The following is a 72089-nucleotide window of genomic DNA, read 5'->3' on the forward strand; positions in this document are numbered from 1 at the left end:
CCCTTTAGTTCTGTTAGTATTTGTTTCACATGTGCTGGTGCTCCTGTGTTGGGTGCATATATATTTAGAATGGTCATATCATCTTGTTGGACTGAGCCCTTTATCATTATGTAGTGTCCTTCTTTATCTCTTATTACTTTCTTTGTTTTGAAGTCTATTTTGTCTGATATTAGTACTGCAACCCCTGCTTTCTTCTCGCTGTTGTTTGCCTGAAATATGTTTTTCCATCCCTTAACTTTTAGTCTGTGCATGTCTTTGGGTTTGGGGTGAGTTTCTTGTAAGCAGCATATAGATGGGTCTTGCTTTTTTATCCATTCTATTTCTCTGTGTCTTTTGATTGGTGCATTAAGTCCATTTACATTTAGGGTGACTATTGAGAGATATGTGCTTATTGCCATTGCAGGCTTTAAATTTGTGGTTACCAGAGGTTCAAGGTTAGCCTCTTTAGTATCTTACTGCCTAACTTAGCTCGCTTATTGAGCTGTTATATACACTGTCTGGAAATTTTTTTCTTCTCTCCCTTCTTATTCCTCCTCCTCCTTTCTTCATATGTTGGGTGTTTTGTTCTGTGCTCTTTTTAGGAGTGCTCCCATCTAGAGCAGTCCCTGTAAGATGCCCTGTAGGGGTGGTTTGTGGGAAGCAAATTCCCTCAGCTTTTGCTTGTCTGGGAATTGTTTAATCCCACCATCATATTTAAATGATAGTCATGCTGGGTACAGTATCCTTGGTTCAAGGCCCTTCTGTTTCATTGTATTAAATATATCATGCCATTCTCTTCTGGCCTGTAGGGTTTCTGTCGAGAAGTCTGATGTTAGCCTGATGGGTTTTCCTTTATAGGTGACCTTTCTCTCTCTAGCTGCCTATAAAACTCTTTCCTTGTCCTTGATCCTTGCCATTTTAATTATTATGTGTCTTGGTGTTGTCTTCCTTGGATGTTTTCTGTTGGGGGTTCTGTGTATTTCCGTGGTCTGTTCAATTATTTCCTCCCCCAGTTTGGGGAAGTTTTCAGCAATTATTTCTTCAAAGACACTTTCTATCCCTTTTTCTCTCTCTTCTTCTTCTTCTGGTACCCCTATAATATGGATATTGTTCCTTTTGGGTTGGTCACACAGTTCTCTTAGTATTGTTTCGTTCCTGGAGATGCTTTTATCTCTCTGTGTGTCAGCTTCTGTGCACTCCTGTTCTCTGGTTTCTATTACTTCAATGGCCTCTTGCATCTTATCCATTCTGCTTATAAATCCTTCCAGGGTTTGTTTCACTTCTGTGATCTCCTTCCTGACATCTGTGATCTCCCTCCAGACTTCATCCCAGTGTTCTTGCATTTTTCTCTGCATCTCCTTCAGCATGTTCATGATTTTTATTTTGAATTCTTTTTCAGGAAGTCTGGTTCGGTCTGTCTCCTCAGGTGTTGACTCTGTGATCTTTGTCTGCCTGTAGTTTTGCCTTTTCATGGTGATAGAGATAGTTTGCAGAGCTGGTACAAGTGACGGCTGGAAGAGCTTTCCTTCTTGTTGGTTTGTAGCCTTCCTCTCCTGGGAGAACAGCGACCTCTAGTGGCTTGTGTTGGGCTGTGCACACAGGGCTTCTGCTTTCTGCCCGGCTGCTATGCAGTTTATCTCTGCTGTTGCTGTGGGTGTGGCCTGGCTCAGGCTGCTGCTCCAAAATGGTGGAGCCCCATTGGAGGGAGAGCGGCTGGGAGGCTGTCTGTCTCCATAAGGGCCTCCGTGCTCCCTGCTGCCCAGGGGGTTAGAGTGCGCAGAGATCCCCAGATTCCCTGCCTCTGGACTAAGTGTCCTGTCCTGCCCCTTTAAGACTTCCAAAAAGGACTCACCAAACCAAAACAACAACAAGAAGAACAACAACAACAACACAAATTAAATAATTAAAGGAAAAAAAGAAAACTGCACGATTTTCTTCGTCCTCAGGTGCCAGCCTCAGGCACCCACTCACTGGTCTTGCTGCCCTGTTTCCCTAGTATCCAGGGCCCTGCGCATTCACTGTGTCTGCGCTCTGGTTCAGATGGCTGGGGCTGGGTGTTCAGCAGTCCTGGGCTCCCTTCCCCTCCCTGCTGACTCCTCTCCTCCTGCCGGGACCTGGGGTGAGGGGCCCTTGGGTCCTGCCGTGCCGGGTTTTATATCTTACCGCCTTCGCAAGGCACTGGGTTCTCACAGGTGCGGATGTTGTCTGGATGTTGTCCTGCGTCCTGTGGTCTTTATTCTAGGAAGAGTTGTCTTTGTTATATTTTCATAGATATATGTGGTTTTGGGAGGATATTTCCACTGCTCTACTCATGCCGCCATCTTGGCTCCCTCGGTCATCCATTTTTTGACACACATTTACTTAAGTTACATACTTTTGACTGTTTTATGAACATAAAATTAAAAGTGATAGGAACTTTTAAGTGTCAGATCATATCTGGCTGGTAAAAGAAGTAGGAAGCAATAAATATGTAACTGAATGCCTTATCTTTTATGGCAATTCAGGTTCAAATGTGAATAGCACTCAGTTAAAATATTATGCCAGTGTACATTGTGAATTAGATTACAGACTGTTTTCTTTCAAGCCTTCTATTGGCATGAAATCATAACACTGTTCAACTTACTACATTTCTAATGATGTGAGTAGGCATTAATACAATTAAAGTATAAGAAATTTGAAGTCTTTTATACTATTAAACATAAGATGTGAATCTGAAAAGGTCTTTTATGTTTGAGACAGAGTAAAGTTTTGCTCAAACTAGAAAAATCTTTCAACTTCTTTTGAAGAAGGCTAAATAAGCCTGAGAGAATAGAGGGAAAGGAAATTAACATATTTTAAATGGTCAGGGTTGAGGTGGTATCAGTGTAAGAAACACTGATGGTGGTATAGTACTATTCGAGAATTTGTATTTCAACAGTTTTTCCATGAATGTCCTTCTGTCTCAGATCCCACTTTGCTTTTAGGAATGCCATCATTTTTTGTATTCCAGATACTCTACACCCAGAAACTTTACAGTTCACACCTGGGAACTTAGTCATGTTGGGTGCTTAGTTGAAATTAACTTATAAGGTCAGTTTCCTGTTATGACAGTTACAGCATGGGAATGAGAGGGCACATATAATTTGGAATACGAGCATAAGTAAGTGTAGGGAAGTGCGGGTGGGTTTCCCTTTCTTGAATGTCTACTGAATCACAGAACATTAGAGTTAGGAGGGACATGAGAATTCATCCTGCCTCCCACCTCATTTTGCATGTAAAGGATCGAAGATCAAGAAAATGAGGTGATTTGCTTTTAAGGAACAAGGTTTCATCTGGAACTATTTCACTAGAGCAGCAGTTCTTACTGTGGTCCAGAACCCCCTGGATGCCCCCAGGCCCTTCGGAAAGGTGGTGGAATCAAAATACTTTAGTAATAATATTAAGATGTTATTTGCCTTTTTTCACTCTAATTCTCTCATGACTGTACCATGGAGAGTTCCAGAGAACACTATCCCAGTAATTAGAATGATGTCATCAGTAAGAGAAGGAAACATGGACACCACCAGCCATCAGATCTGTTAAATTAATGGTTCTAATGAAAAATGTATTCTGAGGCACTCCCTGTCTTTTCTTAAATATATCTCTGGCTGTTTTGCAATTATTTTTAACTCATTATATGTGAGTGCAAGATTCTTATGTGTCTTTGAACTCAGAATTTCATGCTTCTACATTCACGATTGACTTCATTTAACTAGTTTGTACTAAATGTATGAATGCTGTGGATATGTGCAATAATTGAAAATGCTAAATTAATATGATTTTGAACTAGTTTTTTATTTATCAGTTCTACGTAATTGCTGCAAACTTTTTTCAGTAAGTTACGTTGTTTTCTACGTGTTGCTTAGTTAAAAGTTTATAGAAAGAGTCGATAACAGGTGAACTTTGCTCTCTAGAACAAATGAAAAGGAGAAAAAAAATCCTCATATCCTGTAGACAAATCTATCTCCTTGAAAATGAGCTGTTTCCAAGCAGAACTGGGGAGATACAGGAGCTGGGTAGGTGAAGGGGAATTCTGGGAGGCGTTGTCAGCAGGAATTTCAGAACTATGAGGAGAACCCAAATATTACTCTTCACAATGTTGACATATTCTCCTCAATAAAGGGTATCAGTGGCAGTCTTCTGGTTGTCACAGGTGACAGCAGAGCAAACCTATGCAGCTTCCAGAACAACCACAGATCTTGAGAAAGAGAAAGTGGAAGTTTCCTTCTGTCACTGTTGTCATGAACGTATGCCGACCCTAAATCATGATTTTGTGGTAGATGGGATGGTGAGGAAGACTATTTCCTTTCCTGGGCTCCTCTATTATTCTCACCAATCAGTTAGTCCCTTAGTCACACTGGGCATGTTTTGTCCTATTTCTTTACAAGTTAGTGCTGGCAAGGGAAGAATTTTGTGTCTTGTTTTGTAACATCTAATATATAAAACATGAAATAAAACCAGAATCATTGTGATTTCATTTTCTCCCATCATTTTGCCTACAGTGAAAGACTAGGTTCAATCTTTTACTTATTTGCATCTTTTGTTTCTCTAATCCTGTTAAATAATTCATCAGAAGGCAGTACTTTAGTGGTAAACAACATACTGTTTCCCCTTGTTGGTACTTAGTAAACTTTAGCTTCTGCAATCTGTTCTCATAAAATGAATCCCATCATTCTTTTAATCATTTAGTCTCTCTTCTCTGGATCCACTCAATTAGATTACATCTCTGGCAAGAGTAGTACTTGAGTTGAACAGTCTTCCCATATGTTATCTCAGAAGAGTGGTAGGGGAAAGACTTGAATCTTATATTCATGGCTCAATAGCTACATTCCTTTCTTTGATTGCTTCAGTCCTCTGAATACAGTAGGTATTGAACAAATGCTTGGGAATGAAATGTGGACTTGTTGACAATTTTATCATTTTTCCCACCTATATTTATAGCCCTTTACTAAATTGTGGTTTCTTGAAAACTCGTTTCTAAACAATAGTAAGACTCTTTATATATCTTATGCTAATACCACAGGTTTGGTTATATACCACATATCCAAGCACAACAAATGATTATAGTAACTGCCTGTATAGTTAGCCTATGATGAAGCTGTTGGCCGTGCATGTACTGGAATGACAACATGAATAAAGAAATGAATGAATGAACTAGCAAAGAACCAAGAATTTTCCAACAGGAGATAAGATAGGCCCATATAAATATGTGTAAGTAAAATAAATGACTTTGTTACTCATACAGTTTGTTTTGACTTTAATACTTTTTAGCTTAAGAGTGAACTTTAGCCTTTTATAAATTCTGAATACAATAAAATTCCCTGGTTAAAATGATAATTGTTCTAGAAAATCGTTTGGTTTCTTGGACTTTAAAGAATACATTTTTCAATCAGTATTTTAAAGAAGAAATAAATAACTGAGGAAAAAAATGTATATACGTCATATAAAAAACAGAAAGCAAATCAGAAGGGTAATTATATTAAGCAAATAGTGTTACTTTTGCTGACTCTGAACGGAATATGGGCAATATGCTAAATGAGAATTCTACCAGGAATATGGACCTTGATGAAAGATTTTTCAAAAGCAGAATTACTTTTGTTCATGTGTCTTCTCTAAATTTTTTTGTTTATTTGTGAAATGGCATGTAGTAGGTATAGGATATATTATCGCATTATTTATTATATAAAAAATGAAAACAAAGTCTCTTAAGAGAGATCACAAAGCATAAATGTATATCCTTGTTGATCAAATCTTCTCTATCAGGGAAACTGGCTACTGGCCAGTTTGCTGCCCATTTTTGTAAATAAATATTCACTGAAATATAGCCATGGTCATTTGTTAACCTGTTATCTATGGCTGTTTTCACCCTACAATGGAAGAGTTAAGTACTTGCAATGAAGATCATGTGACCCACAAAGCTTAAAATACTTTGTATTTACAAAAAAAGTTTGTCAATCCTATCGTGGTTTATTCTTCAAATTCACACGTGCACATTAGTCATATTTTAATAGTTTCTTTTAAGCATTCCTTTCCTTTCAAAGATTTTTCTTTCTCAAGAGTTGAGAAAAAATGTCAAATGAGCAATTTCTGGAAAAGGGGAGACAAAAATATGTGAAATACATTTTGGTCTCAAATTCTCTACAAATGCTATTCTAAAAATTTTCTCTTTCCTCACACCTTCAACTACCACTCACTTTCCACAGATGGAAGAACCTTCTGTTTCTTCTTATGCAGACTTGCATTTGAAGCCTTCAGTATTTAGGAATGCTGACTATATGATGTCAGACATCACTCCTAAAACTAAAAAGCACCTGAGCCCTTGTAAAATAGTTGGATAATTTGATTTCTGCTGCAAGTAATCAAGTAAGTTTACACTCAGATCAGACAATTTTAGAGGCTAAAAGTTTTCTTTAATTTGAATCTCTCCTAATAGGCTCTCACTAATGCAAAGGGACAAGGGTTATTGAAGTTCCCTCATCTTATATTTAAGCATATATTTATTTTTGCTCTCTTAGGTACTATATTTTTTTAAAGCTTGAATTTCTTCCCATCTTGACTTAGTGGTTGAAAGTGTGGACTCTGGGGCCGGGCTTGGACTTCAGATCCTGATTGTGCCACTTACAGGCTTTTGGAGCTTCAGCGAGACACTGAAGATTTCTGTGCCTCAGTTACCCCATCTGTGAAATGGGGGGTAGTAATAGTACCTCATTGGTTCGGGGGAGATTAAATGAGTGAGTATCTGTAGAGCACTTTGAAGTTCACCTGTATACACTGAGAGCTGTGCAAGATGTCGTATTTTATCTACTACAGTAATGTAATGGTGCTACATTTTTGTAAAATTCCTCCAGATTTTGACTTTTACAGCTGGAGTACAGGAAGCAGTGTGGCTGCTCCAGCTCTATCTAGGTCACCATTCCAAAGTAAAGAGCTATGCTGGCCTACTAGGCAGGCACAAAGGCTTTCATCAAAGAGCTCAGTTAATGAGCTGAGGGAAGAGGTATTTTTAGAAGTTTTTTCCACTTGTTTCTTGTTTTAAATTATGTTTGCTTAATTAAAGAAATCTTCCTTTAAACTTTATGATGCCATCAGAAATTTATTTATTTGTGATATACCATAAGATGTGCCAATGGATATGAGCTATATACCATTTAGATTATCATCCACCAGCCTTTATAATAGCCACAATGGAATAATAGTACACAATGGAAACCAAAATTTCCAGATGAGCTTGGACCCTATTACTTTAGTGTCCAATATAATTACATTTTAAAAACAATATTTTATATACAGTTCATTTTGCTGAAAATTATTCAGAAGTCATTTAGATTTAGGTAGAAGATACAACTTGTCTTTAATTCTACTATCTAGGAGGTACTGTGGTGGGAGTATTGTGTTCAGTTTGTGAATTATTGTTAACTAAGCATGCCTAGAATGATTCCCAAGAAGCCTGAAATAGAAGTAAATAGTACAGATTTCTTTCCAAAGCAGCAACCTGGTCAGAAAACAGTCAAGTGTTTGTTTGGTATATGTATTGTGTGAATGGCTCAGACTTTACCTAAAAAATACTCATGGATATAAATCATCATTTATGGGTGAAGATGTCAGACAATAGATGATTTTCAGTCTCTTATTTAATAGAAAGAAAGCATTCATGATAACTTCAGTGGCTACTGGGACATAGAGGACATCATTTGAAAATGAAGTCATCATGAAGATTTGATGTAGAATGACGTGTAAGAGACTATTTATTCTTTGGCAATACTTACTTAATTCTCATAATAGAAGTGTGGTGATTTTCCCCAGAAAATAAATTCAATTTTTCTCATACCTCATTCATTCAATCATTCAACAAAAGTATATTGATATCTTATTGTGAAATAAGCAGTGTTCCAGGTGCCTGAATGACAAAATAGAATTCAAACCTTCTAGGACTTCACAGCTTCAGTGGGAGATACAGACAGATAATATACAGTACAAATGGTAATCAGTTATGCAATGTATATAGAGTTATGTGAAAGTCAGAGGGTAGTGGGCAGACCATACCTAAATAATTTAAATAAGGCCTCTTACCAAAAAAAAAAAAAAAAAAAAAAATTTCAAGTAAATACAGTTGAAAGAACTTTTTGAAGAAAGAATATCAACAATTCATTCATCACCCTCCCACCACCATTTTCATATTTATTAAAGTTAGATATGTCTGTGGCTTAGAGAAGCAAACAGTTCTTCACCTCACTTAGTTGGATCTTTTTGTTTTAACTCATTATCTCTAAAAATTGTACTTATATTACAATTTATTTATCTTTCAGTTTGCCATTAACTATTGACTTCTCCCATTGGATAAATGAGGATTTGACTGTCTCCTCCTTCCTCCTTGAATGCACATGCACTCTTGATCTCCCCAAGTTTGCTAATAAAACACAGTAATGTTAGCAGGATCAATATTTAGTATTTACATTATTATGGTTACGTAAAGCTATTCACAGTTGAGCCATGTATATTGTATGATTTTTCCTTGCTCATGTGATTTTTTCTTTTCTATAGAGTTAATCGTTTCTTTTTTCAGTTGCTTAGTATCCTATGTATATGTTAAAAACTCAATCTCAGTTATTCCCCAAACATCCAGACTCAGGAGATATTTTACTAATTCATTCTTCTGAAAATTGTTTCTTTGGCTTTTGTCCTGAAAATATATGACAGTATTTATCTATTTATTTATTCATTTTGATAGTATTTACTTTTGATATTCAGCTGTTATTCTGAGCTTTTTTTTTTTTTTTTTTTTTTGCCTTATCAATTCCCTAGGGATTCTCTTCACTCTCCCCCATGTTGGGTCTCCTGTTACTTGGATCTGTGTTGGTTTCCTGTTTTGGAAAGACACATCCTTCATTAGTTTCTTGAGAAAGCATATAATGAGTGGTATGTGAAATGTGTCTTCATTTTGATCTTCACTTGATTGATAGTTTTGACTCAGTATAGAATTATGGGCTAGATATTTTCCCACAGAATTTTTAAACCCTTTCACCATTGTTTTCCAGTATCCAGTGTCACTATTATGAAATCTGAGTTCTTTATGATTCCTTATCCATAGTGTTCTGAAACTATATGATAATGAGTCTCCATGCATATCAACCTTAATTCATTTAGCTAGATATTCAGCCCACACTTTCATTTGGGAAACTCATGCCCTTCATTTCTAGGAAATTAATTTTTGAAGACTACTTTGCCTGGATATTTATCTTTTCCTGAAATTCTTATTCATATGTGTACTTCACAGATTGGCCATCTTTTTATAATCCCTTCTATCTTCTTTGTCTTTTTCTTATTTCTGGAAAGTTCTGCACATTGCATTGTTTCTTAATTTCTCTCACTGATTATTCAGATTATCTTTCTGAGATTTGTTCAGTTAGCTATAATTTGTCCACCTGCTTCCTAGCATCCATTTCTTTTTTCTGTTGTCTCCATTTCCATTTTTCTTTCTCCTTTTTTGCTTATGCCTTTTATTTAGATTTTTTTGGAGCAGGTAAAAGTAAGTGCATATATTACATCTGACATCTACCCCCAAAAGGTCTCATCCACTTTTTAAAGAAAATTTTATAAAGATAAAGATGATCTTTTATCCTGAACAATAAGACAAAAAGAATTGGTTGATTAAGCAAGAAAGTCAGTTGAAGTAAAGAATCAGAAAAAAGACATTTTAAACATATTTTTTTAAATTGAGGCATACAATTGTACATTTATTAGCCAATCTGTTGATTTTGGAACAATGCTTTTTTTCTGAATATACATCCACTACTTTGAGTTTCACATTTTCTTTCTTGTGTACACCATTATCATAGTGCATCAGGTAAGAATAACATAAAATTTTTACTTTTTGTGATGCAAGATCTTAAAGACCATTGTAGGACACTCTGAAAGACAATTGTAAACTTCAGTAAATTGTCTTAGTTTTTACAGTTGTATTACCTGAATGGAATTCAAGAATTTTTGTTGGACGTGTACTGCCATAGACTGAATCACCGTAAACGAGATTAATTCCTTTATAAAAAAGACTCCAGAGAGTTACTTCTTCCTCTGCTACATGTCTGCTACGTGAGGACATAGGATGGCTGTCTCTGAACCGGGAAGTGGGCCCTCACCAGACACTGAATCTACTGGCACCTCGATCTTGGACTTCCCAGTCTCCAGAACTGTGAGAAATAAATGTCTGTATATTAAGCTACTCAGTCTGGTACTTTTTTTACAGCAGCTCAAACTACGACTTGTATCATTTTCAAGTCTTTCTAAAACATTCAGCTTGGTTTTAAAGAAATATATCTTTCTTCATATTGGTTTACATAATATTTAATAAAGCTGCATATTTGCAATAACCAGTGCAATTAGGATGAACAATTTTGAAAATAACCAGTATTAGTATTATTTTTAGTAAGTATACAACTAAATGGGTGGGTGAAGAAGTTGGGGAGGGGTTGTTAAAATAGCTCTCTTGAGGTTTAGAGTGAGGACAGTCCAATTATAATGAGGAGGGGCTAAAGATAACTTGAGTAGGAGGCTAGAATGATGCGGTACAGGCCCAGAGGGTACAGCAGGACTGGAAAGATGCTCAGTGATAGGCTGTCATGGGAAATGATGATCTCTGAAAGATCTCTCTGACTTACAGTGTGGAACCTGTACAACTGCTGTGCAGATAAGGCCGCTCTGCATGTCACACGAACGAACACTCTTATAAATGAAGAACAGTTAAGTTCTAACAACTTAGTAAGATCTAATTCTTTATCTGGTTTATTTGTCAGAAATGTTCCAATTCTATGTTATGATATAACAATTTTTCCATTTTATCTTGAACATTAGAATTAGGATTAATGATTAATTTGGAGGTTTAAGGAAAGAGGATGTGGCTCTAAATGCCACAGATTGCTGTGTTTTGTATAAATAATACAGATTATCTGGAAACTTCAGCTATAACTTTTTTATTTTGATTCAATAAAATAAATAGGTTAGTTAATAAGGTTTATAAAGTAAATCAGCATTTGGATTTGGATGAAATTATAAAAATTCAGCTGAGTGGATAGGTAAATAGGCCCAATTTAAATTTTCAAGTTTTAAGAGAAAAATGAAAAACCTCTCAGATACAGTTTTTTAAATTAAGAGCAGAGAAGAAAATTGGTCAGCAATACAACAATTGTTATAAACCTGTTTGAAGTGTGCATTTTGTGGTTTGATTAAAAAGAGAGAGTAAACTGGGAAGATACTGAAATTATGTAAAGTGGAAAAGACAGAGCGAGCCAGCAGGGAAGATAAACAAAGAAACAAGGGGAAAAGTAGAGTAGATTGCAACAAACATAAAACAATGACTGCAGTTGCAGAAACAGAATGAGAGAGTCGGGCCTCGCTGACGGGCTGGAGTGATGGCTGGGCGTCCTCAGGCCTGGGAGTCCGGGACGCAGGTGATCAGCTCTGGAGACACTATGCTCATGCATGGAGAATGCGGAGGGAGGGTTTGATCTAATTCAGAAAAACAACCTTCCCCCACCCACTGTACTAGAAGTCAAAAGTTAAAGATGGCAGAAGCATAATTTCCAGCCCCCCTTGAGAAATCATCCCCTGTCTCCTCTGAGTTAGGATTGTTTGGGGGGCCATGTGGGGCAGCCTGTGATTCTGTGTTCATTGTGGCCAGCTGGGAAGGGCTGGGGTTTGTTAGAGACTGACATTTGCAGAATTGGAAAGGCTAAAGAAAAATGGTTGTAGTTATAGGAAGGACCAGAATTAATTTAGAGGCCAGAAGGGACCCTAGAAAAGAAAAGAAAAATGGGAATTACAAATGAGAGGATCTTTGCCATTGGTAAAAATCCAGTTTGCCTACAGCTGTATTTTTCCATGTGTGGTTTTGCCTGTGGACTTTGATTGGATAGTTGGCTAATAAATGTTTCATCATCTGAGTCAAACAAAGGTTTCATTCCAGAATACAATTGTTATGTAACAAAATTCAGTATGTTGGAGAAAAAGTGAATCAACACAGTTTTAAGCTTTGCATGTCCTTTGTTTGTAGGGAGTCAGGCATAAATGAGCATTTGTCATCCGATGCTTCCAGAGCATTTCTAGCATACCATGCTTTGGGCATGACACATCAGAGTCTGCTTTTTATCTCTTATTACCTGCCAGAACGCTCTGGAAACAGCCTCTGTGGAATTCATAGTCTGCAGTGTTTGTTCCAGGTATACATATAAATACACGTTGACTGCATCTGTTAAGGATAATGTGGTTTCCAAAGCCGACTCCAAATAAAAAAGCGTGAGATGAATGATGAAGGGGACCTTCCGCAGGAGGTATGAAGTTAATAGTTAAAAGGTTATTTACAGAAGTACTGACAGCAAAGCTTTTTATTATTCTATGTCAACTATTTGAGCACCAGTATGAGTAAGGGCAGCATGATTATAATTGTTTTAAAACTGCTTTGGAGAAATTTGTGAAGAAACTCTTCGCTGCTACACACTGAGTTTATTAGTAAAAACTGACTTCAGGATTTGCACTAGGAAAGCTCATTTAGTTTGCATAGTCATTTAAAATAACTGCATTAATCACTGAGTTTCAGGAGCCAAAGGATGCTCTAAAAATTTTTATGCTTATTTTTGTTGTTATTAAGAATACAATCTTTGTTTCTCTTAAAACTTTTGCTTCATTTTATTAAAAATGCTTTGTTTGAGGTTAAATGACCAAAGGTGTGAACCCATTTTCAAACTGTATTTGAAATGCGTGGCATTTTAAATAATCATCGCCACTCATCTGCTCTAGAATACATTGACAGACTCAGCTGTCAAAATGTAGCATTTCTCCTTAGTTCTTAATGTGCATGTACCCAACTTCTACTCTTGTATTTGTGACAGACCATTCTGAAAGTAGACTGGGAGGCAGGCATGTTGTGGTCCAGTCTAGAAGAATGTTGTTAAGAAAATATAATGCAAGAAGCACAAATACTCTGTGCAAAGCACAGTGGTAGACCAATGCGCTGTATTTGAAACAGTGTTTAGACAGCAGACCTGATCCCCATGCCTTCTCCATGTAGTGGAGAAGACAGCTAAATACCTAAGGAAGAATGGGGTCCCTGCTGTGTAGAAGGAGTCTAAGCTGTGGGCTTTGGGATGGAGACAAGGGATATACTTTCCACAGGGAAACTGGGTAAAGGCTATGTGAAGAAGGGACACACTGAGGAGTGCTGGGGCTTATCAAGTAGTATCCTGTTCTTGTCCGCAGCATTAAATGGTGAATATGTTTGTATAAGAATGAATTTACCTGAAAGTAAATTTGTAGCTGGAGAATAATGGCTTGGAGAGAGTAATTACTATGTACATCATTAGCTTTTTAAAATTCTGATTTCTAACTGTTAACTTCTGCTTGGACTGGGTTTTACTACTCCTGAGCCTATGACAGAACGGTGTTTTCTCCCCCACCTCCCACAGTTTTAGCCAAGGATTCCAGGTGCCCCAGCTCCTGTGGAAATCCTAGGTCACACTCTCCCCAGAGACCATCCAGACCAAATGATTGCTCACTCTTTAGGGAACAGAAAAACCGACAATATGATTTTAAAGTACACAATTTTCACAGCAAGATTCAGACTCTGTCTTTTGGGGCAAAGCTCCTTGATAACCAGGTTGGAGCATTTTATTTAGTAGGCGTCACGGAGGAGAGCCTTGGCGTCTCCCTGACCCAGCTCCCCACTGGATGACTCTGTGCTCTCCTGCGGGGTCGTATTTTCAGGAAGAGAGAGAGTATAGGAAGCAGAAGGAGATGGTGTGTTACATTCCTTTTCAAGTTAACTAATGTCTGGAAAAGAGCAATGATTGTGTCCCTTACCAGATGCTCTGGAAGTGTGAACAGCAGGAGCGTGTGCAGCTGAACAAAGGCTCAGTGGATTCAGAAGGGCAGATTGTGGGTGTGAACAAAATCCCTCAGACTGATCACTTCCCCAAGCTGCACAAATTCCTTGGCAGAGTCTTCAGTAAATATGAATAGTAATTCATCTTAGATTTGATATTTCCCAACAGAATATTTTGCTGAAATTTGCTATTCAGAGCAATGTTGTAAAGTCTGTGTTCAGCCAAATTCTTAGCAGTGGTGAACAGAAAATAGATAAAAACCCATTCTCGTTCCCAAAAGTAGACCCTATGGTGTATGAAGTTGTAAACTGAGGGAGATGGTGGCACATTATAATTAAAACCTATTTATCAATGACCTCATGTGGGTGCTGAGCTGGGTGATAACACCAAGCAAGTTGGGTGGGATCTGTTCTGTGTCCTGTAGATGTTTACGACTCAGTATAGAAAATACTGGCATGGGGGACAGTGTGGGCTGACGCTTTCTCATCACAGGAAGAGGGGATGGCATCTGGGGTGAGACCAGAGGGCCCCCTGCTCTGCAGCCTCGTCTGCATGTGTGGGTCAGGTGTTAGGTGCCATTTGCCGGAGGCCGTGACCCTCCGGAGGCAGGTCTCAGCCTAGGAATTTACCTGCCCCCCTTGCCCTTCTCTCCCTGCCTTATGCTATCGTTTGCACAACTCTATAAATGAAGACTTACCTATTCTATTTTTATATCTTTAATGTATTTTGTCTCTTAGGATTCAAAGTTTTGTTTTCAGATTTCAAGGTTTTTAGTTCATTTTATATTTACTTTTACTATTTCAGATCTATCCCCTTTTCAGTGCCTCTCACAATGTTAAAAATTAGGTCTGTGTTTCAAACGCAGTCATTAAAGCCCATTCTCTGAAACAGAATGCCTGCTTTTTCATCATGGCTGTACTGTGTGACGTGGGGCAAATGATTGGACTTCCCTTGTGCTTCATTTGGACATTCATAGTAGTGATTGGAAGAGATTTTGTCGAGAGATTAAATGAATTAATACATGTTAAGTGCTTAGAATAGTGCTTAGGACATAGTGAGCATTCAGTAAATGGGAGGTATTCATCGTGTATCATTTGTTAAGTTGCAGACTGACCTATATCTCCCCTAGGTTTTGTACTTTTCCTTTATGTGGTAGAACTTTATTTGCCCCTTTGTATAATGATAACAATTATATGTAGCATACATTTATATAAATAAACACCTATCTGTCCACTTCTAGCCCATTAAGGCTTTCCTAAGGTACAGTGACTGAACCTCATTTAGTATTCTAGTCATGGGCACATCATGTTTTTTTAAAAGATGGAATTCCTTCTCCTGTCATGTTTAAAATATTCTTTTTGATGAGCCCTACTATTTTTATCTGCAGCAGCCAGTACTTGATATCTTCATCAACAGTTCTATAATATTCTTAGATCTTATTTCACACTGTTACAGAGTCCTTTATCATAAACATGTATTATATACTACACATATATTTAAATTTTTCTACAAGTCTTTGAAGAAAGTGTTACTTTCTCTGCCTACCCACAAAACCTTCAAAAATTATTTTGATCCTATCTCTACAGGTAAATATATTTTAGGTGCAAAATCTTAATTTCTCTGGAAGTGGAGATTTTCTTTTTAATTTACTTATGAAAATGTTAGTAAGACCTGTACTAGCACCAAACTCAGGGAACTGCCCAAACTTTTTGTTTCCTTTATTATGTTAGTATTCTTTGATATCTAGCTTCATGTTATGAAAATAACATGGTGTCGGACCTTCATAAAATCATTTTTTCCCTTCCCGGAAACGATTGGTCAGGCATGCTTTTTTCTTATAGAACGCTCTGTTGCAGATTTTGATCCTCTTGTTGGGAAAGGAAGGAAGTTCCAGAGCCCTTCACATGAGGAGCAGCACATCATTTATATCATGACACCTCTTTCACACAGAGGCTCTGGGTAGTTTCTCTATAATTCTTGGGTGGATGAGGACATAAAATCTGCCAGCTTGGATGTAGGCTACTTTATGGAAGTGGTGAGCATCTGAGGTGGTAGAACTGGGAACTCTCTGGCTCAGCCTTGACATTTGCTTATCTATCCCCTCCACAAATGTGCTTGAGGATGAGAAACTTGACACTTTTCCAAATAGCCCATTCCATTTAAGCCCATTGTATTAAGAAAAATTGAGATTTTCTGTAATTTCCAAATTTTTCTGTATTTGCCATCTGTGCTTAGTTTCACCTCAAAGGACAGAGATGCTGCTGAATTCTAAGTTGAGATGTGAAGTTAAAAAAAGAAAGAAAATATTTACTCAATCTCTATTGTATTCAGTCACTATACTAAGCACAAGGATATATCTAAACTGCCATCTTCTAGAAATTTCCAGTCTCTTTGTCAGTCTTTTCCCATTTCCCTTCCTTTCCATCTGCCTTGGATTCCACATTTCATTGCTTTAGTTTCTTTCTTACCAATATCCTCAACTTATCTTTGTCATTGTCTTCCTGAGTTTGTATCCTTACAAAACCTCAACCCTGTGGTTTTCATATCTGAAAGAGCTTTGCTGGGGAAAAATAATTTACTTGCGCAGATGGGAGCCTCTCCAACTTTAAAGTCTCCAATTCCTGCAGGACACACAACAATTTTGTCTCCTGAGTTGGCTGTGTCTCCTCCTCTGCTATGACTACATCTGGCCGCCTCCGTGCTCCTTCAGCGCTTCGTCTTTTGTATCCTCTCTCTCAGAGCACCTCCCATCCGAAAGAGGACACTGGAAGCACCTCAGGTGTCCACCTTTCTCGTCCAGAACTGATAAGGAAGATCACAGTTAAGAATCAGTTTTGAATTCAGATTGGGCTACTTATGGGCTGACACTCTTCCTGGGACTCGGTCACATCATCTGACAGGCGCTCATGGAATGCTGACAAGTCCTGTTTCCTTTTCTTCCTCCTTATTCTTCTCTTCCTTCCTTCTACCAACATTCTGTTTTCTTCCTCTTGTGGAGGAAGATATATCAAAGTTAATCCTTTCATTTCAATTCTAGTTCCCATCCTTCTGCTCTGTCAGGGATCTTAATTTATCTTTTTTTTCTCCTCTTTCTTTAACATCTTCTTTATCGACTCCTTTCTTTAACCATTTACTTATGTGCCAGTCTTTTCTTCCTTAAAGAATGTCAGCTTTTTTGCCTCCTGTGTCTTCTTCTCCTCTTCACACTTTTGAGTTACATTTCCTGTGTCCACCAGATACTGGAGGACATGCCTGGTGTGCTCCCTGTGTGCAGACCCTGGGCTAGACACCTCTCATTTCTCCTCAACTTACCGCCGTCTGGCGGCTGCTCACTTTCTTCCCTTGAAACTGCTCTTACCAAGGCCTCTAGTGACCTGGGTTGCACCATTCAAGAGACAGGTCATCATATGAGCCTTATTTATCATCCCAGTGGGATGGCCTCTTCCTTTAATACAGATATCACTCTTGATGTCAGGGAAACCCCTCGGTCCCGGCTTTTCCTTTCATCTTGCGGTCATTTCTCCCGACTACTCTCTGGGATTCCATTCCGATGTCTGCTCATTAAGTGTTGCTTCGCTGTTCTCTCTTAGTCCTCTCATTTTCTCACTCTCTGCTATTTCTCTCATGATTCTGACCATTGTCAGGGCTTTTTTCCTTCCTTTGTGTCTTTTGGATGCTGACTCCTAGGGCCGATGTTTGCTCGATGCCTCTGGGTGACACACAGTTATCTTAGATTCCGTATGTCCAAAACAGAGCCCAGCAGCTCCCCTCTCAGGTCTTCTCACCCTGGGTTTCCTGGTCAGAAACCTGGCTGTCCTCTTTGCCCCTTCTGTCTCCTTTGCCTCCTGTATCCAGTCAGGCACCAAACTGCCAAATCTGCCTCCCAGATACATGTGTGGTATGCTCCTCACCACCGTCCATCCCCACAGCCATTATCCTAGTTCAGATCAGTGTAATCTCTGCCCTAGATGGCCCAAAAGGATACTGGGACTATAGGTAGTTCCTTGGTTTATAGCTGCGGTGGTTCTTCATTCTAGAAGGGGCACCTAAATATACTCTTGACACTTAAGGAATTACATTTTTTAGGATAAACTAATCATTGCCTTTTGGTTTGGAAAAAAAGTATGTAGATGAAAGAAAGCTACTTTAAGGATACTGAAAATTATTTTTCAAAGCATGAGTGAGATCTATAAGAGAAGACTAAGCAGTTTACCAATTATGATGAGAGATTATGATTATGGGTATTTGAACAGGCTGCAAAATTTAATAAGGGATCAACTTTCACTGGGGATTTAAGAAAATTAATCATCTTTGAATGGGTGGTTACAGCAAATCATCCAGGTAGTTAATTTTGAGCTGTGACCAGAAGAGCAGATTACTGTCTTACTGGGATGGGCTCAGCAATCAGTAAAAACCTGGGCAAGAAGGAAACGGTGTGGGCTAGAGGAACGATAAGATTAGTTTTCTGTAGATGGAAATAGGATTTGTGTGTGAAGATAGCTTTGGAGCCTGGGAAGATCTGGGAGGCTACTCTATTCATGGCCTCAGAAAATACTGATTTGAATTTTTCTGAAGGTGGTGGAAAATTCTGAAAGTCTTCTAAGCAAAGAAGTCAGAAGACCAAAATTGTTATTTAGAGAAGTAACATGAGCCTACAGGAAGTGGCCTAGAGGAAGGGTAGGAGAATGGTAGCACCAAATGCAAGAAGAACAGGGAACATAGAAGCTCTCAGTTTTAAATGGTGAATTCATTGAGCAGAATTACCACAGTGTATTAACGCTTCCTACTGTAATCTATGCTGCTTTTGAGTTTCACTATTACAGCAAAGGTGACACTCACGCACATAACTACATATTTTGGATTGTTTTCTTAGACCAAGTTTCTAGAAGTAGAAATAGCAGTTAGTAGGTTTGGATATTTTTAGATTAGGTTATGCATATTTGTGATGTGTTGTTTGACATACCTCTGCTGTAAATATTTTGAATACGTTTTCCTCCATTTTATTTTGAAGAACACACTTCAAGGAAACCAAAGACACATTCTTTTCTCTTTGATGTATTCTTTTAAATTGATAATCTTTGATTCTTTTTTCCCATTATTTCTAATCAAGGTTAAAACTTGATGAGATTTTTTTTGGCTTGTTTTCTTTTTCATGCATCCCCATCATTACAAAATCAGAGTGTTTGCTTATAATGCATTAAGATTACACTTTAGACCACAGTGAGTAGACAGGGGTCAAAACAGTAGTTTTTAAAGTATTGACATTAAAAAGTAACTGTGAGAGAAAATTAAAAGTAAATGAATAAAACCAGTGATATTTAGAATCTAAATAACACCGGTTAATATATTGGAAGGAAACTTATTAGGTCAAATTAGGTCATTAAATTTAATGCTTGGCAGAATCCCTTTAGGTTAAGCCTCTTTTAGTTAATTTGATCAAGCCACTGAGGTGAAATGCAAAATAAGAAACTTATATTAAGCCATATAAACAACTTTCAAAAGAAGGACTATGATGAGAAAAATGTGAATTATGAAAATACCTTGCAATATGAGACATTCTTTAAGGCCATTCTGATGTATGAGACAAATGAGTCATCTGATGGAGTGATAGAAGCATTTCTGCTGTGAGGAAATCTCTGGTGGAAATGTCAAAAGAAATCAAAATTAAGCCGTTGTCATACCATTTTGAGATTGTCTAAATAAGCATGAATGTCATGTGATCAAAATGAAATTGCATATCTTCTTACGCTCATGGTTCTTCCAACCTGCTTTACTTCACCTCTGTCTTCAGCTCATGTCCCCATTTCTGTTTAAGCTTGGCTTAGTTTCCCTGGCAGTCTAAAGACTCTATTTATACCTGCCTGTTTAATAATAGCAGCAGTGTAGAGTTCAAGCATGAGTATATTGGTCACAGCTCCCCCTCAGTGAACCCTTAGACTGCGTAATCAACCTAACCTCACTGAGAGGTTCCCCTAGTTTATTGTGTTCAGGATCTAGAACTGTTTAAATTAGGGAATAGAGCCTGACTCAGTGGGATCTCCCATGAGGTAACCTAGAATGAGGTATTTTTCCAACAGAGGTCCCAAGTAATGCATAGTGCCAGGGTAAAAATAATCATGATGAACACCTAACAGTACTTATTATGCATCAGGCACAGCCTCTACAACATAATGGTTCAACCAGTGGATTTGCCAGTGGGAACTCTATTGCTGACTGCTTGATAAGTGGTGAAAAGTTTCTAAACTAATTGGTAAGCGCTGCTGTCAGGAGCCCCCTAAGCATGTCCCTCAACCCACCAAATTTCTCTAGCTGTTCTGCTGTTTCCCTGGGGCCCCTGGATGCCTCCACAATCCTCTAACTATAAAATTAACATCTGGTCCATTGGGGCCATTTAGAACCCTGCCCTCACTTCCCAGCACCCCAGCAACGATGCAGGAGCATTCTGACTGATAGTATTCATTAAGGGTGCATTTAAGTACTTGTGTTCTGGAGCCAGGTGCCTGTGTTCAAATCTCAGCTCCGTCACTTATGAGATGTATGAGTTTGAGCTAATTTTTCTTCGTTCTGAGACTAAACAAATTAATGCATGCAAAGCATTTAGAAGACACATGACACATAATAGGCAAAATGAAAGCATTTGTTATTTCTATTAGCTGTGTGAATGGTTACATGTTCTGGCCACCATCATTCACTACCACACTAGATACCACTGCTAGGGAAAAGCTAGGTGGTCACTGCTGCTATCGTTTTGCCCAGGGGCCCTCTAGGATCGTTACATATTCTGAACAGTATTCCAGTCTCTCTGAGCTCTGGCTGTGTGGTAGTTGAGAAACCTTCTTTTCTTCTTTACTCCTTACTTTATAATTTAAGTTAATTACCAACATTTAAAAATCATTGCATTTCACATAAAAATCCAGGTATCTGGCCCCTTGGAAGTTTGTAAAACTGGCAACAATGGGGCTACATTTTTGTCATGGTGACCATCACTGGAGCCAAAGTGTTGGCTCCTTCCTAGAAAGGGTATCGGCCCTGGGGTCACTGTCCAGTCCTCTGTGTCTTTTTGTTACCCACCTGGTTTCTGAGTTTGCTATCCAGGCTATACTAAGTCTATAGTCTGTCTAACTATGTCTCTTTCTTTGCAACATGGAAGCTTTCAACTTCCATAACAACATTGCATTGCCTGTACTAGACTGTAAGATTTTTTTATGAAAGGGACCATGTTTTATTTATTTTACATTTTTGACTTTGCTTTACCCATATTAGGTTATCCATAGCCCTCAGTTTAGACTGATGAAGTTTAAGCTGGTGGTGACTTGAATTTAAATGTTGTTAACCCTTATATAGGAAAGAATTATTAAAAAAAAACATACAATTGAAAAAGAAAATATAATTGAGGAAGTTGAGTGAACAAATTTTTATCAGTCATACAGATATCATTATATAATAGCAGTGGGAGTCTGTCTAGTTCAACTGTCTGGCTGTGGTGATGTGGGAAGTTCCCCAGATAATTCCTATTCTAATTTGGCAGTCAGTCATTTGGCCATTGTAACTCGGGGCAAAATCCTGGGGCAAAATACCTTTGAAACCGAAATCAGTCAAAGGGAGAAATAAAGTGGGAGAAGCCTGTTTATTGTTCACAAGCAGTCGTCCACTTCTGCTTGCCCATGTCTCTTGTGACCTGGCTGCAGAAGAAGAGGCCTGTAAGTCCGGGAAAAGGAAATCCCTGGGCAGAATATCAAAGGGAGAAGTAAAGTTTAAAACCCATTTATTGCTTACAAACTGCAGTCCAGGCGGTCTCTTTCCTGCTCCTGCTGAAGCAAAGCCAGCCCTCCCCTTACCTCTCAGGTTTAAATAAGCCCTCCCTTGCCCAGGTAATTACCCAGTGATATGAAGATGAGCTGCTTTCCACTCCTGAGGAATGCCTATTGATATGCAAATGACTAAAGCCATACTTCCCTCCACCCCTGAACACCTGTTGATACTGCAGATGCACTAAAACCAGGTGAGATACTCTGGAAATACTACGATTTTACCCACAAGGCCCCACCCACCTCTTCAGTCTAGATATGCCCTTGCTCGACCTTGTAATTACCTATTGATATGGAGATGGTCTACTTCTCTTCACTCCTTGGTAACACCTATTGGTATGGAGATGCACTAAGGCCAGGCAAGAGAGTCTGGAAATACTGCAATTTACCCGCAAACGTGAAGAAATTACTTAACCACTTGTGGACCTATATCTGCTTTGGCAAAAATGTAGGTAATAATAAATGTCCCCTGGATGTTCTTGTGAATATTAAATGATATATGAAATATTGTCTGGTTATGAAAATGATGCTAGGTTCTTGTTTGTGGAGTCCAAGAATGAACCTAGCAAACACTCAAAGTAGGAGAGAGCCAGGGAGAAGCTTTTATTTAGAGATAAAGTAAGAGGAAAGAGCTCCTGGCTCACGCCAGGAGGGGACAAGAGAGTCCATAGTTGTGCATTGTCTAGGGGTTTTATAGGCAGTTGAGGATTTTCGGTAACGTGATAAAGGGCCTAGGGGTGTGGACTTGTTAAAAGTGCTCTTAGAATGTTCATCCTTGATGAGACATTAAGCCCCTTTTAGCATGCTAAAGTTAATCTTACAAATGATTAGCATAATAAAAACAGTCTATGCTGAGATACTTTTCTGTATCTGGGGAATATTAACTGATCTCACTGAAGAATGACTCTCGAGCTTAACGTTTAGCACAGAGTTTTGGTAGGGGGCTTCCTTGCATGTGTCCTTGCTCTGACTGTAATTATCCTGCCTTGCTTTTTCCAGAGGCCCTCACCCTACTCTGACCACACCCACGGTTCCTGTCTCAAAAATACTTGTAAAATGGTAATATACTTGCTGCGCATGATTATATGTATAGTAGTGTTTACAGAGGAAAATGCCAGCACTCCAGGAGGACTGGCTGCTTAGTGGAAAAGTCAGAATTAGAATTCAGACTACATGGATCTTGGCTAATAGGTTTCTTACTGAAACATCCTTCACTTTGTAACTAAACATAATTTTAAAAGATTTAGGAGAATAAAAGTATTATACTGAAGGCAGGATAAATTAGGCATTTGATAAATTTGTTTCAGCTATTAGAACTATGTCTATACTCTGACCACCTTAGTATATAAAAAGAAATTGACGGACTGAACTAAATGTATTCTTTGTTAGGGTCTAGGACTCCCGGGTTTCCCAGAGAACAAGACACATGGACACGGAGATGAAAATCCAAGCAAAGTCTTTATTCAGCCAGCAAGCTGGGGTCGACAGCACCTCCCCTGACATGCAGGCCGAGTCCGAGCTGCCGACCCCGAAGCAACTTTGGGTACTGATTATATAGGATCTTCACAGGCGTTACACCAAAGCCCGCGCAGTTCTACAACTAATAGGTTTAAAACACACTCTATATTGTAACCAATGGGAAACATTGTAACCTTTTTAGGAAACGCACCAGTTGCCTGCCCGCTTCAATTGTTATCTCTTGCTAACCCAAGCATGTCTATGTGAGTCATCACGGGTTACATCCCCAGGCGTTCCCAGGCTGTTGCCCACTTCTAGTTATCTAACTTAGGGTAGGCGCATTTCTCAGAAGCCTCGGGTAATTTACACAAGAAAAGACTGGGTGGCTCTCGCTCTAGGCAGTCAGGTTAAGTGTCATTAGTTCTTTTTCCTGACTCTTGATGCTCTCTGCACTCCGTTACATTCTTCATTTGAAAAAAAAAAACTGTGAGCATCTATTAAAGAGTCAGAGGCATGTACTATAACTTAGTTCTTGGACTCTTATTGGTGAAATTCTCAGGTTAGTAACTAGGTAAATTGCCTTTGTGTTTCAGGAAACTTTCTTTTGGCCTGGTTTATAAAAGCAGGTGAATATTACTAAAATGAACTTTTTACTAAAATGAACTTTTTCTGCACTTGAGGCCCTGGCATTTAGGAAGCAGGATGGTATTTTGGAAATTGGAAGACCTGTTTGTAAACTGCTTCTCTCATTTACTCTTGGGGCCTTGGGCAAGTAATTCTGGGACTGACTTTTCTCATTTGTAAAATGGAGATTCTATTACCTTGAGGGTTATGGTGAGGAAATGTACCTGATAAAGTGCTCAGTTTTAGCACATTTTTATTCCACTGCAGGTTAGAGTTTGAAGCTGGAAGAAATCTTAAAATTCATCTCAGTCGATTCCTTTAATCTGAATATGAGGGGATCCCTAATGGGTCAAAGTAGCTCAAAAAGGTACCAAAGTTTTTTTGGTATTTATATATCTGGCCAAGTATTTCATTTTCTAAACAAGAATTCTTAATAAAAGCAGAGACATGTATATATAAAAACATTTATCAAAAATACAATTATATAATGCATATTTCTGCCAGTGCAATTTTGGTGAATGGCAGATATGTACACTAAGGTTAGTATATCACTGTCAGCATTCTGTCAGAAATGTGCTAGGAAAATTTATACAAACATTTGAATAAAATGAGAAACAACCAGAAAAAAATTAACTACTATATCTCAGAATAAGTCACATGATCCAAATAAGATTATCTGGAGTGAATGAGACCATGATTTTCTAAGAAGTGAAACTTCAAAATCACAAAAGACTTTATCCTGTGACATATATCTTCTTTAAACATAGTAACAATAATAACAATGTACCATAATTACTAGTAAACACAAAAAATGTGAAAATCTCTTTTCTTTTTTCAGCCTTCAGAGGCTAAATTGGTTTTATTCTGGACAGGTATTTATGACTGGCCCCCAGATATGGAGCCTTTCAGAACCTGCTCTTTAAAAAGACAATAGCTTAAAACATTTTAAAATATAGCTGTTGATCCAGACCCCAACAATTTCCTTTCCCCTCAAACTACAGAGGAGTTTGTAAAAAACATTAAAAAATGCCAGTGTCAGCATTTTTTTTCACTGTTTATTTTTTCGATGCTGGCTTTTGTGTTCCCTGCCTGCAGGGTGATTCTGGCCACTGTTGGTGTAGAAACACCCGATTTCTCTCCCAGCTTGCCCTGCCTCCCTGCCCAGCTCCCAGCAGGGAATAGCCCTTGACAGGTCTATGAACAGACCCTGTCAAGGGTTATAATAGATTGTAGAAGTTAGGTTATTTTGGTTCAAAATGTTTTTCTTTAGATTTTCCCAAGCTGTAAAGCAGTTTGACTATGACATTTGTTCTACACGCATACATACATACATACACACACACACACACACACACACACACACACACACACACACATATATATATACATATATAAAACACAGTCACAAAGTAACATTTTATGAATGTAACTGCTTTTTTGGAATAAAGTAAATATTGATGCAGTAAGGATGAGAATAAGGAAAAAGAGAAGAGAATCTAATTCCTCAGGTACTTATGTCTCTGGTGAAAAGTTAGAGATTCTAAAAAAAAAAATTGAAATCATAAAAGGACTTTTTAGCTGAAAAGGTTTTGTAAAATTATTTAGGAATAAATAGTGTAAAATATCCTAAAGAAAGGAATCTTGAGTAGTTAAACAAGATCTTAATTTATTTAATGCTACTGCAGGGGCAGTAGGAATGTTCAATGCATGGTAAGAATAAAAATCAGACTTTTTGTGGACTTTATTACTGTTATTAAATTCTCGGCAGCTGACACACCTCATTATGGTTTACACCTGGGGCAGGGCACGCCCACTGCCCCTCTGGTGTATCACTGCCTAGGAGTACACTGTTAATAACCATATTAACATTGTAAATGATATTATTATTACTTTGTTTATGCAGAATCACCCTGCCATCTGGACCCACAAAAGCTAATGTTGAAGAAATTAAAAATGAAAAAGAAAATGCTGACCCCAATATTTTTAGTGTTTGTTACAAACTCCTCCTTGTGGGTAGAGGGGAGAGGAAAGTGGCAGGATCAGGGTCAAGTCAGAAGTTAGAGAGACCGTGTCCAACAGGCAACTCTTACTTCTGATACCAGCGGCTACTTTGGGAGTTCTCTGAGACTGACTGTAGTTTGAAAACCTGCTCTAAGGACTCACAGAAGTTACTGAAAACTACTATATACAAGGTTATGGTTTATTGCAGTGAAAGAACACAGAATACAGTAAGAGGAGATACAGAACACCCTGCCTGTCCGCAGAATGTTTGGCTTCTTAATTTTGAGTTATTCAGGTGGATGCTCAGACCTCATTATAAAATTCTCCTATATTCACTTTAAAATTTAGTTATCCAACCATGCTACCTTCTTGACATCCAAATTTAGTTGTGTGATCTGTTATTTGGCTTTTTGTTTATTAATTATTATAGGATTCCAGAGATGAAGGTAATGAGTCTGAAGCCTGCAGGATAAGGAAATTAAGGACAAGAAAGAAAGTCAGTAAACTGCATGTTGTTTCAGCTGAAGCAGGAGACATGGATCTATCCAACCCAAAAGGTATCTATCATAGGTACTATCATCCCTCAAGACTGTGTGGTTGATGACAATCTCTGTTTGGTCCCCCTTTCATAAAACATTTTCTTTTTTTCTAAGGGAGAAGCAAAAAAAGAAAATTTGTTTCTTCATAGGTAACATAAAAGATGGCTAATGTAAGGTTACAATGTAAATATATAAAAATAACCAATCAAAATATTCAGAATGTAAAGGGGGCTGAACTAGGATAATAGTGGGAAAAATAAGAGCAAACACAGCTGAGAAACATCTGCCTAGGAAGAGAAGCATGTTTCTGCTCTGAGAATGAGTGCAAATATCATTGCTAAGGACTTGAGAAGCCACAGTAATGATGTGGAACAAGTTTTCATACCAGATCTTGAAATTCCAACTAGACTCAATAGATCTGAAACAGTGCTGATACCAGGAGTTAATCTGGATGACAACAGACTCCATCCTAGGAATGGCCAAGGCATGGTAACAATAAAAAGAAGCTGACTTTTTGTAGGTTTTTAACACCCCCACTCTCCCTCATTTGATATGTCACTGCCTAGGAATATGTTATATCCCTAGCCTATTAAAACACAGTTGAAAAGGGCAGCATGTTTTAACATTTCTGTTTTATTACTACAGAAAGGATAAGAAACCAAATGGTGTGTCACAAGGTGGTGGATATGAACAAACCAGTTTTGGGACCTGGTTCTCCTGAGTCTCATCTGCCAGAAGACAACAAGGACTCTGAGGCTCACGTAGTGGTAGAACCATCGTCTCCCAAAACATCAGCTGGTGCTCATAGAGACCCTCCTCCGAACTCCAGCCGTACAGGTAAGGCTCTGCAGCAAACGGGCGTGTGGCTCTAGCCACTAGCCCCAGATTGGCATTTGAATTAGAGATAATGTGATGTTGCCTGAGGGACGCTAACCTGGGAGTCAGAACACTGAAAGGCATTTATACACCTATCATTTATAACATGCTTCATAGTTTTCTCTACCCCATAGGCTGTTCATCTGGAAAATGCAGAGGTTGCAATGAATGATCTTTGAAATCTTTTCTGAAAGTGGAGTTCTGTTATCCTAAGTGTTTCCCAGAGGTCCCAGGTAAACAAAGGCGCCCTTGTCTGGCAGGACATTCCAAAGGCTCATCATTACCTCCAGGAACCAAGGGGAAAGGCCAGAGCTTTCCTTGGGAAAGGACAAATTCTTTACTACCCAAAGGAGCTAGGGAGAAACTAGAACCCGGGAAGTGCGCACAGTCGGGACTCCACCGGTGTTCGCTTTCTGTTGCCACCGTAACAAAGTGCCAGAAACATGGCATCTTAAAAGAACACAATTCATTATCTCACAGTTCTGTTTGGAGTCTGAGGTGGCTCATCTGCTTTCTCCAATTCAGATTTTGAAGGCCAAAATCAAGGTGTTGGCTATCTGGATGCTAATCTGAAGATGGTAGGGAACAATACTTTCAAATTCATTTAGGTGGTTGGGAGAATCCAGTTCCCTGGTGTTGTGGGATTGTGGTTTCTGTTTCCATGCTGGCTGTCACCTGGGGGTGGCCCTTAGCTCCTGGAAGCCTCTCTCTGGTAGAGTATCTCAGAGCCAAAAAAATGCCTCAAATTCTTCTCATGTTTGGAGTATCTCCAAATTCCCCTTCTCCCACACCTCTTTTTTGCCTACAGCAGGAAAAAGTTCTCTGCTTTTAAGGGCTCACCTGGATAATCTAAGGCAATATCCCTATTTCAAGATTGATACCCTTAATTAACATCTGCAAAGTCACTCTTGCCCTGCAGTTTCACATATTTTACAGGTTCTAGAGCTCAGAGTGTGGACATCAATTCTGCCTACCACAGTGCCTGCCATCTCTGCATTTCTCTGTGCCTTGGCTTCATGAATTTCTCCTTGAAGTGACGAAGATGACCACGGGCAGCCTAGCATCAGGGGCTAGCCATATAATACCCATGAAGGAGGTGGGCTGGTGTGAGGAAAGAGGCAGTGGTGCTGGCTGTCAGAAACTACAGCAGAGGCCAACAAACTATGGCCCACAGGCTAAAGTCAACTTGCTGGCCAGTTTTTGTAAACAAAGTTTATGTATTACCTGTGGCTACAATGGCATAGTTGAGTTGTTCCAACAGATCCCATATGGCCTGAAAAGCTGCAAATATTTACTATCTGGTCCTTTACAGAAAACATTGCCAATCCATGAATTTGAGGGTGCTGCCCCACTTGAGGCACCTTTAAAACTCCAGCCAAAGGTTGCTATGGAGATATATCCATCCAGTATTGCTAAATGTGTTTTTTTCACAAGAAGCCTAAACTCAAAATTTTTATATAAATTTTTTGATATTTAGGTGTCAACTAATTAAAAAAAAATCAAGAACCCTGGGAAGGCTAATAAGAAAACATCTGCTGGCCACATTGGCACTCCCACGAACAGTTTGTGACCTTTGTTTTATATAATTTCAACCATAACAGACAGATGGAATTTACATTTGTTAGTCTCAAATCAAAAAAATCTGAGGAAGAAACTTGTGTCCTGAGTCTTGAGCACGAACCAGTTCTGGGAGCTGCCTTGGAGTAGGGGCACTGGGGTGCCGTTACTGACCTGCGGGGTTACTGCTGACACTCCCTCTTCAGCCCCAGGATAGATCAGGTTTTTTACAGGCTGTAAGCATCAAACATATAACCTTAAACAAACCACCAATACCTAATTCAAAAGTAAATATAAAAATCAACGCTCAATGAGTGTAAGAAATTTCAACATAGTATTTTCTTTTCTGTGATATCTCTGAGGTTTTAAACTATGATTTTTTTCCCAAAGAAAGCCCCCCCCGCCACTTTCTTATTGTTCTTACTTTTTTCCCCCTGCTTTATATAGCATTATTCTGTTACTGGGCTTTGCACAGCATTATGCTGCCACACTGCCGGGCTAATGTGCTATACGTGCTATGGCAGGAGGGTGGGGCCCCATCTGCACTGAGCCAACTGCTCTCACAGTCTCAGTCACCATGGATGGAGCAGGGCTGGCGCTGGGAAATGCTCCGTGGGCTAAGTGTACAACTGAGTGTACTCTCGGTCGCACTTCTCCCGTTTAGAATCGGTATGCCTGAGAACCCCAATGCCTGTTCAATCAGCCTTTTATAAGTGACCATGGCTTGTTCTCATAACTGAAATATATCCTCATTGTCACCAAACACGGACATTTCTACAAGGCCTTCTAGTTGCTACAGAGGTTTTAAAAAATGTTTTCCTATTTTTTTCCCCCTAAACATGCACAGCCGTAAACCTTCCTCTATAAAAGAGCATTGATTTAATTTATTAGCCCTCTGAGGGGTTGGGGAAGGAGAACACCTCCCAGGAACCACACTGTAAGAAAAACAAATGATCCCCCAAACTAGCAATTACCGGCCTACTATACATCACGTGCATCTGGGAAAGCTGATTAAAAGGTTTAATTGTAACTAACAAGTATGATTTATTTGAAAAAAAGAAATTCAGACAGTGATGCAGCACAATTAGTTGATGTCTTGAAAATGAAATTAGATTGGATAGGGTTCGCATACTTGGTGAAAGAACTGAACTTTTAAATGAAAAATTAATATTGAGGCAACATACTAAAATATATGATGCCAATTTTTACTTGTTAATTAGACAAGATCATATCACACAGGATGTATTAGTTAATTTATTTGAAACCCACTTATTAAAGGAATGATCATTGAATATCTCCAGTATGCCTGAGTTGCTATAGGTACCTGGGACACAGCAACAAGTGAGGTTAAGCTCCTGGAGGTGATACGCAAGTGGGGACACACAGACAGTAAACATGCGGTTATACAATATAAGAGGTGAAGATAAGGATTCTGAAGAAAATAAAAACAGGATGATACATTGTTATGGCCCAACTGTGTCTCCCCCAAATTTGTATTTTGCTATCCTAACCCCTAGTACCTCACAATATGACCGTATTTGGAGATAGGGTTTTAAAGAGGTAAATAATGTTAAAAAGAGGTCTGTAAACTGAACCTTAACCCAATATGACTGGTGCCCTTACAAGAAGAGATTAGGGCACACAGGGAAAACCACGTGAAGCCATTGCATGTACAAGCCAAGGACAGAGGGCCTCAGAAGGGACCGGCCCTGCTGCCACCTTTATCATCTTAGGCTTCTGCCTTCCAGAACTGTAAGAAAATAAACTTCTGTGTAAGCCACCTGGTTGTGCTATTTGTTATGCCAGCCCTTGCAAACTGATACACACACTCGCTGTCCAGCTGTTGTACAACTTGGTGATCTTTAAGTGAATTAGGGCTTGGAGCTATCTACACTGTGATCAAATTTCATAGAATTACTACTCCAAGTGATTGTGTGTGTGTGTGTTTTTTTTTCCTAGCACTTTTCACACTGGCAAATTATATCACCTTTACATTTGATGTCATGTGTATTGTCTACTGTTCTGCTGCTCAATAATATAAAGCTCTACAGGGCAGGACCTTTTCTGGTTGCTTCTTAAGTATGTCTAATATAAATAGTATGTGGTAACTGAAAAAAATTTATCTTGAAATGGGTGAATATTATTCTTATTTTAAAATAATACACATTTATTGTAGAAAGTTTAGAAGATACAGATAAGGCAATAACTAGTAAGATTACCTGTGATTATATTACTGGTGAACTAACACAATGAACTTGCTCCTTTAATAGGAGATGACTTTTGATTTTTTTATGTTGTTAAACTATAGCTTATATTAATTCCTTATCATTTTAAATAGTGGTTATCTGAAAATTTCCATATTTTAAAATGCCTGTAAATTTTATTTAAGGAGCATTATTCGGGGGGCAGCACATTCAATACTTCAGAATGTTGGGAACACTGCAACTGTTAATTTAGCATGAAACATTGTAATTGCTACAGCTTAATTGTTTGTATTAAATGGAAGGTAGTTATAAAGCCTCAGGAGTCTCCGAGTAGCCAAGTGCATCAGTGACAGGACATTATCTCTAATATATTTGCATACGTGGAACCAGCAATTTGTTTTCCTCATGCTTCATGTACTTAAAATCCACTTATTCTATATTTTTAAACTGTCAATCTTTATGCTAATTTTTAAAGCCTAATTATATTGTGAAGAAGGATTCAGGTATCACTTTAAAATTATAGCTGTTCAAGGTAGTGATGTGACAGATTGATGGATATGCAGATGGAGACAGATCATGGCAACATCACAAAGGTCACAGTAATTGTGCCCACTTTATGTGTTTAAGAAGCACTTATATGGTCTTAATATCTGCCAGGAACTGTTAAATAACTTGTTTAATTGTCATAACAAGCCTATGAAGTAGGTAACATTGTATCAAGGAGAAAGCCAGAAACACAGAAAGGATAAGAAGGTCCCCAGGGCCAAGGCAGGAATCGGAGGGAGGCAGACGGGCTTCAGTGTTTGTGCTGAATCACTGCAGTGCACTACTCAAAGTCGGGACAGATAGCCAGCATGTATGATGCTTCCTGTGTCTGACCCTTCTATGTGGCGTAGACATATTCATTCATTTTATGGTAACGAGTCACCCCTGAGAGTCAAGAGATCTGGATTCAAGAGATTCGGCAATGAACCGAGAGTCTCTTTGGGGTATGTCATTGTACTTCTCTGGGACCAAGTTAATGAGTTGATTGGTTAGGCAATTTATCTCCAGAAATCTCTTCTAACGCTGAAGTTTTAGAATTTGCAGATCACTTAGAAGTCTTGAAAAGAAAATATTATTTTAGATTTCTAATTTTAAAATTTGAGTAGTCGGTCTAAATTTTCCATCTCTTATACTCTCATCCTTGAAAAACCCTTTTGTTTGCTTATTTATACACATTTAAAATTTTAAATCTGATAGAGAGATGTTATGGGGATAAGCACTGCCTGCCTCTAACCTTTTGTCCCAGAATAACTGTATGTCCACACTGCCCCTCCTTTGGGTGGCATGCTGAGTAACAGTATGTTGGTGGCCTCGGTCTGGCCAAATCTAGGTCTGTCTTAAGGATGGAAACAGCTTATGGGGAGGCAGACCTCTCTGATCAAGGTTTTGTTCCTTGGGATACTCGTCGCACAAGGATGATCTCTTCTAGCAAAGCACGTAGTCTCTGTCCTCTCACCCCATATAAACAGTTCTCTCCCTAGCCACAGCAGCAGGTGCACAACCTGTTCCGGCTGGCCGCCCCTGGACTCCCTGTTCATAAGTCGCAGTGAATCCTCATGTCTTGTGCTGCATCTCCAGGTTTTTCCTTGGTCTCTAGAGCCCTTTGCCTGTGCAACCACTTTCACACACGATCCAACTTGAGAGCACACAGATGTAGATGTCTTAAATTCAGATGCTGTTACAAAGCACAAAAAAACACACAGAAAATAAAAACAAACAATTCTACCTTCAGTTGTACAGGAACTTTTAGTTATTACCAGTTAGCTCAAGAAGCTCTAAGTCTTTTCAGTGATAGTGACCTACATACAAACCTACATGGAGTCAAAGCTGCCTAGTTATGCAAATATATTCTGATTTCCATAAGCAAAGGCATTTTCAGTAAGTACTGACATATGACATTGCTATATACACATACAAATAATGTTAACTTCCACCTAATACCAAGTGATAAACAAACTCCTTGGCTGTGTAGAGAAAATGTTCTCGGGACTACTGCAGAGGCGGAATCAGAAAGGTAAGATGTCCACCTCCAAGGCAACGACATGAGCATATGATGTTTTTACTAAGAATCGTAACAACAGGTTCACTCCTCTGTAGCCTCCTTTGTTTCTCAGGTCATCATGATCTCATGACTTAGAACCATTCTTTATTTTCAGATCACGCCGGGGACAGCACTCAGATGCTGACCACCCCTCAACTCTCCTCTAGAATGAAGCACATTAAACAAGAGATGGCCAAAAATCATCTTCAGTTTGTGCGATTTGAAGCAACAGACCTCCACGGTGTGTCCAGGTCTAAGAGTATTCCGGCACACTTTTTCCAAGTGAGTTTTCCAAGCAGAGCTATGATCGAATGTAATTTTATTAGTAAGCAAATGGTCTTTGTTGCTCGTTCTCATTTTCTTGTAATCTGTACAGCAATTCAAGCTGAAAACCAATAAATTACTTTGTTTTTTTCTCCCGTCCCTCCCCGAACACATTATTCCTCCCCAAGGAGAAGAACATAAACTTTCAGCTCCCAAGCAGCAATTCTTTTACCCAATAGAAACACAAAACTAATTAAGACTGGTAATTTTAGTCCTCTGCCTTGAATAATTTCCCTCCACAGAATTGTTCTTTTTTCTCTTATTGCAATTATGAGGACTATATTTTGTTTGACATGAGGAAATTGCCAGAGAAGACCCAAGAGCCAATATAAAAGGAAAAAAAGATTAAATAGAAAGAATTTGCTAGATAAAAAGAATATCTCTTTCAGCTTCTTATTCTGATTAAAAAATGCCCTATTTTTGTTGGATGACTTGATGAATATTATCAAGTTATCAAAAATAGTGGTATTAAGAATTATTGCAGTTTTGATATTTGGAGACTTCCTGATTTTTTTTCCATTTCTGTCATGTATTTATTTTAATGATTGGTTGGTTTCTTACTGGCACATCATTTCTTACGAAGAAACATCAGTCAGTATATATGAAAGTATAAAAGCTAAGCATACACAGAGAAGACAAGTAGTGATTCTACAACATCTTACTACGCTGATGGACAGTGACTGTAATGGGGTTTGTGGGGGGGACTTGGTGAAGGGGGGACTCTAGTAAACATAATGTTCTTAATATAATTGTAGATTAATGATAACAGAATAAAAAAAAAGCTAAGCATCCTCTAAGTTTATTTTTAAAATGGGTATCTTGTATCACTTTAATATCAAATTATAATTTTTCTCATCTGTTTGTGTTGGGAAAACTGGGAATCTTCAAAACACTTTTTAAAAGAACTCCCAAGAGATTCAAATTTCTTCCTTAAGAAATTCTGTAGACCTGGCTGCAAATATTGTTTTCTGTTCTTCCAGGCAAGAATACTTGTTGGTATCATGCTCAGTGAAATAAACCAGGAGGAGAAAGGCAACTACCGTATGATTTTACTTATTTGTGGAATATTAAAATGAAACAAAACAAAATGAACAAAATAGCAGTAGACTCATAGACACTGAGATGTGACTAGTGGTTACCATGGGGGAGGGGCTAGGGTTGGACAGGTGGGTAGGGTGAGGGGGATAAAGGGGCACAAAAATTCTCAATCATAATATAAATCAGTCATCAGGATAGTAGTAGAGCATGGAGAATAGAACCAATGATTCTATAACATCTTCCTATGTTGACAGATAGTAACTGCACTGGGTGGGTAAGGATTTAATAATGTGTGTAACTGTTGAACCGCTGTGTTGTATACTTGAAACTAATATATAATTGTATATCAACGATACTTCTATTAAGAAAAAAGTAAAAGAAAGAATACATGTTGGTTAATTTTGATAACAGAATGTGAAATTTACCATGGACTTTCTCAGAATCTGTTCACCTGAATTTCTTTCAGTCAATAAGAAAACATAACTGCCACTTCAGGCACTTGCCAGAGAACTCAGTATAAAACTGTTCTCTATTCAGTTTTTATCAAATTCTAATAATTTATTCCACAAATGGCATCTAAAAGCTACATATTTAGAACATTACTCTAATTCCTCAATGGAACTCCTTTATGAAAATATAATTTAATATGCTACCTACATTATAATTGATATAAAGAGAAAATGTCTACATTTTTTTTTCTTCAAATGCTATTGAAAGTATTTTCCATTATCTTGTTCAATGGCCCACATCTAAGACCACTTTTCTTTTTCTGGAGATTAGGGAAAAAGTTGGTCTATCATAAGAATTGTAATATGATTCATCTTGATTTCTCTTAATTGCTGTATTTATTTTTAGCCCTAGTTATCTAATGTAAACTCACTTTCCTGTTTCATCATCTACTTACTATTTTGTTCTTGTTTAGTGATTATGCAGTATCTATGTATTTTTAGCCAAACACTTTAACCTAAATTCATTTAGAAGCTTGTGAAGGTATAAATAATGATATGTATATCATTAGTATTTGTAATTAAAAATTTTTTTAATCATTTTAGAAAATTTATTGTGAACACACATTGTAAATAGATTCATCTGGACAGGCCAATATAAACAATGCACACTTGTATATAAATATGATTCTGTATGGAAAATTCATTCAACAAAGAGTGGAATCAATAGTTCGAATTTGCCTATGGTTGAGTGAAAAGTAATTTCAATTTTTATAAAAAGTTTTCAAAACTTTCTTCTATTTGTGGAAAGGAAATGTCAATTTGAAAATTCTTGTTAGACCCTTAAAGGATATAAGTGATAATATAATCTGTCTTTTTCAGTTATAGATGAGGGAAGTGAGGCCCAATGAAGTTAAAGAAACTTTTCTTAAAATGATCCAGGCAATTAATGACAGAGCCAGGACAGCCTTTTTCTGTGATTCCTCATCTCCAGTTCCAGTGCCTTTTTTATAAAAATTTTATGTTGCATCTACTGCTTCCAACTCAACTTTTATATTTCCTTTTATTCTTCATTTGTGCTAAGGATTCTTTCTCACTAAATTGAAAAATATTGATTTTTAAACAAAAGCCATCTATTCAGAAGAGAGGAAAAGATTGTTACATAATTGGAAAAGGCCAAACAGGGAACATTAATAATGATGGTGCCTTGTTTTTAGAGAACTTACCATGTGACTCACAGTGTGCTAAATGCCTTATCAAACATTAGCTATTTAAACCTTACAACCAATTTATACTGTCTGTCTTCTAACAAAGGATTGGTGTTTTTAAAATTATGTGCGGATAATGTGGGTTCTTTCTATCCTTGATCTAATCAAACCATGACATAGTGCTATAGAACTCATAACTAATATTTGTGGTTATTTCAGAAGGTGCCCTTTACTGTGTCCAAATCTCAGTTATCATAGAGATTTCAGCTATTCCACAAGCATTTTTTAAAATTAATTATTTTTTTCTATTAAGGTATCATTGACATACAATCTTATGAAGGTTTCACAGTAAAAACAATGTGGTTACTACATTCCCCCCTATTATTGAGTCCCCCCCCATGCCCCATTGCAGTCACTGTCCATCAGTGTTCCACAAGCATTTTGATTGAGTCCATAATGGCCTATACTAGAGAATGTAGCTGTCTTTGTGCCTTATATTCATACACAGAAGGTGACTATTTGTTGTCATGAACAAGATATGTTTATATGTATTTATGTATTTCCTGCTACTAGTAAAGAATACTCTAATATGCATTCAGAATGTCCAAAAAAGAATAGAGAAAATGACAGTGTTAGAAGAGAGTGCTCAAAAAATACAGACTAATTAGCCTGAAGAATTAATTGTGACTTTGTACCATTAAATTCAGGAAGAGTTATTGGACTGAAATGGTAACAAGCTGTTCTCTATTGTTCACAACCAAGTAAACACAAACACAAATTTAAATTGCTAGAACTCTTGGAATCTCATGAGTAAAATTCATTATCCCTCATTTTAGATGCATACCAAACTAACATATGTATTTTCAAACTAAAATATTGACAAGTTGGGAAATAATATTTCTTAGAGTGAAAATTCACATTACAGGATTTCATATGAAAATACTCTAAAATTCCACAGTATGTGTGTGTGTGTGTGTGCGTGCGCATGTGTGTGTGTATAAAGTTTATGTATACAGGCCCTTGAGTGAGTTGAGAAATTAAACAGGCACTAAATAGTGTTGGATTTGCTCAGCTTTATTACTGGCAAAAGCAGATTTGGATCAGCCATGTCAAATGGCATTTGAAAATAAATGTAGAAATGGTAGAAAATGAAGGAGGCATTGGCTCACGAAGGCAGAAGAGTGGACCAGTAGGTGGCCTCTGCTAGCGCCATGCCTCTTTGGTAGCCATGCTCTGGCATTTGCAGGTAATGTAAGTTTGGCTTGCAGAATGTTAGGAGGTCTTATTAACCTCATGATGCTCACTGACATCGTGGGAGCCAAGCCTTATAGTTGGCCTTTGCTCCGCCCATTAGTGTAGGTAGCCTTGAACACATGAAACCTTGCTGATATTTCTATTACACAATTTCTATACTTCATCAGTTCCTTGTTGTCTGGCACACAGCAAGAGTTCAATAAATGATCAAATCCATTGAACCCAATTTGGAATATGGCTAGAAAGTGCCTTAGCAGTCATTCAGCCTAACACTTGTGTTCCACAGACATGGAAGCCAAGGCATGTAACATAATCTAGCCACTTGTGTAGCTTCACACGAGTAATGAAAAAGCGAGGACTAGAAGTGAGATTTGGTGATGCCCAGTTTATCCTGACTTGAAGGCTACAGCATTTGGGAACTATAGCTTTGGAGATGTAGACCATGAGGTAGTTCATTCTTATGTGGGTTGTAGAAGTGAGTGAAGAGAGAGCAGCTCAGCAGACAGACCCGGCCCCTCTAGGGTCAGGAGGACTGTCCTCTGGGTTGTGGGACTGACCACAGTCCGCTCTCTGAGAAAGACCGAAGATTATTTACTATTGACTTGAGAGTCAGTTAACTATGGGGATTACAATAGAATAAGCCAAAATAAAGTCTTATGTTAAGTATTAGCAACTATGCCATAAAAAAAGAAGTGCTTTAAAAAGTACTTTGGTTATGACTGTTTCAAATAATTCACAAGGTTTTTTTTACCTTTGACATTTGCTATAAAGATATTTTCTTTACCATTATGCCTTATCTTTATGAACCGCAATTTTCAGATCCAAGAGCATATAAAATAAAGCCTTCAAGGCTAAAAATACCAAGAGTTGTTTATTAAATACCTTTGGAGGTTTTATTTTAAAATACTTAAAATTTATCTGATATTAAGCCAGGGCTCCCAAATAGATGTTCCTCACTACCAAGGTTTCCCTCTCCCACCTCTTTGTTTTCAAGTTTCAAAACCTGATTGCTCTTTTAACTTCTTTAGGAAAAAGTGACGCATGGCGTTTACATGCCCAGAGGTTATCTTGAATCAATACCGAATCCTAAGGACAATGAAGTGGATCACATAAGAGCAACATGTTTTAATAGTGACATAGTCCTGATGCCAGAGCTATCAACCTTTAGAGTTCTGCCGTGGGCTGAGAGGACTGCACGAGTGATATGTGACACATTCACTGTGACTGGCGAGCCCCTCTTGACTTCCCCAAGGTACATTGCAAAGCGGCAGCTGAGCCAGCTGCAGGATTCTGGCTTTGCCCTGCTATCTGCTTTCATCTACGATTTTTGCATCTTTGGTGTGCCTGAAATTATCAATTCAAAGACCATATCATTTCCTGCTTCAGCATTGCTAAATAATCATGACCAGCCCTTCATCCAGGAACTCGTTGATGGCTTGTATCACACTGGGGCCAATGTCGAGAGCTTTTCTTCCTCTACCAGGCCTGGTCAGGTGGAAATCTGTTTTCTGCCCGAATCTGGCATCAGTTCAGCTGATAATGCATTTACCCTCAGAACAGGTGTCAAAGAAGTGGCAAGGAAATATAATTACATCACTAGCTTTTTCATTGAGACTGGACTGTGCAATTCAGGAATTTTGTCTCATAGTCTCTGGGATGTTGATGGGAAGAAGAACACGTTCTGCAGCGATTCTGGAGCAGAGCAGCTCACCCTCACTGGGAGAAAATGGTTGACAGGGCTCTTGAAACACTCTGCCGCTCTCAGCTGCCTCATGGCTCCTGCCGTAAGCTGCCGGCAGCGTTATTCCAAGGAGAGTAAGGACCCCAAGGAGAGCGTGCCTACAACGTGGGGATACAACGATAACAGCTGCGCTTTTAATATCAAGTGTCATGGGGAGAAAGGCACCCAGATAGAAAATAAACTGGGCTCAGCAACAGCGAATCCTTACCTGGTGCTGGCTGCCACCGTGGCTGCAGGCTTGGATGGGCTTCAAAGCAGCGATGGTGTCTTGGCTGGTCCAGATGACAGCACAGACCCTTGCCAATCAAAACCTCCCCATATCCCATTGAAATTGGAAGATGCCCTTGTGGCGCTGGAGGAAGATCAATGTCTGAAACAGGCTCTGGGAGAAACTTTTATTCGGTATTTTGTTGCCATGAAAAAGTATGAGTTAGAAAGTGAAGAAACTGATGCTGAGAGAAATAAATTCTTAGAGTATTTTATTTAGAATGAAAGCCTTTAGAGATGTGATTTTTATTGAGTAGCTCATCTTCCTGCAAGAAAAGATTAGAATTTTTTTTTTGAAATGAACAGCAACAACAATATGACAAACGCTTTCCATCGTTTTTTGTCCCCATGGACTATTTGGCAGATGCAGTGGGACTTCTGGGAGGACTCTGCTAACATAAACAAACAATAAAGTTGTGGTGAAGCTGTAATATGCAAATTTTCCAGGTCTTGCCAGTGAGTCGTCATTTCTTTGGTGTGTGTTGCCCTGATAGAATTATTCAGTTTTCTTCAGGCAATAAATAAAAATTATTTAAGAACTGGCAAATTATTAAAAGGATGAAGAAGAAATAATTTCAGTCATACACATAGGTTATGACCGTCAGGGAGACAAGAATACTTAGTAACATAATCTCACTAATCAAGACACATGGAGGATCTATTTTGCAAGCATTGCTAAAATATGTTATGATGACAAGTCAGCAGAGAATTCCTCCTACATTCCTTTTCTTTCTACCCTTCTTCACTAGCTCCTGAAAGGCCAAGGAACTTCAGGGCTAAACTGTCCAAAAGAAACAAAGCCACATGAAATAGAATTTGGGCTGGGAACAATGAGGTCAGAATATTTCAAAGTTGAGAAATATTTCTTTAAACAATATCTCATACAGAAGGCCAATACAGAAAATGTAAACGCAATGGATATCTGTGGAGAGGGGGAGGAATGGGCGATTCTCTACATGTGTTGTTCCGTTCCTTGAAACTAGAGCTTTCAAAAACATCTCTGGTGCTTTGTGAAGTATGAGAACAACTGTCTAGATAACTAGCGCTATGTTTGCAGCTTAAATTTGTATTTAAATTGGATTCTGCTGCCCACAGAGGTTACTATCTCTCCAGAGAATATTAAATATTCCAGACCTTTGTTAGAATGAGATAGTATTGTAACTATCACTAAAGTTTAGCTTCTTTTGGGAAGAAGTCCAAAATCCACTTACTAGCAAATGAAAACTCTATTCTACTGCTTAGGATCAAACAGAAGATTTTATGTTCAATTAAAAGTGACTGTCATCTCAGTTTAGATAGGAAACACACCAGTAGAGGATTAGAATTTGGCTCAAGTCCTCCTATTCAAATTGGTAGGACCCACATAGTGAAAGTTGGTCTGCCCTTCATTAATTGCTCCCTTCTTTTCTCTTTTGAGAAGTGTGTCTGAATACAGAATAAACATAAGAACAAAATCCTTGATGGATTAAGAGATACAAGGAAAGGTAGTGTAGCCGGGGTGGGAAAGGAAAGGGGTTTTCCCTGAAGCCTACAGTATGCAATCTTGCGCCTTGTATGGCAGGAATAGCCCCACCGCAGCTTGCTAGTCGTCTGCCAATGTTCATTTTCCCCTCTGTCCTCAGTGAAATGGCACCTAAATGTATCAGTTGAGAATGCGCTATGGAAGATAAAGACATTTCTGAGCTTCCACCGTGGCTGAGTGTGGCCATGTTATCAGATTCAAGCCAAAGAGATGTAAGTTGAAGTGTTGTGTAGAAGACCTAGGAAACTTCCTCAAAGGACTGATGATAGGTTCCCCACCCTTGCCCCCACTTTTCTGTTTCTCCCCTTCCTGCTGGTGAAGCCCAGTGGCAAGAGCGATGCCCTTGGGAATGGAGCCCGCGCAGGGCGGAGGCTGTGCTGTGTGGAGCAGAACTCGATTTGCCTACATTTGGATTCTTACTTGAGGAACAAGCTTCCATCTCCTTTATGGCACAATGATTTTGGGTCTTTGTTACTTGTGAGAAAATTTGTCTTTATTCTTACTCGTGTGTGTGTGTGTGTGGGGAAGGGATTTGAAGGATTTGGGGACGAAAGAATAAAGATAACTAGAAACAGTGAAAGACACTTCCTCAGTCTTTTCCTCTTCTAGAGAAGAGAATCTGAATTAGAGGGATCCACACATGCAAAGAATTGTATTGTCTTTTGCCCTAACAGAGCGGTGGGGACCCTGTCAAAGTCCATGGGCCCTTATGGAAATGTCTAGTGTTCTGGCTTGGTTTTACCATTTTACCACAGCAGGCAAAAGATGTTATAAAAACTGCTGATCAAGATGTTTGTAGCCTTTATTTTTTTTCTTATGACATTATATTAGCATAACTTAAAACAATATTCAGGATGTCAGAGTAAGGGAATTAGGTAACTGGGAATATTATCTTCAGTGTTCACTTGACAAATATATTCATCTATGTGTTACCAATCACTTTACAACATAATTTGGCATTGCCAGCTTCTTGGAAATTCCCCTCAGGTGTGTGCTGATGTGCACTCCTTGTGCTTGAAGGCAAACCTTGGCCAAGAGAGATCAGGGCTACAGAAAAATTGGGATAGATGTAAAAGGTCAGTTGTCTGTGTCTTTTCTATTTCTTTTATCTGTTCATAGGCTTTCTATTTTTGAGGGCACTTTCTTCTGATGCTTCTTAGTCTAGGTAAGAGGGCTAGACATTCATTCAGTAGCATTTATTGGCTCATTTTGTGGACCAAGCCTTCTGCTGGGAGCCATAGTACTATAAGAGACCATGATACAGAGCGTGAGTGGACAATGAAAGGGTTTTGGATCAGTGTATCTTAAGCAGAACAGAAATAATTTTTTTGTAGGCCTAATGCTGGGTAAAAAGAAACTATTTGGAAGGCTGCTTTATGGCTTGAAAAGGCTGTTTTATGAATCTTTACAGAAATTGTTTTCTTATTTTCATTTACTGTAATTGTTCTAATCAAAGCTTAGGGGAAAATGTGATTACTGAATTTAAAGTTGGTTATTAAATGAGTATACATAAGAAGTGTAAATTAGAAACTATGATGTTTTAAGACTAGAAACTTAAACATAAGTATCATAGTAAGAAGTTTCTATTTTCAAGGACATTTTATGATCTAAATTTCATAATGATTTTATGATCATTCTACAGTGTCTGGATAACAAAAAAGCTTAAAGTGATGATTTGAAGGGACTGAAAGATCTGAAAACTAATATGAATAAAAATTGAAAGCACACAGTAAAGTCTGAACTTAACAGCAACACACAAAATAATCTATTGACATATGTCTGGATTTACCAAATGTGGTGCTATAGGTATTATCAGATGATACCTTTAATCTTCGGTTTCCCATTGCAAGTGTTAGAACTTGTATCTCTAAACATTGCATCCGTGCCCTGTGCCTCACGTCTTCCCCGTTCAAGCTTTTCTCATGTTGCCTCTGGCACTGGTTTATCGGACAGAGTTGCTAATTAGGATGTGAGTTCCAAGAGTGAAGGGCACAGATCTTACATTTCTGTTTCTTATTCCTTGCAGGTGTTCTGGAATTTAGTAAATGTTACATCAGTCCATCCACCTATCAACCGATCAATCAATGTCTCCAGTGTAAGCATAATACAGCTCAGTGCTTGTGCAGGATAGTATTCTCTCACACACGGTCACCTACCCAGAGAGAGTGCAAAGCAGAGGTGGGGACAACTGGGAAAGCCAAAGATTTGTGGTGTATTAGCGGCCCCAAAATTTCTGCCCTTAGCCGAGCTTCTCCAGTTTGTCTGTTTCTAGGCACTCATGAGTAAACAATTTGATCAGCCTGATGGAGATCAGAAAAAACAGAGGGCAGGGTTGGAACGGTCATACTCTTTGGCCACGTGGAACCAGTCCTTCAACAGTCTCCTGTATGTTTGTAGAATTCCTCTCCCTTTGTTTCCTGTCTCCCAGGGTAGAAGTCAGAACCTCACCTCTCCAGTTTTTCTTGCGGCCTTGGTGCCAAGACTCTGCCAATCAGAGGCACCGATTTAGCCCTCATGGACTCCACTCCAGTTAAGCCCGAGAGAGGCCACAGTGACAAGCCACCCAGCAGTTGTGTCCTGGGGTGGCATTGGTGGCCCGTTGCCCAGAGGCAGTGGTTTAGGGTCTCTCTGAAACAGTCAGGTGCAGCTTCCAAATCTGATTTTCTGACCCCCACTCAGATTCTGGGAACTATCTAATATCTTTTAATAAATTCATTTTCTGCTGAACTAGCTAGAATTTTAAAAAGAAGCCTGACTATAAAACAGTATACATAAAGATACTCAGCATAAGAACTTTTGATCAAGGAGAAAGGGAAAGAAGCAGTGTATGCCTTAATCAGAAAACTAGGAACAAATTAGTGTTTACATTGGATTAACATGCTGGTGCTTTCTCATGCATTGCCTTATTTGATGGTCTCTACCATTCTCTCATGGGAAAAGTATGCTCATCATTTCAAAAGTAAGAGATGTGAGGCTCAGAGAAATTCAGTGTTGAGAGAACTGGGTGTCGAATTCCAGATTTTATCCATTGAATCTCACGGTCTCTGTGCCATACCAAAGTGCCATTCACTACAGAGTTCCAGCCGAGCTCAACGGAAAATTATGCTGCACATTTTATTTCAATTTTTAGCCTTCTGGGCACCAGAATGGAGGTAGACACTTAAATAATTGGACCTTTCCTTTTTGTTAATATGCAGCTCAATTTAATGCAGTTCATTGCGTTTTAGTCTGTATGTTCGACTGTAAATAAGTCTCAGCAAGCCAGATGTGGAATTTTCAGGTAATAGCTACCTGTGTCTGATAACTCTATCCAGACCAGAAAATATCACTACAAAGAAGTATCGTGCCATAATAGCATTTATTTCAGAACTTTCCTCAGAGAAGAATTGTAGTTTTAAGATTTGAGTAGTTTCATAATTTTTTTTTTAACATTAAGACCTGCCTGAAATTTCTGACAGTCCTTGAAATTTGAACTGGAATTATTTTGTCCCATCTTCAGAAATATCCTTTGACAAGTACTCAGCATTCACTGAGAGCATAAAAGATTTCATACTTCTCTCCAGCTACTTGAGGAATAAAAGATAAGATAGTACATCGAATTTTAAAAAACAGCAAGCTTACCTGAAGGCAAAAAATATAAGTTAAGGTGAAAAGGGAATCAGCTGAGAACCTTGCAAACAATGAAATAATAGAGTTTTATGTTCTTTTTTATGGTTTTAAAATGTCAGTGTGATTAATATGATCAATAACTTACTGGTCATTTTAATCTTATCTGGAAAGGAAAGAAATGTGTAACTTTAATCATTATGAAATTTGTTATAAAGCTGCTAATATACAATTCATTGAAAAACAAAGGATATCTATTTATGGGGCATACTACAAGGAATTTTTTGCAATAAATTGTTGCAATGTAGAGAATTTTTCAGGCATAAGCTAGAGGGCAGCAGCGTACCATTCAACAGCCAGTACCGGTGGCAGAGAATTCTTCACAAACCTAGTCGGAAACATGGAAGTAACCAGATCTTAAATGAATGGAAATGGAAAAAGAATGTATTAGAAATACTAATAGCAGAAATGCATTTCCAATCACATGACTTGTATTTGAATGTGTTTAAGGCTAGCAGATATTAAGTCAAGGCTCAATATCAAGGGCAGAGGAGAGAGGAGTATTGAAAGGCTGGGTCACTGATACTGAAGAGTATATTCAAGAGCCATTAGAAATATGAAACCATGGAAACATCAGCTTCATTATGTGGTGCTTGAAATTAGTCCAGAGTTTTAAAATTCTAGATGCAGCTGCAATGGATTTGGAATGAACAGTTCTGGAAAGGTCTAAAGAAGAAATGCTTTATATTTAATAAACTGCAAAAGGCATGATTTGAAAAAGCCTAGTTATAAGTTGTTATTCATTTGAAAGTTCATTTAAATGAATCAGAGTATAAAACCTCTGAAACACCTATGAATTAAATAAATTCTACAAAGTACTAGTTTTTCTAGAGGACATGTAAGTTAACTCAGTTTTTACAAGGTAATCAGAAATGTTGACACTTTGGTAGTCTGAAGTGAAAAAGGACGGTTAGATTTTGAATTGTTACTGATGTTAGCTACTAAGTAGCATGCCTATTTGATTTGTTTACATAATTGCTTTTGAGAGTCATTTTACATGTAAGTTACTGGAGAGGAAGGTGCAAAACTGGATGATACATATTTCTCTCCCACAAAGAGTTTTCAGTTTGACTGAGGAAATAAGGCATTTTCATAAATGTTTATGGATTGAAGACAGAGCATGTGTTGTAGAAGAGAACCAAAGGGCAGTGGAGGATGTCACTCATTAAATAATACTAAGGTTTTATGTGATTCACAGATTTCCTTGGCTCCAATCTCTTTCCCCCAGGATGGCAGAGGTTCTCAGCACCCCTGTCTCCAGGGCTGAAGAAGGAAAAGAAATGCGCTAGTGAAGCGAGCAGAAAATAAACACTCGTGATAGCTGCGTCTGGCTGTCCCCCTTTCTCAGTTCTCTGTGTACTGGCATCTTACCTCAACCTCAGGGAGTTTCCCTCTTCCCTCTGCAAAAAAGAGGTGTCTCTTAGATGCGCTCAGGATCCCACCCTCCTGGCCTTCTCAGGCCCTAAAGCTACCAGTTGTCCCTTTCTCTGCTGCATCTCCAGCAGGGCCCATTCCTGGTGCCTCTTTCCCATCACAATTTAAAAATGCTAGCATGTTTCTAATGTGTATAATACACCCTCCTCCTCCCCCATACACATACATCCCAAGAGGGCAAAGCAAAAACAAAGACAAAACCCTGGATCAATCCCAAGTGCCCTTCCTACTTTCCCCTTCAGAATCAAGTGTACTGATTGGGCGACATGTCCTTGCTCTTCCTACTTCCTCCTGCCGTTCACTCCTTAGAGCTCCACGCTGAACTACTCCAGCTGCTCTCACCAAGGTTAGCAGGGACCCCCCTCTTGTTAAATCCATTGGCCGCATATCTCGTTCTTTCTATTTCGCACTACTGGACAGGTAGACGTGGCGCAGCTGACCTCTGCCTCTGCGGAGGTGGTTTTCTCTGGACGTGTCAGCCGCTGCAGGCTCTAGGTTTAGTCCCACTCTCTCTGGTTACTTCTCCACCTCCTGTGAACTTCTCTCTTCTGTCTGATATCTAATGGTGGTTGTTAATCAGGATCCTTCTCTGTTCTTCGAAAATCCTCTCCTCATTATAAAGAGTGTCCCCAGAACACCTTATCTATTATTAGTATTACCTTTTACTGATCAAATGCTTGGCTTTACGTAATGCAAGTCAAACTGAACTTGATTAAACAAAAGGGGAAGTTTCATTTTTTGGTAGAGATAGATGGCTGCTCATGGACCCAAAGAGATTTGATGCCGCTAGGTCTCCAAAAGGGATTTAACCAAGCACCAAAGCAGTGTAGATAAACCAGAACATCTGTTCTCTCTGTTTCTCTTAATGCTAGCATTATGCTTTCTATCTTACTGGAGACTGGTTTTCTCTATCTATACACAATGGAAAATTACCACGGAAGCAGCGGACTGAATTTAGATTTGACATATTCAATAAGCAACCTGCATGAAGCTGGACTTTTCTAGTTCCGATTTCGAATTGCCTGGTTCCATTTGGTCAATGTACCCACTCTTCCCCTAGGTAACTGCTGTCTGGGAAGGAGAAATCACTTGTACAATTGTGGCTACTCTATTACATAATGTGGATGGGACAGAAAAAGGGGAATCTTCGTGGGATGACATGAAAACTCAGTGAGCGTCCACGGTAAGTCCCATACCTTCAGTTTCCATATACAAGCAGATGAGTGCCAAATGGATTTGTCAAAGTGCACTTCCATGTGAATGTCTCCCAGGCATCTCAAACTTAGTACATGCAGTGTTTAACTCATGACCTTTGGCCTAAAAATCTATACATTGGTCCTCTGCTATTTACTGCTTCACTGACTTCCATGTAGAAGTCCCACTTCAGCTTTTTCTGGCACTGTTGGTCTTTGAGTCTCAGGCATGTCCTCCAACCACTGAAGGGTTGACAGGCCCTACTGTGCAACCTCAGTTATGGCCTCACCTCACCCCACACACTGTGGCTCACGGCAGGTCTGCTATTTCTCTCTATGCTCCTGGCATATGATTTTGGACAAGTAGCCTAATTTCTCTGAGCCACAATTCCTCCATTGATGAGAAGAGGATACTCTTTATCTGCAGCAGCAGACCCGTTACAATGAGTCCTCCTCTTTATCTTAACTTAGAAATACTGTATGTAGTCAGATTACATTGCCAAGAAGCTTCGTAAATGTTTTGTGCTAAGACTTTTTGGACATTCCTTTAAAAATGTCACACAAAATGAACAATTGCATGGTTTCATCATCTAACAGCTACTGAAAAGTTTGCTTTGAGCTGGATAAATAGAGACTTAAAGCGGAGTAGGGAATGCAGTGCGGAGACTGGAATGTGCAGAGGGCGTCTGAATGGGACCCCACAGGCACTCTACTCCAGATCCTGGCTTCTCGTTAGGGTATGAAATGCCACCTGAAGACCTCAGTTGGTAAGGTCATTTGCCATAGGTGAAGCTCATGGAGGCAGAGGGGTAAGAACGGTTCCTCTACTTGAGGGTTACTCCTTGTCCACCCTCATGTACCTGCCCAGTCATGGAAGCCCTCAGCAGCATGGTGGCCTGACAGCTCGTGTTTGGTCTTTGCTCAGATGGCAGTCATTGTTTTTGCATGTCTTGGGGTTGCCTGAGCTGTTTCACTGTCCCACTGGTATGAGAGAAGAGAAAAACAGTGAGAAAGTGAGACAGCTGCAGGAGTCACCGCAGTTACAAGGAGGCCCTCCAACGGCGGGGCTCAAAGCTGCTTGAAGGGGTCCTTGGAGCAGCAGAAACATCGCTGCGCGTTTTATGCAAGCTCTCTGGCGCAGGACTGTGTGTTTCACAAGTGCTCTAGGCATTCCTCTGCATGCTTAGGTTCGAGAAGTATTGCCCCGAAACGTCAAGACCTGTCCAACAGTTCAGAGATTTCCAAGAGCCCTGAATTGAAGGGAGAAAACACAAAGGCTTCTGTTGCTTTCAAGATGCTACTTCCATGCTTCTTGGCTCTTCTGCCCCTGGGGCTAATGTCTGCTGTTCTAAACTGCAACCGAAGCCAAACAGCTGTTCTCACACCTAGAATATCTTCTTCATACCCAAGGAAGGCTTTTGCAGCTTCAAAAGAGTACGGTATCTGCTGGGCTATTAGGTCCAATGTGATGACTGTTAATCACATTTGCAGCTAAGACAGTTTGCATTCTTGACATGTGAATGATCTCACTTCACTTCATCACATACTCTTAGGGAAGGAGAGAAACTCTAAAAAGAATAGTCTCTGATTGAATGGCTTCCAACTTACTGGATTTGGGATATTTTTAAGAATTGAATTTTGGCAGCACATTTAACCTTATTGAGCTCTCTGGTATTCCCAGGGGGCAAAATTCTGGCATGATTAAGAAGTTATGTGGTTATGGTTCATCACTGGCTGGATTTATGCAATGCCTCATAATTCTCTTAAGGCATCTTAATTCTCTCCGGTAATAAGCTCATTTTTTCAGAGGACAGAAACAGCTGTGTCAGGATGTATACCCACTATAGGAAAATACACTGTACATATTGCATTTGTCCATGTTCTTGTAAAGGATTCTCAAATTTCTGAAATGTGTTATTCACATCAGACACACACACACACACACACACACACACACACACACAGAGTAATGGTAAAGAGAGAAAGAATGTATTTATCCACAATATATCTAAACTTCTATATTAAAACACAAACACAATATGCAATTTGAAAAAGTACAGTGGTTATGCCTATTGGGACCATCTAATGCAGGGTCTTGTGATGCACAGTCTCTGCAATAAGACTCTCTGGGTTCTAGTGCCAGCTCTACCACTCACTGTCTCTGTGTCCTTGGGAAGGTTTCATGAACCTGTGGTCAGTTACTGCATCTGTAAAAGGAGGTTCATAATAAAGTCTTAAAAGTCACTGTGAGGGTAAATTAGTTAATGCATAGAAAGCCCCTAAAATAATGCCTGACATTTGTGAAGTATGAAGTAAATATATATATATATATTTATATATTTTTTGTGAAGTACAGTATTATTTTTTTGTGACAAGAGAAAACATAGATTTCCTTTTACTCTGTCCATATAGTTTGAGATCTCCCCAGCTGAGGGCTACAGCTTAAAAAAGTTCTCTTGAAGACATTCAGGGTGGGGCATGTACGGAGGAAGCAAATGTGGGGACCCATTTCTGGCACCTGACACTGATGTCTTCTGTCCTTTATGTTTGTTTTCCTCCTTCCCATTCCAAATAATTCTCATTGCTTTGGACATGAAAAGGGAACACTTTTTTTTTTTGAGTAAGAATGATTTTTAAAGAGTTACTTTGTTATTTGTAATGCACTTTAGAGGTAGTTAATTTTTGACTGACAGAAAATATAATAGTATATCAGATTCAAGTAGTCTCTCAAACATCATTCTTCATAATTATATTCTATATGCATGTAAGAATAAGACAGCATTTGTGGTGGAACTTTTTGGAAGAAATCCCACATAGAATGGATTTTCATCTGCCTGTGAAGTTGAAAGGAATCTTTCTAGCATACTAAGTCACAGCGTGTTTCTTGAACAATACAAAAGACTGAAGTGCCAGGCTATTCATTCATTTTCTTACAACTAAGTACATTTTTCATGTTAAGTCAAAGAATAAATACTCAGGGTTAAGACAAGGCAGATTTGAATAATGTATTTAAAGAACAAAAACTTAACATATCTAAGAAATGATGTTTGACACTGGGCTTTCTTCTGAAAACAGCTCATTTTAATAGATTTCAAGCAAAGTAAACTTATTTTAAAAGGTAGCAGATTTATGATAACCTTTTAATAAAACAAAAATATTTTTTCCAATGATGAATACCTATAATTAAACTTAGAAATAAAACATTATGGATTTATAACAGTATCTAGACCAAGAATATACCATTTTATAAATTTTATGTTTTTTTTCTGTATCGTTTTGAAATTCGAAGATCTTGTAAGATATTTTTTTCCTGGAGAGTTAAAAAGACCATCTTAAAATAATAATCTATTTTATTTTGTACTACCTTGTTCAGTTCTATGTAGTTCAAATAATAATTAACAGACTTTTCCAAACAGAAAATGAAATACAGGCAAATTGAGATGTTCTCAAGCAATCTCAAAGTATTTATAAAATATAGCAAATCTTAAAATGAAGGCAACACCACTGATTATAACACTGTTATTTCTCCTGCCAGATTTGGTATATTTATGCTATGAACTTGGGGATTAATGACTTTTTGGGTGAGGGTAAAATCTTGCATCCTTCTAAGAGGAAGGCTGGCAGCACCGTCTGTTCTGAGGCTGCCTGCTCATGACTCCCATGCTGGCACCGCGCGGGCCCTGGTTCCTGGATGTTTAGAACCACATGGGCTACCGAAGGGCTTCTGCTGAGAAACTTAAAATGAATTAATGAAATTTTGAGTTTTGTTACCATGGAGTGACATAATAAAATCCTTTGGGATCCATACTAAATCAGAGAGTCTCCCTACAAGCGACCGCTTCCATGCTGCTGCACCGTGACCGAGTCTCTCAATAAAGCTGCACCATGAGCTTCTATATATCGTACAGTAAATCGATAGCATTTTACAACAGAATTACATGGTAAGCTTCTCTGTGCTTTACTCTGAATCAATGGAGATTCACAATAGGATTCACCTTTAAGCTTCTATGAATTGCATGGTAAATCAAGTGTTTTTATTTTTAAACTAGGTAGTTGCCATTGCATTAGGCAATAAAGCTATATGCACGCTATTTCTGATAAGAATGAAGTCCTATTTCCAAGACTTGCTTCCAGATAGCTAATGAGTTTCTGAAGAATAAATGTAATAGCTTCTATGATGTCAAATATCAGAGCCACTTGGAGGAAAGGAGCAAAATTTACAGGAAGGGACAAAATGATTTTCTGAACCACAAACTCATGAAGAGCTTGAGGGCTAAGAGAAACCTTTCTGTGGTGGGGGGCAAGATAATGATGGGAAAGAGGGTTCAGAGGGAATGAGAAAGTTGCAGGAGGGAAGAGAATGCATGCTGGCCAAGCATTGAAACATCTCATCCAGCAATTAGTAAGAAAATTTTTTAAATGTATTCTTTCTTGCCAGAGAGAAATAGTACTTAACTCCATGGTTTCTTTTAATTATAACATTTTTGGGATTAATGAAAAACAGTTTCTAGAGGAAATATTTTACCAACCTGGAAGTATTTTCTCCATATTTGTCTTTTCAATGCAACTCGTAATTTTCTATGGGCTAAATTTAAGTAGGATGAGATCAGATTGGATTTCAGTCTGTTGTAGGAGGGAGGAATTTTAAGTGTCATATTTGATTTTAAAGCAGTTTCACTTTTGAAACAACCAAATGATGTAGACCTTTCAGACAACCCAAAGTGGGAGGTTTCCAAGTAGACAGAGAACCAAATATTTTCAGAATGTCAAAGATGCCAATTATCCCTCAGCCATTCCTTTAAGCCTGAGGAACTAACATCCGGAACCTTCTATATGACTTGCCTAGGGCTGTTACTGGCAGAGCCAGAACTGTATCAGGATTTGCTAATTTCCAGTCTAGTGCTTTAAAAAAAATAAAAATGCTGTACAATGTCAGCTTCCTACTATCCCATACTTAATAGAATTTTTTGTGCTGTCACTGGAACTTACAAAGTATTTTTACCCTTGAATCTGCCCTTTTATTTTCATTTTGCCATGTTTTAAAGCGCCATTGCTTTTCTGCCTAGAGGAATTTTGAATTAAATTGCCTTTTGGATTCCAAATTTGTTTTAAAACTCATTTTGAACTGGCTCATAAAACTGTGAGCTTGTCCTGTTTGAATTTGGGCCCATACCCTAATTTAAATTGACTTAGACATAAACTGGAGATAATTTCCAGTTTCTCTCCACTTCCCAATCACCAATCAGATTGTACTCCCCTGTTTTAGATTCTTAAGGCAGAAAATGAGGAAAGCATCCCAACTATTGGGGTGATTTAGAGCACCTTGGACCATTTTCAAGCACATTAAGGAAAAAAAAGGAACGGTGATAGATTTTAGATAAGAAGAGATTCAAACCTGGAACAGAAAAAACGCTAGTGGGTGTAGATGACTCAGAGTCCTCTAGCCCTTTATCACATCGTTGGCTTTTGACTGCCTGACCCTGGATGCTCACAGCTGTGTCAGTGTGGACCACGGACTTCCGATACTCTCTCTGGAATCTGAACCATTCCCCTACCCACCTTAAAGCTTTTACTGACAATGCTCTTTGGGGACTGCAGTAGCAGAGAAATGCTATGTAAACATAGGGGTTCCACGTGGCACCTTTACCTCCAAACTTAAATAATCTTTGAGATTTTAATTTTGTCTTTTCTGTGTCCAATCCAGCCTGGAGAGCCTAACACATCTGCCTTCTTCTCTTCCATCATAGTCCGAAAAAACACAAAGAGCCAACGTTTTCAGCAAGAGTTTGCAACGAAGATTACTTGGGTAAGTGTGTGTGTTTATGTGTGTGGCTATTTCAGAGTTTGTGGTGTGGATGTGTACAAGCAAGTCAGAAACAGAAAACCATCCCTATTTCTTTTAAAAAGTGAAAGGTAATGTTTACATTCAGTTCGAATATCTGTTGAGTAAATGAATGAAGTTGGGATGAATTTTTTTTCACATTCAGTCCTGGACTCTTAGATATTCTGACCCGGCGGTAAGCAGTGCAGCTGGGAGCTGCAGACCCAAGTGTCTGCTCCTGGTGGCGCTGCGCTCAAGGGGCAGACGGATGTTCATCCGTCATCGTGTTGGTGAGGGCGACAGCTCAGCCCAGAGACAGGAAGAAGGACCAGAGAGAGCTGACCTGGGAGAAAAACAAAACAACAAATGGGTGATTTCCACCGGGTGAAAGGAGTGGCTGTCACCTTGGCTGCACACTGTGGTCATCTGGGGAGCTTTAAAAAGCACTGATCTCAAGCCACACCCTCCGACATCCTGATGTGATTGGTCTGCGCCGTGCCTAGGCATCGGGATTTTTGAAGCTCTCCCAAGGTGAGTTCAATGTGCCTCTCAGCTGTTCTTCATTTGGCCTTCAGGAATTACCGACATCAATTGTGCTTCAGATTTAGCCAGTAGTTCACAAACCAGCCTGTGAATGAGAATCATCTTGGCCGGCTGTGATAGTACAGATTCTCAGCCCGGCTCAGCGAAAGAGAACTACTTGAGTGTAGGTCCCCCAAAATCTGCCTTGAAGAAAATACCTCCTTAGTGATATTTTACACAGCCAGGTACTTGAGAAGCAGAAATATTTACCTTCTTTGACAATCACTAACCAGTTTCTGTGGGCATATGTCCTTGGAGGTCCACGGGAACTTCTGCTGACAGTACCGTCCATGGCTGGGGAGCAGGAGCGGAGCTCACAGAGAACTGGACTTTAGGCTGGGAAACTCCCTTCAGGGGGGAAGAAGAATAGGAGGACATGGAGAAAAGGAGACAATGTTTGTGCAAATGTAATATTATTTACTGATAAACTTATCTTGACTTACATATAAATTAGTCAAATGACTCTCATGATGCAAAAGGGCTGGATTTGCTGCCACTTACCATTGTATAAACTTGAGACATCTGTGTTTTCAGCTATGAAATGGATATATTTTTTTGTGTCAGGTTGCTGTGAAATAACATGCAAGGGGCTTAGTGTGGTCTTCCTGTGGAAGAGAGTAAGGGGCAGCCATTATGCTAATAATATATACCTACCTTTCTTCTGAGCAATAATACGTAGAGAGGATGACAAGGAGAGAAGGATAATTAAGCAGATGCACATCAAGCCTGGAATAATTGTAAAACTGAATTGCCATCTCTAAAGAAAAACAAAATTTAAAGGTGGTTTGTTTTTCATTTTAGTCTTCTTATATTGCTTTTAAAAATGTAGGTGGTCTCAAAAATGCAATTTTATTTTGAACATTTCCTTGTAGGGTCATTAGTGTGTTCTTTCTAATTAACCCAGCACATTTGCATTAGCAGTATTGTAATCATCATCCACAGAATTATTATTTTTCTATCTTAGGTATGCAGAAATAGCCTAAAAGATCAGTTCTGGCTTCATTACACTGAGTTTTCTCAGCTTTAAAATGCTGTTAAGTTTCTTCAATTATAGGACAACATAACAGGTGAATTTGATGCTGATATTTATTAAATAAGATATCTATTTGATATCATGCATCAATTTTAATGTTTTAATGTATTCAAGCCTCTTTGAAAACACAGACTATATGAATATGAATGGCAGGTTGGCTACATTTCTTTTGCTGCATTGGTAAAGCCTGTGATTACAAAAGGCAAGAAGACTTGCAGTAAAAAAATCATTCCATCTACTATGCTCATAGCCTAGTTTCAAAGACAGAGAGAGAGAACAAGGAAGTTGTGTTACTATTGCAGAATTCCCTTCTTCTTAGTAGGAACCCCACATACAATTCCCCCAAGACCTGTAAGTGAGTTATAAAAACAATTACCACTTTATAAAAAATATAGTATTGGTGAACTTTTTTAAAACAATCATTGGTAACCAGCACAGATTCAGAAAAGCACACAAAAAAAGAATTCACAGAGAAAGACTTCCAAAGGCCAGCGGTAATAGAGACCACAGACGTCTTCTGAAGGTGAGTAACTCCAGTGGGAGACAGGATGAGAGGTGTGGAATTCACAAACAGCTCAAGGCTATGAGGTGAGAGGTTCCAGTTTCAGAGACACTGCAAAGCAAACAGGAAATTAGTGGTTTCAAAGGTAAAGAGAGAAAGGAAGTCTTCAGACAGACTTGTATGATGAAGGACCTTTATAATGTATAACATTATGATGTTGATGGGGCAGAGCTTATTAAAAGTACTTTGTGTTTGATCAGAACTATAGAGTAATTAGTTTAAATGTGTGGTTTATTCTCCAATGGCCCACATTATTTCTGAGAGACCAGCAGAGTGGTTTGGACCAGAGAACATATGCATTAGGGAATGCTACGAATGCCAGCCATTCTTCTCAATCTCCGATTAGCAATTGTTGGTGGGAACTTAAGAGGCTTTCCATTCTTCACACAAATGAGAAATATCTCTGAGGACTGGTTCATATAATTAACAAAGAAGACAGATTCTTCCAGGCCGGAAGATTCAGGTCTTCTCAGTGGGTGGGTTCTCCAGAGAATTTTTCAGGCAGAATAATGAGTAATATAAAAGCCTGTTAGCACTAGAGGTCTCTCAGGGTGGCACACACCTGGTCATTCTTGATGAAAGGAGTTAATTAGGTAACTTATGCACAAATCCTGTCCTAATGAACCGTATTTTGGTTCTTGGATGACAAAGTAAGTTTGTCTTCTTGTAATGAGTTTCATGTGTTGACATTTTATACACAGAACATCATCCTCTCCCTATTCATTTTCCCACTAATAATATAGACATCCAGTCTTTCTTAAACACAGATCAATTTTTTTGAAATATGGTTCATATATTGTCACCTCTCTGAATCAAAGACAGTAGTGGCCCCCCAGCTGCCTCTAGAACAATATTCACATTCCTCAGCTCTCATCCTCACGGTCTGCACCTCCTTCAAGGACCCCATGGCCCAGCTAAACTGAACTATTCACGATTCCTTTTCCCACTCCGTGTTGTCACACCTCTGTGGCCGCTTCTTCTCTTGTTTCCCCACGTCTCTGTCTGCCCAGCCAGTCCTTCACAGGCTCGCTGCCTTGCTCTCCTCCCATCTCTTGTTTCCTTTAAGCCACACCCTAAATTGAAAATATGCTTTTTGTTTGTTTGTTTTTGTCTTTTGAAGTCCTGGTCTGGTTTGCACATTAGGTGGAGATTTTATGGATATCACAGACCCAACCAGGATCTTGGGAGTAATCAGCTAACATCTAGTCTCAAAGGAGTAAACATTTTGTCACATATAATATGGATAATTCCCATGACAACAGTGCGGAGTCTTTTCTAAAAGGCTTATGTGTTCAACTCCCTTCCTGTAGCAAAAAACCTGCAGTCTTGTCTGGACAAGGTCTGTTTTGAAAGGAGTCAGGGGGGGATGCTGATGGGGGAAACCTTTGATATTTCTCCTCAGGTATTTCAGCTGGTGCTCTTATTTTATAATATCTTACTTTCTTAGCTCAGCTGCTAAAACAAAATACCACAGACTGGGTGGCTTGAACAGTAACATTCATTTCTCTTGCCTGGTTCCTGAGGCTGGGAAGCCCAAAATCAAGGTGCCAGCCAATCTGGTTGTTGGTGCGGGCTCTCTCCTGCTTAGCAGACGGCTGCCCTCTCGCTGTGTGCTCACGTGGCCTTACCCGGGCGCCTGCTAGAGGAGAGAGTGTGCTCTCCATCCCCCTTCCCTTATGAGGGCACGAATCTCATCGTGAGGACCCCAGCCTCAGGACCTAGTCTGAACCTAATTCCTCCCAAAGGCCCCAATTCCAGTTACCATTACTTTGGGGTTAGGTTTTCAACCTATGAATTTTGAAGGCACCTAGTCATTCAGACCTACTCATCCTGATGTACTTGTTCCTGCTGAGTTTCTGGTACAAGTTCTAGATGCTTTGGAGGATGTCTGAGATCTTGGCCCGAAGTGTCTACCTAAGTAATTATTTATTGTCCTCTTGTCCATTAGCCATAGATCAAAGGGAAACAAAACACAACTCAGAGAAACTGCAGAACACACATGATAAGGGCAATGGGAGCACTTGAAACTGTCTAACCAAGCTGTTAATTGTGGGCTGCAGGACATTTCAAGGCAAAACAGAATTCAGAGGGTCTTTCATTTTCTCAGATGATCAGATGGATGGCTGTTAGAGGATTATTCATGCTGACAACTTCCAAACAGGAGCTGCAGAAGGAGCTGAGGTAGGTGCGCCGGGGTAAAGCTTAGCTCTGCGTGCTTGGCTGGATGACCAGATGGGATCTATCTCACTCTGACTGTTCTCCTTTTAAAGTCCACCAGACAGCAAGCTCCTTGAAGGCAACAGCATGTTTTATTCTACTTTATAATTCCCAGAGCCTGCCACTTTGTGTGGTCTAGGCACTGAGGAAATAAGTATTGAATTAACAAATGAAAACTGGTATTGATATGCCGTATGTTGGAAAACGTTTAAGATTTTGAGTTGAGTTTCAGCTTGGTGATTTGCCAGCAGTATGATAGGGGCAGATCATGTAACTTCTCCAGTCCTCAGTTTAGCCCTCTGCAAAAATAAGGACATATAGTTTATAATTGATTGCAGGAATTAGAGTGTAATTTAAACAATCCCTTTTCTCAGTTTTTATTCATTTATTCAGCATATGGTTCATGAATGCCTTCTCTGTGCCAGGCACAGTTCTATGTTCTGGGGATACATTAGTCAATAGAGTAGATGAAAATTCCATCGTAGAAATGGTATTACAATGTAGGAGAGAGAAACAATTAAAAAAATCAATCAATTAGTTGTATAGGATGTTGGAAAGCTGCAAGTGCCATGGTAAGAAAAAAAGAATAGCTGAGGGGAGGGTATTGGAATCATGAGGGTGGGGTGTGGGGTCCACCTCACAGAGCTGAATAGAGTCCTTGGATAGCAGGCCTCACTATGAGGGTGAGATGTCAGCAAAGAGTGGGAGGAGGTGAGGGAGTTAGCTTGGTAGATTCCTGGAAGACATGGTTCTGGGGTTGGCCAGTGTCCTCAGGCAGCCAGGCTGCGGGGTTCTCGGGCAAGGCTGTAGTCAACTGAGCAGGTGCAGAGAGAAGTAGCAGATGAAGCCCGAGAAGTAAGGTGGGGACAGAACATTTGGGGCCTCATAGGCCCCTGTAAATATTTCAGCTTTTTTTCTGGGTCAGGTTAGGTGTCGCTGCAGAGGCTGAGCAAGGACTTGTATTTTATTTGTGTTCAGTGATTAGAACACAGTGGGCAGTTGATGCACATCTGATCGTACTTACAAATTGAAATTCACATTCTTTATTGTGATTTTGATGATTTTCTTTAATTAGAATAAAATGTTGGTTCCATCTATAGTATGCCAAAGTGGTCAATAAAATAAAAAATAAACAAGGGAGTTTCTGTCTGCTTATTGGCCACTGTCTAGGTTGATTAAATATTGTTAGTGAAATAATTGTATTTGTATTTTCCAAAGGCTTAGTTCTTAGAAAGTTGACAAATTCTGGGTTTTATTAAAGGCAGTATAAAATTTCTTATCTTCTTAAGTGCTCTGGAAACTTGTTGGGAATTTTTGGAGAATTTAAAGCTCTCCATTTTTCTTAAAAATAATACCTCTTTTCTGACATATATCTGGTGGAAATGGCAAGACCTTTCTACTCTAGGTCGCTTTGCTTGCTGTACTGTTCTGGGTTCCATTGCACTGCTTCTTCTGGTAGGTCAAAACACAAATGCAGGCCTTTCTGGACCCACACTGCTTAGGTCTGTCAGAAAAATGAAAAAAAATGTCACATTCAGCATTAGAACCTTCACAGAGCTTTTAATTCTCTTCTTTACTAACATGCCACTAGTTTCCCCAGCAACTTCCTTATTTCTAATCAGAAGAAACAGTTTGAATCGTTCTTTTCTTATTTTCAAAGGGTCCCGAGGGTACAGTCCCAACAGCTATACTAGTTACAATTTAATTCAATGACATTCTTTGCTGAATAAATTACTGACATTCACAGACATTTAGTCTTCAAATTGTCTTTAAAAACTCAAAAGGAAAAAGCTCTTTACAAATTTAGCAAATGCTCACAAAAGAAAGGGTTGACTATCTTTATCTCTACAATCATTTAACGTACTTTATTGACACATCTTAGGTCCATCAGATGACAACATTCTCTGAAACTTATTTTAAGCTATTTAAAAATATTGATGATATGTTTGATTCAGTGAAAAGAATATTAAATTTTACTCAGTTGACAGCATAGTTGTAATCTTGTTCATATCTCTTTAATGACTTTCAAAGAAATGAAATCCTAGTAGGTTATTTGGCAATACTTACACTACACTGTGGTAGATGGAATAGCAGTCCTCCAACGTTGGGTGCTCACATCCTAAGCCCTGGAGCCTGTTCGCTTACATCGCAAAAGGGACTCTTCAAATGGTATTAGATTGAGGATCTGGAGGTGGTCAAATTATGCTAGATTACCTGGGTGAAACAAGTATAATCACAAGGGTCCTTATAAAAGGGAGGCAAGAGGATCTAGGTTAGAAAAGGAGAGCAGAGGTTGGAGGAAAGGAATGTGGCTTCAACCCAAGGGAGGGCGGCAGCCTCCAGAAGCTGTAAGAGGCAAGGAATAGCTTCTCCCCTGGCGTGCTGGAAAAGCGTCAGTCCTGCAGACCCCTTGGCTTTAGCTCAGTGAGAATGATTTTGGATTTCTGATCTTCACACTTGTCAGATAACAAATCTATGTTGCTTTAAGCTACAAAATTTGTGGTAGATTGTTACAGCAGCAATAGAAAACAATTAATGTATAATCCTATAATTAAATCTAAGTTTAAAAGGTTGATACATCGATTTATGTGTTCAATATACTACTTATAAAACCTTTTGAATGCACGATCATAGGTATAGCCAACAACTAAGCAATCTATAGATTATCCTGGGGGTTAATATGTTTGAATGACATGTCAGAGACAGTTGTAGTTAAAACTGGCAAGAAGCAAAACTCATCGATGACGTCCATTGCTACCCCTTTCTAGGGTCTTTGTCGTTAGTGCTGCTTCCTCCATCTGATTCTTATCCTATGCTTTATGTTCTATGCATCAAATGTACAATATCTGTTAAGTTACTACTGTACTATTGCTCAGTTTAATTTCTTGAATATAATCAGAGATATTTACCTTTTTGGAGAGATATTTATATATTTTGGAAAAAACACCAATAGGAGAATTTTAGGCACCATGACATCATGACAAATTGAGTACGACTGGGTTGTGGGGAGGAGTTCTCAAATCACAAAATATGATGGTATGTTACTGTAATACTCTGCAAAGAGGAGAAATTTTCAACTGATATATTTGGAATTTAAAAAATCTTCAATAATCATTTTTCCTTAATATAGAAAAAAATTTAACTATAAAAAACTGTATGAACCCATAGACCAATGGAACAGACTAGAGAGCCTAGATATAAACCCAAGCATATATGATCAATTAATATACAATAAAGGAGCCATGGATATACAATGGAGAAATGACAGCCTCTTTAACAACTGGTGTTGGCAAAACTGGACAGCTACATGCAAGAGAATGAAACTGGATTATTGTCATACACAAAAGTAAACTCAAAATGGATCAAAGACCTGAATGTAAGTCATGAAACCATAAAACTCTTCAAAGAAAATATAGGCAAAAATCTCTTGAATATAAACAATAGCAACTTTTTCCTGAACGCATCTCCTCGTGCAAGAAAAACAAAAGCAAAATTGAACAAATGGGACTACATCAAGCTAAAAAACTTCTGTACAGCAAAGGACACCATCAGCAGAACAAAAAGGCATCCTACAGTATGGGAGAATATATCTGTAAATGACACATCTGACAAGGTGTTAACATCTAAAATATATAAAGAACTCACATGCCTCAACACTCAAAAGGCAAATAACCCTATTAAAAAGTGGGTGGAGGACATGAATGGTCACTTCTTCAAAGAAGAAATTTAGATGGCCAACAGGCACATGAAAAGATGCTCCACATTGCTATTTATCAGGGAAATGAAGATTAAAACCACAGTGAGGTATTACCTCACACCAGTTACGATGGTCAACATCTAAAAGACTAGGAACAACAAATGCTGGTGAGGATGCAGACAAAAGGGAACCCTCCTACACTGCTGGTGGGAATGTAAACTAGTTCAACCATTGTGGAAAGCAATATGGAGGTTCCTCAAAAAACTAAAAATAGAAATACCATTTGACCCAGGAATTCCACTCCTAGGAATTTACCCAAAGAAAACAACTTCTCAGATTCGAAAAGACATATGCACCCCTATGTTTATCCCAGAACTATTTACAAGAGCCAAGATATGGAAGCAATCTAAGTGTCCATCAGTAGATGAATGGATAAGGAAGATGTGGTACAGGAATACACTTAGTATTTTTAATCTTGTTGTTTTCACCTGCATTATATTATGAATATTTTGCAGGTCACTGAGAGCTCATGAGTATTCCATTATAATGGAAAAGCTTTATTGTTCAAAAGTTCTTCATTGTTTTCTGAGAGTCACATTAATTGTTTTTACAAGGAGGAAAATCTTTAGATATTTTCTTCTAAATGTGCAAATTGTTTCATACTGGTTAGGTTAAGCATTGCTAGATCAGTGTGGTTAAATTAATTATCATTAAGTATGTAAATAAAATCAATTAAAAAATTTACAACTTTCAGCCAACAAATGCCATTTTCTCTAACAGAAATTTTAATTAGTATTTTCTTTAACATTCATAATATTGATGAAAAATGTCAAGAGTTCATGAAAATATTAAAAATGTTTGTTCTTAGAGTAAGATGTTTGACTTTTTAAATAAACAGATTTAGAAAAGATAGAGAATAAGAATAGTTTATTCCAGATTCTGTTTTATACGTGAGGTATATATTTTCTCTTTTCTACCTCAATAAATACTAATGCATATACCTTACATTCTCAACAGTCCTCACATCAGCAATTTTTCAGTCTTTCAAGCTTTCTGTAAAAAGAATACACTTTAATTTTGATAAAGGCTGAATTAAAGACTTTTTGTGCATATACAAATAATATTTACACATTCTTCTAAATAGATTTGCCATAATTCCCTTAGCTTTTTCTCCATTTTAGACATTTAGATTGATTCCTGTTTTTTACTCCAATAAATAATGCTGCAGTGGCTTCTTTGTGAATGGAGTTTCATTTATATTCATGTTTTTTTTTTCCTTTGGGAGAGATTACTAAATCATAGGTTACAAACATTTAAAAATGATACATAATGCATTTAAAAATAATCTATAATGCTTCTTTGCTTTATAGAAAAAATTGTATCATTTGAATCTCTCCCCTACAGGGTATGAATGTTCTTATCTCATTACAAGTGAAATATTTTTTTAAAAAAGCTTGTTAACTTGGTAGGCAAAGAATGGTAACTCATTATTGATTAATAACATTTTTTCTTTGTTTATGTTGAGAATTAATTATTTTTATAGTTTATTTGAACTTTTGTGACTTATCTGTTCATTACTAGGGAAAGGGGAGATTAATTTTTTTGCTTACTTTTTTGTGTCTTTATATTGTGAAGATATTAAGCACTTGCCTTTCATATTTATTGCAGATATTTCCCAGTCTTTCATTAGTCTTTTATTTCTGTTGCTGTGGTCTTTCTGTGCTGAAATTCAAATTTTATGTAGCTCTGTCCATCAATCTTTTCTGTTGAATTTCTTTTATTATTGTAATCTTAGAACATTTCTCTCTCAAGATATTAGATAAATATTCATTTATATTTTCTGGGTCTTTCTGTAGCTTGAAAATTTGTTAAAATTGTTGGTTTTATTGATTTACTTTGTATTAACTTAAGTGCACTTAGAATTTATTTGGCATTGTGTTGGGGGTTGATATTCTGTGAATCTTTCATGATTCCTGACATGTTGCAGAAGAGGTGCTAACTACCCTCGGTTTCATACTCTGTTTTTTCAAGGGTGTTTGATTAGCAAACAGCCTTGGAAGACATAGTGTCTCCCTGCAGAGCTGAGAGCAGACATGCTTACTGAACATTATAAAATGTTAAGATTCCCTAAACTCAGAGTTTCTCTCCTGCATTGCAAGCCACTGTGTGTGCAAGCATTAATCTGGGCCCATTTGCATTCACTCTGTGGGACTTGGGGACAAGGAAAAATGATGCAAGTATACTTAATCAGGGGCTTGCTGGGCTGTGAGTAATAAAGTCCTTTTTTCTAACATAGCATCCACGAAATTGGGACAGGCTAATTTGTTGGCTTGTAGGTGAATTATTTCAGATACTTCACTGTTCTTGATAAGACTACTATTTAATTTTAAATAATGGCTAGTGAAACACTTGGTCATTAAATAGGTCTATATATGATTTTATCCTCTAGGTATATTCTAAAATATGTAAGGCATGGTTTGTATTTTTAAGCATATGGTAGTGTGAATGTTCTAGTCAAAGAATTAAGAGACTGTTCTTCAGTAGTTTCTATAATGACTATTTTGAGCTCCATTTGATTGCATTTGTAAAGAATTTATGAATAAAAACCTGTGTTACACAGTTTTGAGAAATACTCCCACTTAAAACTCTTGGCTAAGAAGTAGACTTTACTTAATTAAGGTAACTAAACTAACATTTTTTGGAGAATGAACCAAAGCCTAAAAATATTCATTTAGAAGATCATGGACTAGATACTTGTAGATGAAGAAAAAATTACTAAACATACAGAACCACACAAATGAATATGGCACATCAGAATTTTCATCTATCTATCTATCTATCTATCTATATAGATAGATATATGTATATACAATCAACATCAAAAGACAGTGACTAGGAGAAATTATGATGCTATGATATAAAAGTAACTGAAAGAAATTAAAAATTTCAGTCTATCATTTTAATGTTTAATGTAAACAAATGACATGAGTATTTCCAATATTAAAAAGATGAAAAATATCTGTTTTGTTATTATGTTAAGAAACAGCTGTTCATTCTCAGGTTTTTTTTTCAGTTAAGAAAAAAACAAAAATAATACAAAATACAGTTTTAACTGTCAGCTTCTGCTGCAATAACAGAATCCCAACACTTTCATGGTTTATAATAACAGTTGTTCCTGTTGGTCACATTACATGAGGGCTAAGGGTTTGGCTGCGGCTGTCCTGAGCTGGACTAGGTTATAGGCTGCCCATCAGGTTCAGGGATTCTCCTCAATCTTTTTCATTTTTTTTTTTGAGAGGGCATCTCTCATATTTATTGATCAAATGGTTAACAATAAATAAAATTCTGTATAGGGGGATCAACGCTCAATGCACAGTCATTAATCCATCTCAAGCCTAATTCTCGTCAGTCTCCAATCTTCTGAAGCATAACGAACAAGTTCTTACATGGTGAACACATTCTTACATAGTGAATAAGTTCTTACATGGTGAACAGTACAAGGGCAGTCATCACAGAAACTTTCGGTTTTGATCATGCATTATGAACTATAAACAATCAGGTCAAATATGAATATTCATTTGATTTTTATACTTGATTTATATGTGGATCCCACATTTCTCCCTTTATTATTATTATTATTTTTATTTTTAATAAAATGCTGAAGTGGTAGGTAGATGCAAGATAAAGGTAGAAAGCATAGTTTAGTGTTGTAAGAGAGCAATTGTAGATGATCAGGTCTGTGCCTGTAGACTATGTGCTAATCCAAGCTAGACAAGGGCAATAAAACATCCACGGATGCAGAAGCTTTCTCTCAAAACGGGGGGGGGGGTGAGGTTCTAAGCTTCACCACTGTTGTTCCCCGATTTCTCACCTGATGGCCCCCCTGCGACTGTGCCTGTCTTAGGTTGTTCCTCCCTTGAGGAATCTTACCCGTCTCTGGCTAACCAGTCATCTTCCGGGGCCATACAGGGAAATGAAAAGTTGGTAAGTGAGAGAGAAACCATATTGTTTGAAAAGGTTAGCTTTTTACTTTTTTGCAGATTTATGCCTTGTGGCTTCTATGCCCAGCACTTGTCTCGAGGTATCTTTACCACCTGGAGGAATTATGATGCTCGGTAAATTCGATATGAGGCACGAATTCTATTTAAGGGTTGTAATTAGGAAGGAAGAAGAAAAGCTATAGATGTAGCATATGAAGGAAACTTGGGAGGATTGATTATTTCTTTGACATATCTTCTTGTAGAGTACCTTAAGCATGTATAGGTTTTAAACTACTAACTAACTTGCACACACATATTAACATAATAGGAATACGGTGACATAAACAAAGCAAATCTATAATTACCAGCCATCTCCAGTGAAGCCAAGAAAACCCGTTAGGCACCCTAGGCATTTGTGAAAATTTGTCTATGATATGATGGATATTGTCCAACTGTACTTGAACAGTCTGAGAGAAATCAGACAAATTAAAGCAACCCATTTCCAGGATCTGTTCACATCCCATATGTTCTTTTAACTGTAGATAGTCTATAGTCGTAAGATTTTGGAGCGCTACAGCTTGCACCCCTCCCAACTCCTGGTTGAGTTCCAACAGTACAGATCCAGTCAAATTCGTTGTCTCACTGTATGCACATGCCAGCCTAGACATCTCCCTCCTCATTCCAATGACAAGTCCAGGAAACGGTGGGATGGACGCAGCCACAACCGCAGCATAGCCCGGATCCCTGTGGAGGTTTTTTGATGATCATCCCCCGGCACGAGTCCTCCAGAGAGTGCTGATGCCAGAAACTCCTCCTCATATCGTATCTTAGTTCATTTTCTGGGTATCCAAGCTAGGCCTGGATCTTCTGCATAGAAACAAACAGACCCTTTGCCCACACTTTGACATGCCCTCTATACCACTGTGTAGAACTCATTGGAGGTCAGCACACAGGAACTGCTTTTTTAAATTTATTTTTTATTTTTATTTTTATTTTTATTAAGAGAAAGGAATATTATCAGAAAAGAGTACCTCCATAGCCGATCATCTGACACCCTTTAAGTGATCAAAATTAAGGATATTTAAAGCATGCATTAATCTTTGATTTACCAATAGTTTTATCCTATCAAGGAGTAATCCCCCTTTTCTTTCTTTCTCTCTTTCTTTTTTTTTTTATCTTTAATCTACATTTACATGAAGAATACTATGTTTACTATGCTGTCCCCTATACCACGTCCCCGCCAAAAACCACATTACAGTCACTGTCCATCAGCATAGCAAAATGTTATAGAATCACTACTTGTCCTCTCTGTGTTGTACAGCCCTCCCTCCCCTTTCTCCATCCCCCCCTATGCATACTAATCTTAATACCCCCTTTCTTCTTCCCCCCTCTTGTCCCTCCCTGCCCACCCATCCTCCCCAGTTCCTTTCCCTTTGGTACCTGTTAGTCCATTTTTGGGTTCTGTAATTCTGCTGCTATTTTGTTCCTTCAGTTTTTCCTTTGTTCTTATACTCCTCAGATGAGTGAAATCATTTGGTATTTCTCTTTCTCTGCTTGGCTTATTTCACTGAGCATAATACCCTCCAGCTCCATCCATGTTGCTGCAAATGGTAGGATTTGCCCTCTTCTTATGGCTGAGCAGTATTCCATTGTGTATATATACCACATCTTCTTTATCCATTCATCTACCGATGGACATTTAGGTTGCTTCCAATTCTTGGCTATTGTAAATAGTGCTGCGATAAACATAGGGGTGCATCTGTCTTTCTCAAACTTGATTGCTGCGTTCTTAGGGTAAATTCCTAGGAGTGGAATTCCTGGGTTAAATGGTAGGTCTGTTTTGAGCATTTTGATGAACTTCCATACTGCTTTCCACAATGGTTGAACTAATTCACATTCCCACCAGCAGTGTAGGAGGGTTCCCCTTTCTCCATAGCCTCACCAACATTTGTTGTTGTTTGTCTTTCGGATGGCAGCCATCCTTACTGGTGTGAGGTGATACCTCATTGTAGTTTTAATTTGCATTTCTCTGGTAATTAGTGATGTGGAGCATCTTTTCATGTGTCTGTTGGCCATCTGTATTTCTTTTTTAGGGAACTGTCTGTTCAGTTCCTCTGCCCATTTTTTAATTGGGTTATTTGTTTTTTGTTTGTTGAGGCGTGTGAGCTCTTTATATATTCTGGACATCAAGCCTTTATCAGATCTGTCATTTTCAAATATATTCTCCCATACTGTAGGGTTCCTTTTTGTTCTATTGATGGTGTCCTTCGCTGTACAGAAGCTTTTCAGCTTAATGTAGTCCCACTTGCTCATTTTTGCTGTTGTTTTCCTTGCCCGGGGAGATATGTTCAAGGAGAGATCACTCATGTTTATGTCTAAGAGGTTTTTGCCTATGTTTTTTTCCAAGAGTTTAATGGTTTCATGATTTACATTCAGGTCTTTGATCCATTTTGAGTTTACTTTTGTATATGGGGTTAGGCAATGGTCCAGTTTCATTCTCCTACATGTAGCTGTCCAGTTTTGCCAGCACCATCTGTTGAAGAGACTGTCATTTCGCCATTGTATGTCCATGGCTCCTTTATCAAATATTAATTGACCACATATGTTTGGGTTAATTTCTGGAGTCTTTAATCTGTTCCACTGGTCTGTGGCTCTGTTCTTGTGCCAGTACCAAATTGTCTTGATTACTATGGCTTTGTAGTAGAGCTTGAAGTTGGGGAGTGAGATCCCCCCTACTTTATTCTTCTTTTTCAGGATTGCTTTGACTATTCGTGGTCTTTGTTGTTTCCATATGAATTTTTGAATTATTTGTTCCAGTTCATTGAAGAATGTTGCTGGTAGTTTCATAGGGATTGCATCAAATCTGTATATTGCTTTTTGCAGGATGGCCATTTTGACGATATTAATTCTTCCTAGCCTTGAGCATGGGATGAGTTTCCATTTGTTGGTGTCCCCTTTAATTTCTCTTACGAGTGACTTGTAGTTTTCAGGGTATAAGTCTTTCACTTTCTTGGTTAGGTTTATTCCTAGGTATTTTATTCTTTCTGATGCAGTTGTGAATGGAATTATTTTCCTGATTTCTCTTTCTATTGGTTCATTGTTAGTGTATAGGAAAGCTACAGATTTCTGTGTGTTAATTTTGTATCCTGCAACTTTGCTGTATTCTGACATCAGTTCTAGTAGTTTAGGAGTGGAGTATTTAGGGATTTTTATGTACAGTATCATATCATCTGCAAATAGTGACAGTTGAACTTCTTCTTTACTAATCTGGATTCCTTGTATTTCTTTGTTTTGTCTGATTGCCGTGGCTAGGACCTCCAGTACTATGTTAAATAACAGTGGGGAGAGTGGGCATCCCTGTGTGGTTCCTGATCTCAGAGGAAAAGCTTTCAGCTTCTCGCTGTTCAGTATAATGTTGGCTGTGGGTTTATCATATATGGCCTTTATTATGTTGAGGTACTTGCCCTCTATTCCCATTTTGCTGATAGTTTTTATCATGAGTGGATGTTGAATTTTGTCAAGTGCTTTTTCAGCATCTATGGAGATGATCATGTGGTTTTTGTCTTTCTTTTTGTTGATGTGGTGGATGATGTTGATGGATTTTCGAATGTTATACCATTCTTGCATCCCTGGGATGAATACCACTTGGTCATGGTGTATGATCCTTTTGATATACTGTTAAATTCTGTTTGCTAATATTTTATTGAGTATTTTTGCATCTACATTCATCAGGGATATTGGTCTGTAATTTTCTTTTTTGGTGGGGTCTTTGCCTGGTTTTGGTATTAGGGTGATGTTGGCTTCATAGAATGAGTTTGGGAGTATTCCTTCCTCTTCTATTTTTTGGAACACTTTAAGTAGAATGGGTATTATGTCTTCTCTGTGTATGTGATAAAATTCCGAGGTAAATCCGTCCGGCCCCGGGGTTTTGTTCTTGGGTAGTTTTTTGATTACCATTTCAATTTCTTTGCTCATAATTGGTTTGTTTAACTTTTGTGTTTCTTCCTTGGTCAGAATTGGGAGGTTCTATTTTTCTAGGAAGTTGTCCATTTCTTCTAGGTTTTCCAGCTTGTTGGCATATAGGTTTTCATAGTAGTCTTTAATAATTCTTTGTATTTCTGTGGAGTCTGTCATGATTTTTCCATGTGCATTTCTTATTCTGTTGATTTGTGTTGATTCTCTTTTTCTCTTAATAAGTTTGGCTAGAGGCTTATCTATTTTGTTTATTTTCTCAAAGAACCAGCTCTTGGTTTCGTTGATTTTTGCTATTGTTTTATTCTTCTCAATTTTGTTTATTTCTTCTCTGATCTTTATTATGTCCCACCTTCTGCTGACTTTGGGCCTCATTTGTTCTTTTTCTAGTTTCGATAATTGTGATGTTAGACTATTCATTTGGGATTGTTCTTCCTTCTTCAAGTGTGCCTGGATCGCTATATACTTTCCTCTTAAGACTGCTTTCGCTGCATCCCACAGAAGTTGGGGCTTTGTGTTGTTGTTGTCATTTGTTTCTATATATTCCTTGATCTCTATTTTGATTTGTTCATTGATCCATTGATTATTTAGAAGCATGTTGTTAAGCCTCCATGTGTTTGTGAGCCTTTTTTTTTTCTTTGTAGAATTTATTTCTAGTTTTATACCTTGTGGTCTGAAAAATTGGTTGGTAGAATTTCAATATTTTGGAATTTACTGAGGCTCTTTTTGTGAGCTAGTATGTGGTCTATTCTGGAGAATGTTCCATGTGCACTTGAGAAGAATGTATATCCTGTTGCTTTTGGATGTAGAGTTCTATAGATGTCTATTAGGTCCATCTGTTCTAGTGTGTTGTTCAGTGCCTGTGTGTCCTTACTTATTTTCTGCCTGGTGGATCTATCCTTTGGGGTGAGTGGTGTGTTGAAGTCTCCTAAAATGAATGCATTGCAGTCTATTTTCCTCTTTAGTTCTGTTAGTATTTGTTTCACAAATGCTAGTGCTCCTGTGTTGGGTGCATATATATTTAGAATGGTTATATCCTCTTGTTGGACTGAGCCCTTTACATTATGTAGTGTCCTTCTTTATCTCGTTACTTTCTTTGTTTTGAAGTCTATTTTGTCTGATACTAGTACTGCAACCCCTGCTTTCTTCTCACTGTTGTTTACCTGAAATATGTTTTTCCATCCCTTGACTTTTAGTCTGTGCATGTGTTTGGGTTTGAGGTGACTTTCTTCTAAGCAGCATATAGATGGATCTTGCTTTTTTATGCATTCTATTACTCTGTGTCTTTTGATTGGTGCATTAAGTCCATTTACATTTAGGGTAACTATTGAGAGATGTGTACTTATTGCCATTGCAGGGTTTAGATTCATGGTTACCAAATGTTCAAGGTTGGCTTCTTTAGTATCTTACTGCCTAACTTAGCTCGGTTATTGATCTGTTATATACACTGTCTGGAGATTCTTTTCTTCTCTCCCTTCTTATTCCTCCTCCTCCGTTCTTCATATGTTGTGTGTTTTGTTCTGCTCTTTTTAGGAGTGCTCCCATCTAGAGCAGTCCCTGTAAGATGCCCTGTAGAGGTGGTTTGTAGGAGGCAAATTCCCTCAGGTTTTGCTTGTCTGGAAATTGTTTAATCCCGCCATCATATTTAAATGATAGTCGTGCTGGATACAGTATCGTTGGTTCAAGGCCCTTCTGTTTCATTGCATTAAATATATCATGCCGTTCTCTTCTGGCCTGTAGGGTTTCTGTCGAGAAGTCTGATGTTAGCCTGATGGGTTTTCCTTTATAGGTGACCTTTTTCTCTCTAGCTGCCTTTAAAACTCTTTCCTTGTCCTTGGTCTTTGCCATTTTAATTATTATGTGTCTTGGTGTTGTCCTCCTTGTATCCTTTCTGTGGGGGTTCTGTGTATTTCCGTGGTCTGTTTGATTATTTCCTCCCCCAGTTTGGGGAAGTTTTCAGCAATTATTTCTTCAAAGAGACTTTCTATCCCTTTCCTCTCTCTTCTTCTTCTGGTACCCCTATAATACGGATATTGTTCCTTTTGAATTGGTCACATAGTTCTCTTAGTATTGTTTCATTCCTGGAGATCCTTTTATCTCTCTCTATGTCAGCTTCTATACGTTCCTGTTCTCTGGTTTCTATTCCTTCAATGGCATCTTGCATCTTATCCATTCTGCTTATAAATCCTTCCAGGTTTGTTTCACTTCTGTGATCTCCTTCCTGACATCTGTGATTTCCCTCCACACTTCATCCCATTGCTCTTGCATTTTTCTCTGCATCTCATCCCATTGCTCTTTTTCTCTGCATCTCTGTCAGCATGTTCATGATATTTATTTTGAAATCTTTTTCCGGAGGAGTGGTTAGGTCTGTCTCCTTCTCAGGTGTTGTCTCTGTGATCTTTGTCTGCCTGTAGTTTTGCCTTTTCATGGTGATAGAGATAGTTTGCAGAGCTGGTACGAGTGACAGCTGGAAGAGTTTTCCCTCTTATTGGTTTGTGGCTTTCCTGTCCTGGGAGAATAACGACCTCTAGTGGCTTGTGCTTGGCAGCTGTGCACAGACAGGGCTTCTGCTTCCTGCCCGGTTGCTATGGGGTTTATCTCCACTGTTGCTATGGGCGTGGCCTGGCTGGGGCTGTTCCTCCAAAATGGTGGAGCCCCGTTGGAGGGGGAGCGGCCGGGAGGCTATTTATCTCCGTAAGGGGCCTCTGTGCTCCCTGCTGCCCAGGGGATTAGAGTACCCAGAGATCCCCAGATTCCCTGCCTCTGGGCTAAGTGTCCTGTCCTGCCCCTTTAAGACTTCCAAAAAGCACTCTCCAGACCAAAACAGCAACAGCAACAATGAAAGAGAAAAAAAAAATTATAATAATAAAAAAAAGGGAAAAATGCGCGATTTTCTTTGTCCTCAGGCGCCGGTCTCAGGCACCCGCTCACCGATCTTGCTGCCCTGTTTCCCTAGTATTGGGCTCCCTGTCCCTTTAAGGCTTCCAAAAAGCACTCGCCAAAAAAAGAGAAAAAAAAAAACCACTCCCGTTTCTTTGTTCTCCAGCATCGGCCTCAGGCACCCGCTCACCGGTCCTGCCGCTGGGAGCTGGGGGGAGGGGTACTCTGGTC

At 38.6% G+C, this 72089-nt stretch overlaps 1 protein-coding gene and 1 long non-coding RNA gene across 7 annotated transcripts; one reads left to right on the top strand and one right to left on the bottom strand.

The window, feature by feature from the left end:
- Positions 1-6170: 6170 nt before the first annotated feature.
- Positions 6171-20118, bottom strand: LOC140846707 (uncharacterized). Its single transcript, XR_012126101.1, has 3 exons — positions 19616-20118; positions 19409-19504; positions 6171-11784 (listed from the first exon to the last, which is right to left on the bottom strand). It is a non-coding gene; the product is annotated as an uncharacterized lncRNA (long non-coding RNA).
- On the top strand, positions 12172-39838 carry LGSN (lengsin, lens protein with glutamine synthetase domain). 6 transcript variants are annotated; one of them, XM_073224272.1, is made up of 7 exons: positions 12200-12320; positions 21740-21870; positions 23066-23219; positions 26190-26316; positions 26944-27135; positions 33137-33303; positions 38320-39838. In XM_073224272.1, the coding sequence occupies exons 3-7, from the start codon at positions 23103-23105 to the stop codon at positions 39517-39519; spliced, it is 1803 nt and encodes a 600-aa protein (XP_073080373.1). In that variant the 5' UTR covers positions 12200-12320; positions 21740-21870; positions 23066-23102; the 3' UTR covers positions 39520-39838. The 6 variants fall into 6 exon arrangements, with proteins under 6 accessions (XP_017501257.3, XP_073080373.1, XP_073080374.1 ...); XM_073224273.1 differs by having other exon boundaries at positions 23073-23219; XM_017645769.3 differs by lacking the exon at positions 23066-23219 and having other exon boundaries at positions 12201-12320.
- The last annotated feature ends 32251 nt before the right edge of the window (positions 39839-72089 follow it).

The sequence above is a fragment of the Manis javanica genome, chromosome 16 (assembly GCF_040802235.1).
Source record: "Manis javanica isolate MJ-LG chromosome 16, MJ_LKY, whole genome shotgun sequence".
NCBI classification, from domain to species: Eukaryota; Metazoa; Chordata; class Mammalia; order Pholidota; family Manidae; genus Manis; species Manis javanica.

What these genes read in the sequence shown, in the direction of transcription:
- LGSN (XM_073224272.1), top strand. Translation starts at nt 23,103, where the DNA reads ATGGACACGGAGATGAAAATCCAAGCAAAGTCTTTATTCAGCCAGCAA. An exon ending in CGACCCCGAAGCAACTTTGG is followed by an intron (nt 23,220 to 26,189) that starts GTACTGATTATA and finishes TAATTATTATAG; the next exon opens with GATTCCAGAGATGAAGGTAA. An exon ending in TCCGAACTCCAGCCGTACAG is followed by an intron (nt 27,136 to 33,136) that starts GTAAGGCTCTGC and finishes CTTTATTTTCAG; the next exon opens with ATCACGCCGGGGACAGCACT.